The sequence below is a fragment of the Mustelus asterias genome, chromosome 14 (genome assembly GCF_964213995.1).
Source record: "Mustelus asterias chromosome 14, sMusAst1.hap1.1, whole genome shotgun sequence".
Classification (NCBI taxonomy): Eukaryota; Metazoa; Chordata; class Chondrichthyes; order Carcharhiniformes; family Triakidae; genus Mustelus; species Mustelus asterias.
In genome coordinates, this window is record NC_135814.1 from 61354406 (window position 1) to 61426494 (window position 72089).

A 72089-nucleotide genomic window follows, 5' to 3' on the forward strand; every position below is an offset into this window, starting at 1 on the left:
GGATTCTATGATTCTATGAAGATTTGTATTATTTTCCACTTCTAAGGAAGGATGCCAAGCCTGGAATAGATACTCCCTGATCTGTTGAGTATTTACTGTCTCTGTTTCATAGTTCTACTTTGTGCTGAATGTTTGAATCAGTTATCGCAAATTTTATTGCGAAATATTTTAGATTGCTTTTGGATCAACAGTTTGTAGGCAGAAGCTGCCTGTGCTGTATCTGGCAAACCCTCTCCCTTTAATTCCCTTCACATAAATTTCATCACGTATACTTTCCCCCCTTTATTCTGACATCCAATGTGGGCATCACTGGCAAGGTCAGCAAACTGTATTGTTGCAACTTGTATAATTTTATGTGAGGAAAGATGTGAAGACCAGTGAAGAATGTCCCAGATTATTTTGCGATGATTTTAAACAAAATACAAGTTTTACTACACAGTAAATCACACAAGAAAGTCAATGAAAAATACAATTAGCTACATTAATAGTTAGCCACCAGATCTTTAAATTTACCCAGTTCTAAACCCACTATTTTCCTAACTTCAGAGCTAATCTCCCCAAAGAGCATCCCACAGGTTTTAAACAATATGTTAAATCCAGCAATTGTTAGCACACGAGGGACCTAAATCTGTTGGGGTTTCTTCCAATTTGGAATAGAGACAACTAGATTTCTCAAAACCAGCTTTATCCAGACAGAACTTATTGGATCAGAACACACGTTCCTGCTGTGTGGCTGCGATCTCAAAACCAGTTCCCTGCTTGCGTGAATTTGCCTCTGATATACTACCTTTCTTATTGATCTTCCCTTATCTGAGCTAACATTCTCAGAAGTCACCTGTATTTACCTTTATTACATGAGCTTACCTTTTAGAATGTAAATGTGAAACTCAACCCTGTCTTCCATAGTTACTAACCTTGTCTTAGATAAACACTTGTTCCCAGGGGTGCTATGATAATCAGCATATCAAAGTTTTTGTTCTATCAACTCAGACAATTTGTCTCTTTTCCATCTTAGAAATAATACTTTATTTTCCTTTAAACCTACACCCACCAGAACACATTCCCAATTATTGGATTTCTTATTTTTCCATTTTATCACTATGTCCTAACACCATCATGAATTGCCTTTGAAGTGAGCAGCTTGCTCAGTTAAGAATCAAACACACGGCTATGGCCATAGTCACATGGAGACCAGATAAAGACAGCAGATTTCCTTCCTGAATGGAAATTTGTAAACCAACATGTATTACAGATTTTATGAATTAAATTTAAATTCCATCAGCCACCACAGTTGGATTCAAACCCACATCTCCAGAGAATTAACCTGAGGCGCTAAATTACTAGTCCATGGACTCTACCACTACACCACCATCTCTTTTTTGGTTGTTGATGTTGTTTTGTGGGCCCAGATACATCTATTGAGAATCTGAACTGGCAGCTAGTTTCAAACATTTGGGGCTCTTGACATTTGGTTGAACTGAATACTATTAATTATAGTTCATTCTTTTCTTAATTGAAAACTTTGTGATTTACTTTCCAATTAAATTGCTGACTTCGTTTTTGACGCTGAATTTGTCGACCATGAAGTGTGGTATGCAACTGTAAATTTTTACATTATGATGACAATGGATTGGGCAAATCAAATGTGCATTTTCTTCTGCCACTTTTCTATTTCCCTTTCAAGAGTACTTTTCCAAAGGTTATATGCTTACCTCAAAAAAGGTGACCATTATTCATATATGAACCTTGTTAGATAATCCCAGCAGGCTGTCCAATTATAAAAGGAACAACAGCAGAGTTTGATCCTGCTCTCACTGGGTAAGTCACCTTGAGTCCATACATAGACAGACACTTTCCAACAGAAATTGCTGTATTATAGACAGGATTCAGAAGCATGATTGAGATTTTTTGCTTTCCCTAATCCGGGGGTGTAAGGTGAAGTGTCGATGTCCTGTCTGTGTCCCAATCGAGATAAGTCATGCAGCACCATCCAGAAATCAAACCTGGTACCTTCTGACTTTGGGTCGGATTCTCCGACCTCGCCCATAGCTGGGATTCTCCAGTCTCGCTGCAGTGAATAGAGATTTGGCTGAGCGCTAAATTCTCTGTTTTTCCTGCAGCAATGGCGGGGCACGAATGGCAGGAGAATCACAGCCTTTATCGTTGACATCTTTGCCACTGGGTCAGATGAAATTTTAATTAATTGAACAAAACTAACATTATTAAGTTGAAATCTTAGAATCACAGATAATCATGAAAGATATAATCATTATAAAGAACAATTTTTGCTTTGCAGTTGCTTTGATAGCACTGAAAAGCTTAAGAAATTACAAGATCTTTAGAAACTGTTAAAGCAGGAAATGCTGGAAATACTTAGCAAAATCTGTGGAGAGAGAAACAGAGTTCAGATTTCAGGTTAACCTTTCATCAGAACTGGAAACAGAAATGTCATAAGTTTTAAAGAGGTGAAATGGGGGAGGATGGGAAAAAAAAGAAGCGAATGTCAGTGACAGGGCGGAAGATGTGTGGCATCAAATGGCAAAAGAATTGGTGGGTAGATTCGAAGGGTAATAGAGGGATATGGTCTGAGTAAGGGCAGAAGGTTTTTTTTTTAGTTTAGTTGGGGCGAAGGGCCTACTTTTCTTTTTTCTTTGTTAGTAATGGGACAAGTATAGAAACTAATGATAGGTCCCGAGGAGGTGTGAATGGCAGAATAACCTGTTCAAAAGCAAAAACCAAATAAATAATGTCACAACTGAAACATGCAAGAAAAAGGGGACAAAAAGATAGCAGAGATTATCGTCTGAAATCATCGAACACAATGTTGCATCCAAAAGGTTGTAAAGTGTCAAATTGAAAGATGAGGTACTGTTCCTCGAGCTTGCTCTGAGCTTCTCTGGAACTGTGCAGCAGGCTGATGACAGAGAGCAAAGTGAAGAATTAAAAGGGCAAGACACCAGAAGCTCGGGGTCAGGTTGGGGACTGAGTGGAGGTGTTCAGCAAAGCGGGCACCCAATCTGCGTTCGGGCTCCCCAATGTAGAGGAGACTGCATTGTGAGAAATTAATACTGTACACTAAATTCAATGAAGCAGATGGAAATCACTGCTTCACCTGGAAGGAGTGTTTGGGGCTTTGGACAGTGATGAGAGATGGGGTAAAAGAGCAGGTGCTACGTTTCCTGTGTTTGCGCAGAAAGGTGCCATTGGAAGGGAAGGCTGTTGGGGCTAATGGAGGAATGGACCAGGGTGCCACAGAGGGAATGCTCCCTTTGGAATACTGAAAGGTGAGCAGGAGAGGAAGATGCATTTGATGGTGACATCATGCTGGAGGTGGCAGAGATGGCTGAGGCTTTTAGAAATTGTTGGTTGCTTGTAATTCCATTCTTCCCTCCCATTTTCATGTGTTTTATTTTGTGGGGGGGCGGAGGGGAGGGGGGGGGGGGGTGGCAAACAGATTTTGCTCTTGGTTTGGGGTTTATCCCTGGTTATTTTCCTGAATAACTCTTGCGACTTGGCCAACGTTGTCTACCTGATACGCTGCAGGAAAGGATGTCCTGAGGCATGGTACATTGGGGAGACCATGCAGACGCTACGACAATGAATGAATGAACACCACTCAACAATCACCAGGCAGGAGTGTTCCCTTCCAGTCGGGGAACACTTCAGCAGTCACAGGCATTCAGCCTCTAATCTTTGGGTAAGCGTTCTCCAAGGCGGCCTTCATGACACATGACAACGCAGAATCGCTGAGCAGAAACTGATAACCAAGTTCCGCACACATGAGGACAGCCTCAACCGGGATCTTGGGTTCATGTCACACTATCTGTAACCCCCACGACTTGCCTGGGCTTGCAAAACCTCATTAACTGTCCTGGCTGGAGACAATACACATCTCTTTAACCTGTGCTTAACCCTCTCTCCACTCACATTGTCTGTACCTCCAAGACTTGATTACCTGTAAAGACTCGCATTCCAACCATTATCTTGTAAATTGAGTTTGTGTCTTTATATGCCCTGTTTGTGAACACAAGTCCTCACTCACCTGAAGAAGGAGCTTGAGGCTCCGAAAGCTAATGCTGCCAAATAAACCTGTTGGACTTTAACCTGGTGTTGTGAGACTTTTTACTATTCTCCTACCCTCAGGCACAAGGTAATCCGCAGTCTGGTTGTAAATGCATCCTGCATATGGGAATGTAATTTGTCTCATCTGACAGATGGGAGTGTTTCTGGGATTTGTGCTCAATAAAATAACGGTGCGGTGGAATTATGAGTTGGATGAGACATTTAAATTGAAATTAGTAGAAAGAAAGCACTGCTTACATTCATATAACACCTTATTCCATTGCTGAGAAATATCTCAAAGCACCGAGCGCTAATTACTTATGAAGTGCAGCCACTGTTGTTACGCAGACAAACATGCCAGCTAATTTGCACACAGTAAAATCCTGTGAAGGTGAATAAGGTGATTGTGCATTCTGCTTTGGAGATTCTGGAGCATACTGTGTTTGCTGAGATTGGAATCTGACAAGCATCCTTGACAATTAAGCAAAAACCAAAATTTTAAAAGCTAGAAAAACTGCAAATAGGTAATAGGAGAAAATAGCACCTGGAACTAATCTGCAAAGTCCTCCTCCCTTCAAGTTCAGTCCAAATGTCCTCTTCTGAGCAGTTGAAAGGGAGATTTGCTGTTGGCCTGTATGACTTCTATTTAAACCAGAGACCTGTGGAAGGAATCAGTTGTGGTCCAGGCCAACTCAGTGGGAAAATGTGGTGGGCTAAAAGAGGTCCAAAAAGGTACATGTCATACTTTATATGACATTCCTTCTGTGAGTAGGAATGCTCCACAAGGAAAGTTAGAAGCCTTCCCAACCCTGGGTCTCTCCCAAATGAGGGTTAACCTCATCCCTATCCCATCACGTACCTGTGCGCTGGGGACTACTCCTTCGGTGGGAACTGGAATGCATAAAGGAGGAAATGATGCTTCAGCTGTACGTTGCTTTGGCCAATTCCCATCTAGACTACTACATTCAGCTTTGGGCACCACATCACAGGCAAGATATATTGGCTTTTGGAAAGGTGGCACAGTGGTTAGCACTGGGACCAGCGCCAAGGACCAGGGTTCACTTCTGGCCCCAGGTGACTGACTGTGTGAAGCTTGCAGATTCAACCCTTGAGTTTCCTCCGGTGCTCCTGTTTTCTCCGACACTCCAAAAATGTGCGGGCTAGGTTGATTGGCCACGTTAAATTGACCTGTAGTGAAAGAGGAGGAAATTCAGACAACAAATGGATTTAAAATTAAAAAGGAGGTATTGGATAGGTAGGGAGATCTGGTAGCACAGTGATAACACCCCTCTCTCTAGGCCAGAAGCTCTGGATTCAAGTCCCACCTCAGGACTTAATGGCCATGGAAGGTGTATTCAAAATGTGGCCAAACAGACTGAAAAGAGTTGGCATAAATGGGTCTTTTTCTGATTGGCAGTCAGGGATCTGTGCTAGGGTCCCAACTGTTCACGTTATTTATTAATGATTTGGAAAAGGGAACTGAATGTATTATCTCCAAGTTTGCAGATGATACAAAGTTGGATGGGAGGATAAGCTGTGAGGAGGATGCTGAGATGCTTCAGCGTGATTTGTACAGGCTGAGTGTGTGGACATCTGCATGGCAGATGCAGTATAATGTGGATAAATGTGAGGTTATCCATTTAGGCAGCAATAATAGAAAGACAGATTATTACTTGGATGAGTGTAAATTGAGAGAGGTGGATACTCAGCGAGACCTTAGTGTTCTCGTGCATCAGTTGCTGAAATTAAGCCTGCAGGTACAGCAGGCAGTAAAGAAGGCAAATGGCATGTTGGCCTTCATAGTGAGAGGATTTGAGTATTGGAATAGGGATATTTTGCTGCAATTGTACATAGCGTTGGTGACGTCACACCTGGAGTATTGTGTGCAGTTTTGGTGTCCTTATCTGAAGGATTATATCCTTGTCATAGAGGGAGTATAGCAAAGGTTTACCAGGCTGTTTCCAGGGTCCGTCATACGAGGAGAGACTAGTCGGTTAGGATTATATTCACTGGAGTTTAGAAGAGTGAGAGGGGATCTTATAGAAACTTATGAAATTCTAACAGGGTTAGACAGGGTAGATTCAGAAAGAGTGGCCGCGATTCTCCCAAAAGCGCTGACTTGGCAGGAAAGGTGTTCTAGATCCCGACTGTTTTATCAGTTCTCACCCGAATCTCCCCACTCTGTGCATTGCAGAGGTCCCAGTTGTGAATCTCATTAAAAACCCAGGGGGGCGGGGCCCTATTCGCTCCGGAGTCTGACAGTTCTGGAACTCTGTGCATGCGCAGTGGCCCCGATCTGTCAGACTCCCCGTTTGCTCCGGGAGCCCTGCAGTGCTGCCCCTCCAGGCCCCATGTGGCCCCCACAACAATTCCCGAGCTAACTCTGACCCCCCCACCCATCCCAGAGCACCCCGAAGTCCAGCCCCCCCCCGCCCCCACCCCCCCGCCCCCTGCCCCCTGCCCCCCGCCCCCGCGGTGGCGATCCCTCCACCCCTCTCATCCCGGCACACCCCCCAACCCCGGGACCAGACCACTCCCCGGAAGCAGGCCCCACCCTGGCAGGCCACACACCCCCCCCCGCCCCCCAGCCCGTCCCAATCGCTGGCCTCCCACCATTCCAGACCGATCCCAATGTGGAGTGGTAGCGGGACCCTCCCCACCCCCACTGATCGCTCCCAGGCCCCGCCCATAATAGGCCATGCCTCTTTGGCACTGCCCAATGCCCGGTGGGCAGTGCCAAGGGGCACAGGGTCACACTGCCAGGGTGCCCATGCCCGACCTCTTGGGGGGTCCCGATTGCCCCCCTTCATTCGGGCGGTGTCTCCCACTAGTTCCCCGAACATGAGGAGCTAGTTTGAATCCCACCAGAATGAAGTACTCCTGGCGGGATGGGAGATTCAATCGGGACCGATAAGTTCCTGATAATTACATTTAAACTACATTTAAAACATATTAAAAACAGATTCAAATGACTTACCTGCCTTCCCGTCGGTTTCCAGCGTGGTCTGGCCTGTGACTGTTCGCCGGTTCTGGGAGATGCGCATGCATTCCTGGTGCATGTGCAAATCCCGGAACAAGGCCGGCGACGCGCATCTCCCACCGCGACCTGCCAGAAAAGTTGCGGGTCGCGACGGGAGAATCGTGGCCAACGTTCCCAATGGTGGGGGAATGCAGAACTAGGGGTCATAGTTGGGAATAAGGGGGTAAACCTTTTAGAACTCTGGTGAGGAGAAAGATTTTCACCCAGAGGGTGGTGAATGAGTGGAATTCACTATCACAGAATGTAGTTGAGGCCAAAAGTCTGATTTCAAAAGAAATTAGATATAGCTCTTGGGGCTAAAGGGATCAAGGGATATGGGGGGAAGGGGAGAATCAGGACATCGAATTTGATGATCAGCCATGATCAAAATGAATGGCGGAGCAGACTCAAAGGGCCAAAATGGCCTCCTCCTGCTTCATGTTTCCATGTTTCTATGAATATGAGCCTTGCAAATTCTTCCAACACACCTGATTGCAAGTGGTAAAGAGTGGGAGAATTTCCTGATCACATACAGCAGAAAGCAAATGGGAAACCAGTGCAGTATTTTTCCAAGCATAATTGTGAACCAATCCAATGGAATTCCATGGTTGCCAACATCCTCTCACTGCATTGTAACTGAAGGAGGATTGGATAGGTTATCCTACTTCAAGTTGACAAAGCACTAGGAATGAAGGTGATGCATCCAAGGTAATGGCGAAAAATGAGAAGGAAAGTGCAGAGACATAAGTTTTCAGTTTTCCTTAGATTCGGGATGGCCCCAGAGGACTGGAGAATTACAAAGCGTGTTCAAAATAGGGTGTAAAGATAAACCCAGAACCCAGATAGCAGATGAAGTTCATTGCAGAGAAATGTGAAGTGATTCATGTTGGTGGGGAAAAATTGAGAGGAAATACAAAACAAAAGTACAGCATTTAAAAGGGGTGCAGGAGCAGAGGTATCTGGGTGTATATGTGCATAAATCATTGAAGATGGAAGGAAAGGTTGAGAGAATAAATAAGGTTGAGAGAATAAAGCATATAATGTTCTGGGCTTTGTTAATACTGGCACAGAGTAGAAGAGCAAGGAAATTATGTTGAACTTGTATAGGTTACTAGTTTGGCCTTAGCTAGAGAATTGCATCCAAATCTGGGGATTGTACTTTCGGAAGCATGTAGAAGCACTGGAGAGAGTGCAGAAAAGATCCACAAGAATAGTTAACATAAGAACATAAGAACATAAGAAATAGGAGCAGGAGTAGGCCATCTAGCCCCTCGAGCCTGCCCCGCCATTCAATAAGATCATGGCTGATCTGACGTGGATCAGTACCACTTACCCGCCTGATCCCCATAACCCTTAATTCCCTTACCGATCAGGAATCCGTCCATCCGCGCTTTAAACATATTCAGCGAGGTAGCCTCCACCACCTCAGTGGGCAGAGAATTCCAGAGATTCACCACCCTCTGGGAGAAGAAGTTCCTCCTCAACTCTGTCTTAAACCGACCCCCCTTTATTTTGAGGCTGTGTCCTCTAGTTTTAACTTCCTTACTAAGTGGAAAGGAGGAATGAGGACTTCAGTTATGAGGATAGATTGGAGAAGTTGGGACTATTTTCCTTGGAGACAGAAGGCTAAAATGTAATAGAGGTATTCAAAATCATGAGGGGTCTGGGTGGAGTAGGTAGGAATAAATTGTTTTCGCTTGTTAAAGAATTGAGAATGCAAGAATACAGATTTAAAGTAATTAATAAAAGAAGCAGAAGTGCAATGAGGAAATATTTTCCATGCAGAAAGTAATTGGGGTCTGAAATGTTCTGACTGAGTGTGGGGTGGAGGCAGGTTCAATTGAAGCTTCAAAAGGAAACCAATCTGTTTTTCCAAAAGGAGGAATGTTTATGGTTAAGGGGAGAAGATGGGAGAATGGAACTAGGTGAGATGTTCATTCGGTGATTGGTACAACTATGATTGGCCAAAGAGCCTCCTTCTGCACGGTTACACTACTGTGATTCTGTGGTTCGGTGATTTGTGGCGGCAGTCCAATGAAGGAGCCTGAGGCATGGGGGCCACCCGATCCTGGGCCAAGGCAGGATTGCACACACAAAAGTTCATGTCAGCCTGTGCAGTTGTTGTGCCCTGAACAAAGGACACCATTCTTGTTATATCTGTTCCCAATTATTCTGCTGCCCTGAGTTATGCTGCTACTGCTGCCCTGAGTTATGCTGCCAATTCTGATTGACAGCCTTCGGTTTCACTTCCTCTTTTGCAAACCACTTCAAAGAAGGAGGGAGTGAAACCACAGACTGTCAAACAGGATTAGACCCTGTCAACATTGTGGTCAGGATCAATGGGGTACAGTCAACCTTGAAGGAAAATAAAAATAAACACAGGTGGCTGGAGGATGTTAGAAATCCATTGATCTGACAGCTGAATCTTTTACGAGGCACTGCACTGGAACAGGTGGATTACGAGAGTAAACTAGCTCAGAATATAAAAACAGATCGCAAAAGTTTCCACAAATATATAAAACGAAAAAGAGTGGCTGAAGTAAACACTGGTCCTTTAGAGGATGAGAAGAAGGATGTAATAACTGGAAATGAGAAAATGTTTGAGGCATTGAACAGGTATTTTGTGTCGGTCTTCACAGTGGAAGACACAAATAACATGCCAAAAATTGATGACAGGAAGGCTATGGCAGGTGAGGACCGAGAAACTATCATTATCACAAAAGAGGTAGTGTTGGGCAAGCTAATGGGGCTAAAGGTAGACAAGTCTCCAGGCCCTGGTGGAATGCATCCCAGGGTACTAAAAGAGATGGCGGGAGAAATAGCAAATGCACTAATGTAATTTACCAAAATATGCTGGACTCTGGGGTGGTTCCCGCAGATTGGAAAACAGCAAGTGTGACGCCACTGTTTGAAAAAGGAGGTAGACAAAAGGCAGGTAACTATAGGCCGGTTAACCTACTTCTGTAGTAGGGAAAATGCTTGAATCTATCATCAAGGAAGAAATAGCGAGACATCTGGATATAAAATGTCCCATTGGTAAGACGCAGCATGGGTTCATGAAGGGAAGGTCATGTTTGACTAATTTGGTGGAATTCATTGAGAACATTACATATGCAGTGGACAATGGGGAACCTGTGGATGTGGTGCATCTGGATTTCCAGAAGGCATTTGACAAGGTGCCGCACCAAAGACTGCTACATAAGATAAGGGTGCACGGTGTTATGGGTAATGTATTAGCATGGATAGAGGATTGGTTAACTAACAGAAAGCAAAGAGTGGGTGTAATTGGGTGTTTTTCTGGTTGGCGATCAGTGACTAGTGGTGTGCCTCAGGGGTCGGTGTTGGGACCGCAATTGTTGATGATTTACATAGATGATGGAGTTGGGGACCAAATGTAGTGTGTCAAAATTCGCAGATGACACTAAGATGGGTGGCAGAGCAAAGTGTGCAGAGGATGCTGAAAGTCTGCAAAGGGATATAGATAGTCTAAGTGAGTGGGTGAGGGTCTGGCAGATAGAGTACAATGTTGGTAAATGTGAGGTCATCCATTTTGGTAGGAATAACAGCAAAATGGACTATTATTTAAATAGTAAAAAATTGCAGCATGGTGCTGCAATTTTGTCCATGTGCAGGAATCTCAAGGAGTTGGTTTGTAGGTGTGGCAGATAATTAAGAAGGCAAATGGAATTTTGTCCTTTATTGCTAGAGGGATGGAGTTTAAAAACAGCGAGGTTATGTTGCAGCTGTATAAGGTGCTGGTGAGGCCACACCTGGAGTACTGTATACAGTTTTGGTCTCCTTATTTGAGAAAGGATATACTGGCACTGGAGGGGATGCAGAGGAGATTCACTAGGTTGATTCCGACTTTGAGAGGATTGACTTATGAGGAGAGACTGAGTAGACTAGGGCTATACTCATTAGAATTCAACAGAATGAGGGGAATGAGGGGAGATCTTATTGAAACATATAAGAGTATGAAGGGACTAGATAAGATAGAAGCAGGGAAGTTTTTTCCATTGGCAGGTGAAACTAGAACTAGGGGGCATAGCCTCAAAATAAGGGGAAACAGATTTAGGACTGAGTTGTGAATCTGTGGAATTCCCTGCCCAATAAAGCAGTTGAGGCTACCTCATTGAATGTTTTTAAGGCAAGGATAGATACATTTTTGAACAGTAAAGGAATTAAGAATTCTGGTGAGTGGGCGAGTAAGTGGAGCTGAGTCCACGAAAAGATCAGCCATGATCTTATTGAATGGCGGAGCAGGCTGGAGGGGCCTATTCCTGCCCTAGTTCTTGTGTTCTTGTGTTTGTCACCATCATGCCTGTGAGGTGTGGGGGTGATTTACCCATTATTTGTGGGTGGAGGGGGAATGCCCCTCTTTGGTGAGGGTTTGCTGGTGTTCCCTTGGTCAGTGTGGGGGGCACTATTTATGTTTGGTGGGAGGGAGCCTGTCTCTGAGTGGAGAGATTGGGTCACCGTTTAATAATGGCGACCAGGTCTTGAAACAGCAGGGCTGGCCGGGGGGTTGTCTGCTATGAATAAATAAACATCCATCAGATGGGAGAATGTTGAGGCTGGCTCTGTTATTAATTGTGAGATTGGTGATGAACCCCCACTGGTGCCTGGACCACCCTACCACTGAGGTGCCCCTCTTTCTCAATGGGAGTCATGCAAACTGGCTGAATGAGGCCGATGGCAGGTGCCCTCTGTTTTCTCCACCTTTGATCAGATAGCACCTCCCCCCCACCCACAAGTGTGTCCCTGAAACCTCTCCTCAGAGCAAGTGTCACTGCCCTTCTTTGACCCTGGCCACACTGTCCCAGAGTCCACACACCTTCCCCTGATTTCTGCTGACATTTGTTCATAGAATAGAATCATAGAATCCCAACAGTGCAGAAGGAGGCCATTCAGCTCATGGAGCCTGCACCGCCAACAATCCCACCCAGGCCCCGTAACCCCAGGCATTTTCCCTGCTAATCCCCCTGACACTTTAACATGGCCAATCAATCTTACCTGCACATCTTTGGACTGGGAGAGAAACCGGAGCACCCGGAGGAAAACCATGCAGACACGGGGAGAACGTGCAGACTCCACACAGACAGTGACCTGAGGCGAGGTTGAACGGTTGAACCCGGGTCTCTGGCGCTGTGAGGCAGCAGTGCTAACTACTGTGCCACCGGGTGTTAAATTTGGAGGTAGGTGAACAGTTTGGTGATAGTGACCACAATTCGGTTACGTTTACTTTAGCGATGGAAAGGGATAGGTATATACCGCAGGGCAAGTGTTATAGCTGGGGGAAAGGAAATTACGATGCGATTAGGCAAGATTTAGGGTGCATAGGATGTAGAAGGAAACTGCAGGGGATGGGCACAATTGAAATGTGGAGCTTGTTTAAGGAACAGCTACTGCGTGTCCTTGATAAGTATGTACCTGTCAGGCAGGGAGGAAGCAGACGTGTGAGAGAACCGTGGTTTACTAAAGAAGTTGAATCTCTTGTGAAGAGGAAGAAGGAGACTTATGTAAAGATGGGACGTGAAGGCTCAGTTAGCGTGCTTGAGAGTTACAAGTTAGCCAGGAAGGACCTAAAGAGAGAGCTAAAAAGAGCCAGGAGGGGACATGAGAAGTCTTTGGCAGGTAGGATCAAGGAAAACCCTAAAGCTTTCTATAGGTATGTCAGGAATAAAAGAATGACTAGGGTAAGATTAAGGCCAGTCAAGGACAGTAGTGGGAAGTTGTGCGTGGACTCTGAAGAGATGGGAGAGGCGCTAAATGAATATTTTTCATCAGTATTCACACAGGAACAAGACAATGTTGTCGAGGAGAATACTGAGATACAGGCTATTAGACTAGACGGGATTGAGATTCATAAGGAGGAGGTGTTAGCAATTCTGGAAAGTGTGAAAATAGATAAGTCCCCGGGGCCGGATGGGATTTATCCTAAGATTCTTTGGCTTTGATTTTTATGTCGTCATTGTCTACAGGAATAGTGCCAGAAGACTGGAGGATAGCAAATGTTGTCCCCTTGTTCAAGAAGGGGAGTAGAGACAACCCTGGTAATTATAGGCCAGTGAGCCTTACTTCTGTTACTTCTGTTGTGGGCAAAAGCTTTGGAAAGGATTATAAGAGTTGGATTTATAATCATCTAGAAAGAAATAATTTGATTAGGGATAGTCAACACGGTTTTGTGAAGGGTAGGTCATGCCTCACAAACCTTATTGAGTTCTTTGAGAAGGTGACCAAAGAGGTGGATAAGGGTAAAGCAGTTGATGTGGTGTATATGGATTTCAGTAAAGCATTTGATAAGGTTCCCCATGGTAAGCTATTGCAGAAGATACGGAGGCATGGGATTGAGGGTGATTTAGCCGTTTGGATCAGAAATTGGCTAGCTGTAGTGGTTGATGGGAAATGTTCATCCTGGAGTTCAGTTACTAGTGGTGTACTGCAAGGATCTGTTTTGGGGCCACTGCTGTTTGTCATTTTTATTAATGACCTGGATGAGGGCGTAGAAGGATGGGTTAGTAAATTTGCGGTTGACACTAAAGTCGGTGGAGTTGTGGACAGTGCGGAAGGATGTTGCAGGTTACAGAGGGACATAGATAAGTTGCAGAGCTGGGCTGAGAGGCGGCAAATGGAGTTTAATGCAGAAAAGTGTGAGGTGATTCACTTTGGAAAGAATAACAGGAATACAGAGTACTGGGCTAATGGTAAGATACTTGGTAGTGTGGATGAGCAGAGAGATCTCGGTGTCCATGTGCATTGATCCCTGAAAGTTGGCACCCAGGTTGATAGGGTTGTTAAGAAGGCGTACGGTGTGTTAACCTTTATTGGTAGAGGGATTGAGTTTCAGAGCCATGAGGTCATGTTGCAGCTGTACAGGGCGGCACGGTAGCACAGTGGTTAGCACTGCTGCTTCACAGCTCCAGGGACCTGGGTTCGATTCCTGGCTTGGGTCACTGTCTGTGTGGAGTTTGCACATTCTCCCCGTGTCTGCGTGGGTTTCCTCCGGGTGCTCCGGTTTCCTCCCACAGTCCAGAGATGTGCGGGTTAGGTTGATTGGCCATGCTAAAAAATGCCCCTTAGTGTCCTGAGATGCGTAGGTTAGAGAGATTAACAGGGAAATATGTAGGGATATAGGGGTATGGCCTGGGTGGGATTGTGATCGGTGCAGACTCGATGGGCCAAATGGCCTCTTTCTGCACTGTAGGGTTTCTATGTTTCTATGTTAAAACTCTGGTGCGGCCGCACGTGGAGTATTGTGTACAGTTCTGGTCGCCGCATTATAGGAAGGATGTGGAAGCATTGGAAAGGGCGCAGAGGAGATTTACCAGGATGTTGCCTGGTATGGTGGGAAGGTCTTATGAGGAAAGGCTGAGGGACTTGAGGCTGTTTTCATTAGAGAGAAGAAGGTTAAGAGGTGACTTAATAGAGGCATATAAGATGATCAGAGGATTAGATAGGGTGGACAGTGAGAGCCTTTTTCCTCAGATAGTGATGGCTATCACGAGGGGACATAGCTTTAAATTGAGGGGTGATAGATATAGGACAGATGTCAGAAGTAGGTTCTTTACTCAGAGAGTAGTAAGGGCGTGGAATGCCCTGCCTGCAACAGTAGTGGACTCATCAACATTAAGAGCATTCAAATGGTCATTGGATAAACATATGGATGATATTGGAATAGTGTAGGTTAGATGGGCTTTAGATTGGTTTCACAGGTCAGCGCAACATCGAGGGCCGAAGGGCCTGTACTGTGCTGTAATGTTCTATGTTCCATGTACCGTGCGCCCTGCTGTTATTTTCCTTTGTTATCACTTTTCCTGTCATTGCATGCTGACTCTCCAAACAGCTTCATGAGATATCCAGCACCTATTCCCAGAGATAATTGGCCTTTTAAATACCTTATTTGATCACCTGCTGCCTCACTGGCTGGTCGGCCCTCCAATGGGTCCAACTATTGGTAAAATCCAGAAACAATGTCAGACTTCTGGGCAAACGTCTACATCCTCTACTCCATTATAAATGGCTCGACAAAGTTCTGGCCATAGAATCAGCAGTAAAATGTGTTTTAATGTCATGAACAAATTAACTGAGGCTGGCATTTTCAGCTCACCTTCCCACACCACCCCCCAGACCACACAGACATTTCTTTTCAACTGTGGAGATTCCCAGTTGCTGGTTACAGATAGTTCAATATGATGTGCTGCAATGAAACTCAGGCTGACTCCAGTTATTTTCTAGCCTGCTCACTGCACAACAAGTGTGAAACCACCAACTGGGTGTTGATTCAGGCCAAAATGCACTCTTCCCATACTTACTGATTTTGCATCAGCGTGAAGAGGCAACTGTTTCACATCAACATAAAAGCTGCAGTGTAACCGCATCCCAAAACAATCCACCATCAAATTTTGTCTGCCTCCCTGAGAAAAAGCATTTGATTCCCACTTGGGGCCGAGCCACAACAGTGAATCAGAGATCAACAAATCACCAAAATCGAGAATTGTAGGTGTGAATACATCTCCTATCTTCTATGGTATAACATGCTGCAGCTACAGCATACTACACCATCAAACCATTTGATTAAGATAATGTACCTTAACTTACTGCCAACATATTTAACTATCATTTAATGTAGACTTGAAACATACTCTAAGACAAGTTGACTAGCAACTACTTTTAGTGAAATGCATATATCAATGTAGCTACCTATTGATGTTAGTTTTACATTGAGCATATAATGGTAACCAGAATTTGCATTGTAAATTGCCTCATGGTTTCCTCTGAGAAAATCCATTTCCTCTAAAACTTCTCCTGAATATCCAGCTGCTCTTAATAATAGGTTCTGCTAACACTGTAAACCACTAGATCCAGTCTGCGCATTATTGTTGCGTTAGGAGCTTGTGAAACTGGCGTCCTGGCAAATGTAGTGATGCATGGTGACATGACATGATCAGGAGAGACACACACAATACGGATATGGAAATAAATGCATGTGTAAAGGTTCTCTGGGAACAAGGGACTATATTCAGCAGATGTCTTTCACCATATGTCTCACTGAACTGGCAAGTATTCACCTTTCAATGCAACACATACACCATCCTTGTCTATTCATTTTTGTAAACACGCGTATCTTAATTCCATGTTATAGCTGTACAGTTCTTCTTGTGCTACTGTATGCAGCTGGAGGACACAATCTAAAGATCCATTTTCTTAACTCGTGACCTGGCTGTGTAGCATGAAATTTAAAACAACAATTAAATCTAAAACACGATGTACAACTGGAGAAAGGAAAAGAACAACAAACACCATTTCTCCAGCACTCCTCACATACCAGAAGACAGATCAAAGTACCTTAACATGAATAAAGGAAAGAAATTATGGGGCCCTTCTGTTGTTGAATCTTTCCATCTCCCCGCATATTCAATCCAAATGTGAGAAGTGAATAAAAATGTGATGAACCACAATAATTATGTTCTATTTTGCCATTAGTAAGGAACATACTTTTGAATTAATAATCACCATGTAAGGAAATTTATCTAAGATTAGATGAAAAATTTAATAACAAAACAAACCACACACATTCGGCTCTTACAAAATAACCAAACTTGATCACAGAGAGAAGAAAAAAACAGACACGGAAATTTCTGCAGCGTAAGCAGAAATTTGCCACAAAATACTCACGTCTGCATTGGGAAAGAAGCCAACCCAGATGGCATTACCTGGAGGGCAGGTACCACTTAGGGTTTATGGAACAAATGTCTCTGCTCAAGAACAGAGAGAAGGATGGAAACAAGGACGCGAGAGAGAGAGAGAGGTGGAGAGAGAGGGAGAGGAAGAGAGCGCGAGTGAATTAAATAGGGAGATATGTTGCATTAAGACAACTCAAATCACTTTAACGTAAAGAAGGAAAGAAAGCATGGATAGTAAATGGAAGAAAAGGAAAAACTGGTGATAGTTAAAGCAGAGGACCAAATCATAACTGAAAGGAAAGATTGGGGGAATGTTTTGAAAATTGAGTTGGTGGCAAGCTGGAGGGAATTCCAGAAGGAAGGTAATCAGTCCAAAGATGCGCGGGTTAGGTGGATTGGCCATGCAGCGCTCCGAAAGCTAATGGCATTTACTACCAAATAAACCTGTTGGACTTTAACCTGGTGCTGTTAAAACTCTTACTGAGTTTACCCCAGTCCAACGCCGGCATCTCCACATCATGACTCCCTTAACAAGCCAGAGCAGTTTATAAGTTGCAAGAATGGATACACAGGCAGTCACGCCAGGAACATGGCCCTGAAGAAAAGTGCTCCAAGATTTTCGGAGACTGAGCAGGCCCACCTGTTGGATGTGGTGGAGGAGAGGCGCCAGCTGCTGTACCCTACTCAAGGCCACTGCCCAACGGGTCGCTCAGCACGTGTCATATGGGAGGCAGGGGAGGCAGTGGCATCTGCAGTGAATGCCAGGACACTGACCCCTTGGCCCGGAGAGCAGTACCATAAGAAAATGAATGACATTCTTCGGGCAGCAAGGGTGAGTGTGCATCCCATTCTGAAACTTGTACATGTGCTGTGCTTATAATGTCAAACCACCCCAATACACCTCAACGGCAGCCACTAACTGCCACCCCCCCCACCCCCTCCCCCCACAGTACTGTCTCAACCCCTGTGGCACCCCTCCAATCAGCACCCCACAATGGGGACCCATTTCCTTGAAACGGCCAATACGAGTTCCCCAACCCCGACACACATTGCAGCTCGTGCCCTTCCATACATCATGCTTTCAATCCCTCTTATATTCCCACAGGAGAAAACCGCACACAATCGGCATGAGAGCAGAAAACTGGTGGTGGAGTACCCGAGTGATGCCTGCCGGCAGGGTCTCAACAGCATGCTCTGGAGCTGGCAAGGGGGACGCACCTCGAATGGTATCCGGCAGCCAGATTGGCATCTGGCATGCAAGTGAGCATCAGCTAACTCTTCGTTGAAGTAAGTGCCACGCTGCGTGGGCTGTTTTCCTTCCCTGCCCCTACTGTGTGGAGTCAGAGGAACCCAGCCCTTCTGGTGTCACCACCACAGTCCCCCCCTCACTCACCACCCCCCACCCCCCCCCCCCACCCCCCCTCCCCATGCCCCCCAACCCCCGCTGCTTGGGAACAAACCTCAATGGTGGACACCTCTGACGACACCTCGGAGGGAGGCCCTGAAGAATCCTCCGAGGCCAGCACCAGTGACTCGGCACGGGCAGCAACCACACAACCCACCAACACAGACTATCACCATGCTGGGCCATGTTAGTGCTGAGGCTTCTGGGTCACTTACTGGTGAGTACATCACAGACGCTGATGCACATTGGTTGGAGGCGGGCACATGCGAGGGCTCGGACTCATGAAAGTCTGCCGGAGGCGAGGATTCAGCTGGCCCCAAGCCAGATGCCAGGCCTAAGGGTTCGTTCATCCTGAAGCTTGTGGAGATGCATCAGGAAACCCGGGGAGTGGTGGAAGGGCTGTCAGCAACTGTGCTGTGACTGCAATGCTGCTTAGAGGAGTCAAACAGAGTGCTGTCGCAGGGGGTGGTGCCGGCACAGCGTGGCAACCAGGCCAACACTGCAAGGGTGGCGTCCACAGTGGAAAGTCTGGTGCAGGGATCTGGCCTCATGGGAGATAGGTCCAGGCCATCCTGGGGACACAGTGGGCCATCGCAGAGACACAGCGGGCCTCGGCCGAGACTGTCGGTGGCATCCTGGAGGCACATCAGTCTGTGGCCATGGGTGTCGGGGGTATGTGGGAGATTTTACTGGCCATGGCTGGGACTCTCGCTGGCATTCTGGAGACACAGCAGGCTGTGGCTGTGAGCCTCGACAACTTAGCCCAGCCTCAGAGGGCTACTGCTGAGGGGCTCCAGAGCCTGGCTCGCTCACAGAATGCTGTAGCTGAGGGACTCCAGAGCTTAGCCCAGCCTCAGAGGGCCGTGCAAATCGGCCACCACTTGAATCTCCCGACCCACGGAGCTAAAGAATCAGTGCAGCAGGATGGGAGAAGCGCCCCCTGTAAGTTTTTATTTTGAGAAATGCACATTACACATGCACCTCATAACACAACCATAATTTTCGCTTGCTTCCAGATATACTCTTGAGTATATCAATAAAAAAAACTAACAGCCCCTTTAAAGGGGCCTCCCATCTCTCTTTGCAATCCTTAAAGGGCACTGTAACAAAAGACAAAAAATCTTAAAGAATACTTATCAAATTAAAATGAAATGTTCCTGACCCACTGGACTTAGTTCTTCCATTCTTGACTCTATTTTTTCTGCCCTTGTCCTGTGTCTTCCCACCTACGTTTGTGATTCTTCTGATGCCCTACCTCATTTCAACAATTTCCAGCTTCCTGGCCATAACTGCCTCCTCCTCACTGTGTACATCCAATCCATCTTAACTTCCATCCCCACTGTATGGTGTGAAGGCGCTCCGCTTCTTCCTTGAATTTAGGTACAACCAGTCCCCACCCATCATCACCCTTCCCCACCTGACGGAACTTGGGTTGTCACCTTGAACAGTTTCTCCATTGTGGGAGAATGCCTGGGCTGGAGAACTGTAGCTATGAGGAGAGATTGGAAAGGTTGGGGTTATTTTCCTTGGAACAAAGAAAGCTGAGGGGTGACATGATTGAGGTATTCAAAACTGTGAGGGCTAGAGAGGGAGAGTGAACAGGAGGAATCTGTTACCCTTGGCAGAGAGTTCAAAAACCATGGGTCATAGATTGAAGCTAAGCGGCAAAAGGATTAGAGAGGACATGAGGAAAAACCTTTTTACGCAGTGAGTAGTGGGTATCTGGAATTTGCTGCTGAGTTGGTGGTGGAGGATGAGACCCGAAACTTGTTTAAAAGATACCTGGATCTGCACCTTCGGTGCTATAAGCTGCAGGGTATGGGCTGTGTGCAGGAAGATGAGATTAGAAAGGGCACCTGAGTGTCTTTGGGTCAGCATGGGCAAGATGGGCCAAATGGCCCCCTCCTATGCTGTATAATTTCTATGTTTCTAAGGGCAATTAGGGATGAGCAATAAATACTGACTGAGCCAGTAATGCCCACATTCCATGGAAGGAAAAGAAGTGTCAGGGTTACTAATTATGACCACTTTGATACTGATGAAGATAATGAGATACTGCAGTCTTTGCTTTGCAGTGGTTGGTTCCCCACAAGTACAGGGAATCATTGACTTCACACATATGGCAGTCAAGGTGGCCTCAGACAAACCTGGGGATTTTATAAATCGAAAAGGATTCTGCTCCCTCAGTCTATGACCACTGGAGATTTTTTCATGCATTTCAGTGTAAGATTGTCCCGAAAGCTGCCGTGGATCCTTCATTTTTCGACAGTCAGATCTCCCACATGCTTTCACACCTCCACACAGTGTTAGTGGGTGCCTTATTGGAGGTAGGGGATTTCCCCTGACCACCTGGCTCAATACGCTGAGGGGAGCTTGAACATTTTTGCAGGGCCATATGACCATAAAAGTAATCATTGAGCAAGAGAATGGGTTCCTGAGGATGTCAGAACAGATCTGGAGAGCCTTCACTCTCTACCCAAGGTTACCAGAGTGGTTGTGGTCCTGGAAAACGTAGTGTTGCAGAGAAATGGGACTGCAGGAGGAGAAAGGTGCAGACGGTTGAGCCTCCTCTGATGTGACTCAGGGTGTCTGCAGACTGACTGCCAGACAAGCCTGGAACAGATTTATACAGGCGCACTTCAACTAACCTGACTCTGAGAATCCATGTGGTAGTCCAACACTGAACCCTCTGGCTCAACCCACCCGCCCCCAAAACAAACTCTTTCCACTGTCATAAATCCTTATATTACTTTCACACCCTTGGATCTTCTCCCTCTGGAGCAATACCGTTATTCTGAAGACCGCTGTACATTTTGAATTCAAAAGGCAGCAATGGAGATGTTCGGACAATTGAGCACATTTCCATTCTTTTTTCACTCAAGGGGCCGATGAACAAATTTTGGAAAAATAAGGTTCGGTGCAACTTTAAACTGAATTTCCAAATAAAGTTGAGGTATGAAGAAAAGAAACATCTTGCTGTGCAAGACTGAAGCCATGTCAAAGCAATAAATTGACCATTGAAAAGAGTAATCAATTAAAATCTACGTTACCGTGTGAGAGAGACAGAATCTGTTTGTCTGGTTCACTCTCAATCTCTTGCTTGTGTGAGAGAGTGTGATTATGTGTTGGTGAGTGGTGATGAGGGTGAGTGGGAATACTGAGACTGCGAGTGAGCCAGACACACCCTCTCTCAATCATTCAACCTTTATCACCCCCCACCACACTCATTCACTCGCACACTCAATCACTCTTAATCTCTCTCTCACACACACATATTCTCACTTTCTCTTCCACTCTCACTCACTCAGACTCTCTCTTTCCCCCACACACTCAGTCTTTCTCCCACATTCATTCACTCTTACTCTCTCTCCCTCCCATACTCACTCTTTCTCCCACGCTCAATAACTCTCTCCTCTACACTCACTCTCTATCTTCCACTCAGTCACCCTCTCGCTTCCATACTCAATCACTCTCATTCGATCTCTCCCACACTCGCACACTCATTCACTCACTCATGCTTACTCTCCCATTCTCACTCACTCCCACTCTATTTCTCCCACACTCACTCTCTCTTCCACACTAATTTTCTCTCTCTCTCACTTACTCATTCTCTCTCCCATACTCACTCCCACTCTCTCTCCCACACTCACTCATACTCCCTCTCACATTTACTCTCTCTTTCTCCCATGCTCACTCCCTCACACTCTCTCCTCCCACACTCATTCACTCTCACTCCCTGTCCCCGACTCTCATTCCCTCCTTCTCACTCGCTTTCTCTCCCACATTCACTCAGTGCCCCAAAATTGGCACCTTGGCACTGAGGTTGTGCCAAATTCAGATCTTGCTGGAATTCAGGTTGGGCAGTTTGGGCCATGGGTGGTTCAGAGGAGGTGGGGTCAAGAGTCCCTCAGAGTGCAGTTGTAGACTGGTGCACAAGTGGTGAAGGAGATAACTAGTCAGACGCCACACCATGCCAATGTAGCGCCGAGCCAACTTGTCCAGCTAAGTGTTTGTCTTACTTGACTCAATTAAAATTGAGATATAGTACATTCTAAAAATGTTCAATCTTCAAACAACTCAGGATTTTGGAAAGTGGATTTGAGTCACTGTGCTGTAGAAACATTTTCTTTTTAAGTTGCAAGATAATAAGCTTAGCAATAAGAGTCAATACAAATGTGTGTCAGAAATGTTGCAAGTGCATGGTCTCCTTCATCACATCACAGTTGTTTAGCCCAAGGGTCTATCATACAATTTTCATATTCATGTCTAAATACACAGTAATCCATATTCTGAGCACCACTGTGTAAATCATCTACTTTTTCTGTCACTGAGCCAGTAATGTGCAATTGCTACATATTCCAAATCTAGTCTATTTTTAAATGAAGGGACACATCTGGATTTGGGCTATATATATGAGGCTACAGAGTGTAATTACACTGGGAAACATATTGGTTTTTTTATAAACTAGTTTCCCTGATAATATTGAGGATACATGTTTTAATATGTTGGAGATTTAGTAGTTTTAATGCTCAAGTTGCTTATTCTATTATTGTATATTTATGGCTGTAACAATTTTAGACATGTGACATAATATTACAGTGCACTTAAGTAAATATGTCAATAATTTACAATTTCCATCTATGTAATGGCCCAAATATTGCAATCAGTGGTGAAACGACAGCACTCGCTGTTGATCTTGAAGAGAGTTGCCCTCAAGAACCTCGTGACCTCTGTCCTGTGGATTTTCTCCTTTCCTGACGTCAATTTGAATTTGGAGACAAGTCAAGGGGGTCACCAGACATCCAGCGTTGTGAGTAAGTTGGATAAGCTCAGTGACACATTCTCACAGACCGCAAACTAAGAAGGAAAATACACTGAATTTTCACCTTCTATTAAAATGTTGCAGCGGGTGAAATCTCACTCTCACTCTCCCTCTCTGTCTCTCCCTCTCTCTCTCACTCACTCACTCACTCACTCTCTGTCTCTCCCTCTCTCTCCCTCCCTCTCCCTCCCTCTCCCTCTCTCTCTCTCTGTATCTCTCTCCCCATTCACTCACTCTCTCCCTCTCTCTCTCTGTCTCTCCCTCTCTCACTCACTCTCCCTGTGTGAGTGAGAGAGGGAGAGACGGAGAGAGAGAGGGAGAGAAAGTGAGTGAGTGGGGGGAGAGATACAGAGAGAGAGAGAGGGAGAGGGAGAGAAAGAGTGAGTGAGAGAGAGGGAGAGTGAGTGCGAAAGAGGGAGAGACAGAGAGGGAGAGGGAGAGTGAGATTTCACCCACCACAACATTTTAATAGAAAGTGAAAATTCAGTGTATTTTCCTCTCATGGGTTGAAAGGTAGCAGTTGATAAGTCATAAATAATTTCTTGAAAAAAAATACTGGCTGGAATTTTCCAGCTGTTCTTGGCCAGTGGGATCTTCCACTCCCGCCAATGGCAAACACCCGCTGCAGGTTTCCTAGCGACAGGGGGTGAGAACAGGAATCCAAAGTTCCCGCTGCCGGCCAATGGCGGGCAGCTACTGCCACCATGAAACAAGTTGTGGGGAGGCGTGCAAAATCCCACCCATTTTTTTAAAAAATGTGATTTTTTAAAAAGTCATATTGGGAGAAATTTTACATTCCACAAACATAAAATTATTCTTTCTGGGGCAGTGATGCTGTTCAGCAGTAATCCTGAATTTAGCATGCTATTAAAAATCCATTACACCTCATTCACAAAGTGTAACTTACTTTTCACAACTCGATATTGAAAGGGGACCAGTTCTTGTTTGGTGATCTCTAGATCATAGAATCATAGAATCTCTACAGTGCAGAAGGTGGCCATTTGGCCCATCGAGTCTGCACTGACCACAATCCCACCCAGGCCCTATCCCCCTAACCCCACATATTTACTCTGCTAATCCGCTGACACGAGCGTCAATTTCGCATGGCCAATCAACCTAACCTGCACATCTTTGGACTGTGGGAGGAAATCGGAACACCCTGAGGAAACCCACGCCAACACGGGGAGAATGTGCAAACTCCATACAGGCAGTGTCCCGTGGCCGGAAATGAACTGGGGTCCCTGGCGCTGTGAGGCAGCAGTGCTAGCCACTGTGCCACCCACGTGTTTGCAATCTGAGGGTACTTCACCGATACAACCAATGGCGAAGAATAGAATCACTGACAGTAACTTCTGAATTTCTGCATTTAACTCCTTCCGTGTGGACATCACATGTTGCTGCCAGTATCAGAGGATTAAGACAGTGAGCGCTTACAGTTTTTATTGCTGCAAAATCTAGCCCATGATACGAAGTTGTTGTAATGGCATTTTGTGTTGAGTTTTCTCTGATCTTATTCATACCCGCCCCGTTGCCAGTGAGAAGAGAAATGTTGCCGCTCAGCTGAAACTCCATTCACTGCAGCGGCACTGGAGAATCCTGGCCACGGTGGAGGTTTTCAGCGCTGATTTATGATGGACTAAAACATCGATGAGACTCCTGCCAGGTGGTCATCTCAGATTGAGTTTGTACTGTCTGCAGTAAAAATGAATCAAATAAGAAGCTGAAGTAACATTCAGCAAGAACCCCCGGGGAGCAAAACTCTCCAGCCGCATATGTGTGAAGTTCTTTGGTCAGTGAAATAAAGCCAGAACATGCTGGAAACAGCAGGTCTATCATTAGTTATAATTACAGAATTTCACAACATTAATTACTTAGAAGGGGTCCTTTTGTTCTCCCCCCCCCCCCTCCCCCCCGGCTGCTTAGGGTCTGTAGCAGCCTCTTCCAATGCTCCAGTTTCTCTCTCCATACTTAGCAAATTTACATTCCTCTCCCCTCATCTCTCTTATACCCTCAACTTCATCCTTTTCCTTTTCTTGCCACATTTGCCTCTTTTCCCCGCTCTCTTCTGCTCTGCGTCTCCCTACTTATACTCATCAACATGTTTTCCACTCTCCCCGGTCATCAGCAAGTCCAGCATTAACATGTCTCCCTCTTGGCACCATTACCCCCTGTGTTCCCATGGTTTGAACTCATCGGGTTTGTCCTATGACAAGAATTGAGTAGAATGAGGCTAGATTCTCTGAATCTCATTACAATTCTCAGAGAGCTTGAAGGGGTAGATGTTGAATGGCAAGTGTAGAATAAGGAGTCATAGACTCAGGATGAAATGAGTGATTCAGTAGTGAATCATTTAGTAATGGTATGAGTGGAACTTTCTCTTTTCTTTAAGATCTACTTAAAACCTACTTGATCAAAGTTTTTGTAACCTCTATTAATATATATCTCCTTATTTGACTTGGCATCCATTTTGACCTGATTATGCCTCTGTGAATCACCCTTTTCCGTTAACTGTACAACATAAATTCAAGTTGCTGTATTTTGTTAATCTGCAGCAAATTGAAAGACGATTCTTTCTTTTTATGTTTTAAGCCCACGTTATGATTATTTTAATGCAGATTATTCCATAAATAGTTGCATGTTTGAGCAAAAATGACAGGAGTTTGTGAAAGGGATGGTAAATTTCTTTCTTAAAATATAGGGGGAATTTTAACGCCCAAGGTAGGGTGGGTTGAGGGCAGGTGCAAAACGAAGATGTTTAAAACTTCCAAACTAACCCCAGCTACCCAACTCCCAGTTTTGCTGGAGGTGGATCAGAGTTCAGGCAATCAGCCTCTTCTCACGAGGCGAGCCGAACAGTTAAGGCTTCTAAATAGGCTGCATGTCCATTTTAACAGGATGGTAGTTTTTGTTATCCCATTTCTTGCATGCACCCAGGGCTCAGGAAACCAGGCAGGTAAAAGGAAGCGGGAAGGGCCAGATCCATCAGGTAAATAAATGCATCTGAACCCCACCCCTGAGCTCAAGGATTTCAGTGCCACTCTCCACAATCTCTCCCATTGCCTAGGGTCCCATCCCACTCTGATCTGCACGATCTTGCCCCAATCTTCACGATGGCCCTATTGATAACCACAATCGCGCCTCCCCCCCACTCCTATTTTCTCCACAATCTTCATCTGACCAACCTGACTTTGATCTTGCCCCCACCCCGTGATCTCCCCAACCCTCCCACGTTTCTCCTGTGATTTGGTGCTGCAGACTTTACAGACCTGTTCATCAGGTTACTTGTTTTGTGGGAACCAAACAGAAAATTACCCTTGCTGTTCATTTCAACAGATTGTCAGCGAAACTTGGTATTTCGGGATTCCCCTTTCAGGAATCATTTTCTGACAATCTCTTAATGGCCCCAAGTAAATAGTGGGGCCACAATTTTAAAAGTTGATAGCTAGTTAATTGAAATTAGAATTGATTTGTCTTCACGATAAAAAGTGATTTTATTTTTCCTGGAGGGCATGATGTTGAAGAAAACTTGGATTAAAGCCATCCAAATATTATGATGCACGAGAGTCAAAAATCAATCTCCAAAGATATTTCCCCCACTTGCTTACAGACAATGCAGAGCAGGCGTAACAAAGGCTGCAGAGGAGATTAGCGTTTATTAAACCATCCACATGTTGTCATTTATAAGACGGTGTATGTACCCTGCTCCTTTTGGACCAAATTGAAAAATAATAAAATTGATAAACCATTGTAATGAATACCCTGGCCCTTACATTATGCAGCGGATACTAATGTACAAGCTTAAGTGATTTCTTTTAAAATCTCTGATTGTACTGATGACATTGGACTAAATTTTACATTGACAGCAGTAGTCCTGGTGCTGGGGCAGAAAATTGATTGTGGGTGACCCTGCTTTGATGGGTAGCAGGACCCGGAGCCATATTTTGTCAGTGGCAGCCAAATAAGTAGATTCACGATCAATGATGGTGGCCCAGTCAAGGGGGCAGCGGCTCAGCAGTGTCACCACAAGCTGCGGTCACGGCAATGGCTCCACCTGGAGAATGGGAGTGCAGTTATGGCAATTGGTCTTCAAACAGGGATAGTCAGACAGGCCCCAGTCAGCACATCGTGCCAGAGAAGCAGCCATTGCAGTTGGGGGACTGCATGTGTGAGTCGAAGGGTGGTCAAGAAGGAGTGCACCCCCAGATCCTGCTGGGAGGCTACCAGGGTTTACCTGTGTCTCCTTACATGGCAGCAGGCTCCCAACAGATGGCAAAGTGTCAGCAGAGATGGGAAGAGCTCTTTAATTGGCTCAATTGCGCTTTGGGTGGGCTGGTTGTCTGCCACTTTTCCCACCTCTGGCAAATTTTTATGATGATGGGAAGGCAATGGGCATGCCACCTCTGCAACAACAACATTCCCCCCGTGTCTGCGTGGGTTTCCTCCAGGTGCTCCAGTTTCCTCCCACAGTCTAGAGATGAGCGGGTTAGGTTGATTGGCCATGCTAAATTGCCGCTTAGTGTCCGAGGGACTGGCAGGGGTAAATGCATGGGGTTAGGGGGGATAAGGCCTGGGTGGGATTATTGTCGATGCAGGCTCGATGGGCTGAATGGCCTCCTTCTGCACTGTAGGGATTCTATGAACAAAGAGAAAATGCTAATAAATGTTAAGTTTTCACTCATTAATATTTTACAGCATACTTTCCACAGCTCAGTGGTCTTTAGAGACAAGATAAATAAAATTTCTATGTTTAATCACATTTTGAAAATCTCAGGATAGCCATTGATTTTGTTATGTGCATATTCGTCCTTTGCGGCGAACATAACAGAGGTTTACTGGTCTGAGTGCAGACCATATTTAAGACTGTTCAACATATTCATACCATACTATTCACTGGGAAGGGGATTAAGTAGCAGAACTATCTGGATGCCCTAGAAGTTTACCGTCAAAATCAAACTTCTGCATTGCAAAAAGGAAACTCAGGTGACTGGGCCAATATTCTCTAATGTTTAGGAGAATGAGAGTGATCTCATTGAAGCATACAAATTTTGTACAGGGTTTGACAGAGGAAATGCAAAAAAGGTCTAGAATTTTCACTTTTTATTGAAATGGTATAGAGGGTGAAGGAAAGGTCTAGGTCAGGGGACAAAGTATCAGAATAAGAGGTAGGCCTTATAGGATTGAGATGAGGAGGAATTTCTTCACTCAGAGGGTTTGGAAAGTCAGGAATTCTCTACCCCAGAGAGCTGTGGAGGCTCAGTCATTGAGGATACTCAAGACGAAGAACTACAGATTTTTAGTTAGTAAAAGCATCAAGTGATATGGGGTCATTGTAGGTAAATAACGCTGATATCAGCCACGATCAGGGTGAATGGTGGAATAGGCTCAATGGGCTGAATGGCCCCTATTCCCTACATTCTTATGAAACTGACTCCAAAGCCATGACAATAGAAATTCAAATTGGGAGGTTTTCTTTGACAGTTTAATATATGAGAAAAAGATTAATAACAGTGACTTCTCCTGACACAAACATTCACTTACAGCAAAGGCGAAATGCTGTGAATGTTACAAATCCGAAATAAAATCACAAAATGCTGGAAACATTCAGAAAGTCAGGAGCCTTCACTCCTGGCTGCTTGATGAAATAAATTATTAGGGAGACGATTTTACCATTTTGATTCAAAGTGCTGAATCTGGGCAATTCAGATCTGGCTTGGAAAACTGGGCCGCGATTTTCCCATCGTGGCCCATCACTTTTCTGGCGGGTCCGGCTGGGAGACGCACGTCTGCGGCCTTGAACGGGGATTTGCGCATGCACCGGGTACGCATGCGTATGTCCCAGAGCCGGCAAACAGTCGCCGGCCAGACCACCCTGGAAACCGGCGGGAAGGCAGGTAAGTCATTTAAATCTGTTTTCAATCTGTTTTAAATATGTATTTTTGTTAATTATCAGGACTTTTCAGGTCTCAATCGAATCTCCCACCCCGCCAGGAGTACTTCATTCTGGCAGGGTTCAGACTAGCTCCACATGTTCGGGGAGCTTCCAGGAGACCCTGGCGCAATGAAGGGGGGCAATTGGGGCGGTGGGGGGGGGATGGTGCCCCCTGGGCATGGGCACCCTGGCAGTGCCAGCCCATGCTCCCTGGCACTGCCCAGGGGGCACCTTGGTACTGCCCATCAGGTACCTTGGTACTGCCCATCAGGCATGGGGCAGTGCCAAGGGGGGGTGGAGCTATTGTGGGCAGAGCCTAGGGGCAATGGGTGGGGGTGGTTTGTCCCGCTGCTACTCTGCATTGGGATCGGTCTGGGATGGAGGGAGGGCAGCGATTGGAGTGGGTTGGGGGCGGGGATGATCTGCTGGGGGGGCAGGAGCCTGCCTCCAGGGGGGTCCGACCTTGGGTGGAGGGGGGGGGGGGGTTAGTGGGGGGGGGGGCGAGGGTTGCCAGGGTGATGGGGGTGGGGGATCACCACTGCTGGGGACTGGTCATCGGGGCGTTCCAGGGTGGGGGGGGTGGTCAGGGCTGGCCCGGGAATTGTTGTGGGGGCCGTGGGGCGTGCTGGAAGGGCAGCATTATGGAGGCTCCAGGCTGGCCAACAATTGGGCTGGCCAGCAAATGGGAGGTTGACAGTTTTGGGGTCACTGCGCATGCGCAGAGCTCAGAGCTGTCAAACTCTGGCGCGAATAGGCCCCCCCCCCACACTGGGTTTTTAATGAGATTCACGACTGGGACCTCTTCAGTGCACAGAGTGCGGAGATTCCGGTGAGAAGCTGAACTGTCAGAACAGTCGGGATTTAGAACAGTTTTCCTGCCAATTCAGCACTTTTGGGAGAATCGCCCCCTGTTCTCCGGCGCATACACACTCAACCTGAAAAAAAAGTCACGAGTCTGAGTCACGCTGTGGGCGGGGCTTATCACGCCCGAAATGCTGCGGCTCCAATCGGAGCCTTCAACTGTGCATGTGCAGTGAAAAACAAATTTGAGAAACGCTCCCCTGCCACATCGCTCCCAGTCCGCAAAAAGCGGATAAAGCGGTCTGGGAGCGATGGCCCCCACAGACATTGCCCCACTCTGACAATGTAACTGTCCCTCCATCTATCCACCGCCCCCCCCCCCCCGCTACCCAGACCGATCACGACCCCAGCCGCATTTCCCCCCCCACCGATCGCCCATAGAGTGGCAGTGGACCCCCCTGCCCCCCCGCCCCCCTCACCAGAGATCCATCTGGCCTCCCCCCCCACCAGAGAGTGGTCTGGCCTCCCTCCTCCTCCCCACCCCATCAGAGAACGAGCGGGCCTTCCTCCTCCCCCCCACCAGAGAATGATTTGGCTCGCCTCCCCCCACCACCACTGACACCCCCCCCCCCCCCCACCGCCTCCACCCCTCCCCCTCCCCACCACCGATCTGAGTTAGAGAGCCTTTGGAAGTTCTGAACATATCTCTTCAGAAGCTGGAGTGCCTAAAATGGACCTTTGCCGAACATATCTGTTTTGTGCTGAATCTGGACGGGCGAACGCGATGGTAAAGGGGGAAATGCTGGTAAGATTGGGCGTCCAGCTCATTAAGTCAATTTTAATACATGCAAATGTATTTAAATTGACATCGTGCCCGTTTTGGGCACAGTTCCGATCGTGGCCATTTTCGGGCCTTGGTAAAGTGGGAATCAGCACGGACGCGGGCATGGGCCGCGCTATTCGCCTCATGCCCAACTTTACCAAGTTTTCATGCCCGTTTGGTAAAATTGGGCTCCAGATCTTATTTTAGTCCTTTTTGGATCAATAACTGCAAAGGCAATTGCAGTGCAAGGCCCTTACCTAGATAGGATTAACATGGGACAGTACAATACCATTCATACAGTGACGTACCCACACATTGGAGTCAGTTGAGTGTTGGATAGAGTCGTGTGTGCCATCAAGCATGGAGACAGCTCCTAGTTTTGAACCTTTTTCTGTATATATGTACATAGTACTTGAAGTTAATAAGTATATACAATCAACCTACTTAAGGCTATGAAGACTTCATTAAGGCCGACCAAACAGTATCCAACATCTACAGCAGCATTGAGACATTACAAAGAGGTACAACATTAAATTATATTTCAACAGTGCACTTCAGAAATGTAATACTAAACCTCTCAGATCTTATGCACAGCATGACGGCTCATTGCCGTCTATTACTTTATCTTCTGTGGTTTCAGGAGTAAGTTAACACTCTTGATACATCAAACATCATAGACTAGCAGATAAAGCTTTAAATTCTGCTTTTGTGGTAATTCTGCGCTCTACAGGAAATACTTAGTTCAGTTCCATGTTATAACTTTGATGTAAAAGTCAAGTTCCAATAAAATTTGAGAGGGATTTAAATGAAGTGACCTCAGTGAACCAAATATACTCAGTTTATCGGAATAATATGTATCGGTACAGTGAACGCCTGATTCTTTGATGCCTGATGTATCACAGCTGATTTCCCAGGTACCGGAAGTCTAGAGGCATCAAAAAAATCAAAGTAAAACAAGAATGAAAAATTAGGCTCAGAAAATTGCAAGAAAATGGTGAGCAGATCTGAAGGTGAGTGCAAGAATCTGCAGAGGCGAAGAGGGACCTGGAATTTCTTCCAGTATTATAAGATTTAGGGAATAGAAAAGAATACATTTTGAAGTATGTCAACAGGGCTGAAACGAAGGGAAATAATAAAATAGTTAGCTTAAACATTGATTACATTCCCAAAATATTCATGAGAGATACCTTGGGTGCTCCAGCTTGTGGCCACCAACGTTTCCAGTTGATAACCTCGATTCAAAAATTATGTATTTAAAAAATGTGAAATTCAAGACACAACATCAGAGTTAAATATTGTAACAACACTGACTGTCCTTTCTCACTCTGAAAAATAACTACTTGCTCAAGATTTTTCTGGGTAGACCCTAAATACCTGTTAAACGCAACAAATGCACGAGTCACCGGTTTCTGGAGAGACAAGGAAGGGCTAAGCTAACAGGTTTTGTTCCCTCTGTGGCAGATTTGCCAGGATAATTAAATTTCTACCTGTGTGCTTGACACTGCTGTAACAGAGTTTCTGACTGAAGAATTGGCACCAGGTAATACCACCCCATTTCTCTGCACCAACCATCCTGAATCTACCACAAGATGGGTAATAAATGAAAAGGAAACATGAATACAAGATGTTCTTTGCCCAGGTTCATTATCTAAAAAAACAACTTGCATGAAATTATTAATGTGATGTTATAATATTGCTATAAAGGAGAGCCTGATATTAACTCATAATGGTGGCTTAGTGGGTACAATTGAATATAAAACTATAATTTTGAATTGTGTTACTGATGGGAAGCTGTGAAATGAAAATAAGTTAATTATAGTTATTAGATATACCATAGTATTCATCTCCAACTTAAATATACATTATTAATAGCCTGGGTTTCCAAGTGTTTTAAGTCCTGCCCCACATGCTGGTGAACGTACATGCATCCTCATTGTGCTGAAATGAAGAAAATGACATAGGGCGGAATTTTCCATTCTGGAGATTCAGGGCCTGATTTTCCCATTTTGGGACTAAGTGCCCACGCTGGCGGAAAAACAGGAGTGTTTTCCCATTGGCACTGGCAGCGTCCGTCAGTTAAGATTCACCAACCTGAAAGATGCTAATAAACCCATTTCAAGCAACCCGCCGGCCAGACCAGCTGTTCAGAGACAACTCCAAATGGCCTGGATGTGTGTGTCTCGTGTAGTCCCACTATATGTCCCAGGTCTGAAATTTGGGCCTGAGCAAATTCACCTTTTGCTCAGGTTCATCACAAGTTTGATTTGGTCAAACAGTTCCTTTACGCGGCACAAATGCTCTTCACAAATCTGGCTGAATACCACCAAACCATCGATGTATACTGAACAGTGATTCAACCCTCGAATCACCTACTTCATAAACCCCTGAAATGTTGCAGGAATGTTCTTCATCCTGAACAGCATTACCTTAAATTGATAAAGTCCTATGGCATCACAAACGCGGAGATTTCCTTTGCCCTCTCAGTCAAAGGAACTTGCCAATAGCCCTTTAGCAAGTCAATTTTAGTGATAAATTTTGATCATCCAATGGTCTTTAAGCAGTTTTCCAAATGTGGAATAGGGAATGAATCCCTCATGGTTACGGCATTCACCCACCTACAGTTTGTGCAGTTTCTGGGTTCTATCCGACTTGGTCACCAGGATGATGGGGAAGTGCCAATCATGAGAACTTCATTCAATAAGATCATTTTGGAGCATTTATTCAATTTCCTTTTGTACCTGCAATAACTTAGCTGGACTTAACCTATAGGGATGTTGTTTGATTGGAGCGGTGTCCCCCACATCTACCTCATGTGTTGCTGACCCCGTTTTACCTAGTTTATCCCCGCAAATACATTTTTTGGCCTGCAGTAATTCTGTCCGTTCATTCCGGCTCTTATCATAGAACCCCTACAGTGCAGAAGGAGTCCATTTGGCCCATCAAGTCTGCACCAACCCACAATCCCACCCAGGCCCTATCCCCATAACCCCACTTATTTACCCTGCTAACCCCCTGACACTTGGGTAATTCAGCATGGCCAATGCACCTAATCTGCACATCTTTGGACTGTGGGAGGAAACCGGAGCACCCGGAGCAAACCCACGCAGACACGGGGAGAACGTGCAAACTCCACACAGACAGTGACCCGCGGCTGGAATTGAACCTGGGTCCCTGGCGCTGTGAGGCAGCAGTGCTAACCACTGTGCCTCCATGCTGCCCACAGGATCTGGGAGATGACTTAACCATTGGTTTAAATTTCCCAGTATTTCCTCATTGCCCAAATAAATTTTAGAGAAGTCACTGTCACCATTTTCTCCCTCGTCTTCCCCTGCTTCATGACTAACAAGACTTCATGCTTGTTCTCATATACTAATATGCCAGGGGGATGGAAACCTATGTAAGGAGTCTGAGAAGGAGGGAGCAAGGACAAAATGTGGGGAGAAGGTTCCACCTGCATCAAAAATCAGGAAAAAAATTAAAAGGAAGGAGAACTCAGGAAATGTTATTAATGGATGTTAGAATTCAAAAAGAAGGTACAAAAACTAGCATAAGGGCACTTTATCTGAATGCTCGTAGCATTCGAAACAAGGTAAATGAGTTGACGGCACAAATCATTGCAAACGAGTATGATTTGGTGGCCATTACAGAGACATGGTTGCAGGATGGTCACGACTGGGAGTTGAATATCCAGGGGTATCAGACTGTTCGGAGGGACCGACAGGAAAGTAAGGGAGGTGGTGTAGCTCTGATATTTAAGGATGACATCAGGGCGGTAGTGAGAGATGGTATAGATTCTATGGAAAAAAAGGTTGAATCCATTTGGGTGGAAATTAGAAATAGTAAGGAGAAAAAGTCACTGATAGGCGTAGTCTATAGGCCACCAAATAATAACATCATGGTGGGGCGAGCAATAAACAAAGAAATAACCGATGCATGTAAAAATGGTACAGCAATTATCATGTATAATTTACATATCAATTGGTCAAACCAGGTCGGTCAAGGCAGCCTGGAGGAGGAGTTCATAGAATGTATCCACAATAGTTTCCTTGAACAGTATGTAATGGAACCGACAAGGGAGCAAGCTATCCTAGATCTGGTCCTGTGTAATGAGATGGGAATAATTAATGATCTTGCAGTTAGGGATCCTCTTGGAAGAAGCGATCACAGAATGGTTAAATTTAAAATACAGATGGAGTGTGAGAAGGTAAAATCCAATACCAGTGTTTTGTGCTTAAACAAAGGAGAGTACAAAGGGATGAGGGAGGAGTTGGCTAAAGTAGACTGGGAACAAAAACTTCATGGTGGGACAATTGAGGAACAGTGGAGGACTTTCAAAGCGATCTTTCACAGTGCTCAGCAAAAGTATATACCAGTGATAAGGAAGGACTGTAGAAAAAGAGATCATCAGCCATGGATATCTAAGGAAATAAAGGAGGGTATCAAAATGAAAGAAAATACATACAAAGTGGCAAAGATTAGTGGGAACCTAGAGGATTGGGAAATCTTTAAAGGTCAACAGAAAGCCACAAAAAAACTATAAAGAAAAGTAAGATGGATTATGAGAGTAAACTAGCTCAGAATATAAAAGCAGATAGCAAATGTTTCTACAAATATATAAAACGAAAAAGAGTGACTAAAGTAAACATTGGTCCTTTAGAGGATGAGAAGGAGGATGTAATAACTGGAAATGAGAAAATGGCTGAGGTATTGAACAGGTATTTTGTGTGGGTCTTCACAGTGGAAGACACAAATAACATGCCAAAAATTGATAACAGGAAGGCGATGGCAGGTGAGAACCTAGAAACTATCATTATCATGAAAGAGGTTGTGTTGAGCAAGTTAATAGGGCTAAAGGTAGACAAGTCTCCTGATCCTGGTGGAATGCATCCCAGGGTACTAAAAGAGATGGCGGGAGAAATAGCAAATGCACTAGTGGTAATTTACCAAAATTCGCTGGACTCTGGGGTGGTTCCCGCAGATTGGAAAACAGCTAATGTGACACCACTGTTTAAAAAAGGAGGTAGACAAAAGGCGGGTAACTATAGGCCGGTTAGCTTAACTTCTGTAGTAGGGAAAATGTTTGAATCTATCATCAAGGAAGAAATAGCGAGACATCTGGATATAAATTGTCCCACTGGTAAGACGCAGCATGGGTTCATGAAGGGCAGGTCATGTTTGACTAATTTGGTGGAATTCTTTGAGGACATTACATGTGCAGTGGACAATGGGGAACCTGTGGATGTGGTGCATCTGGATTTCCAGAAGGCATTTGACAAGGTGCCGCACCAAAGACTGCTACATAAGATAAAGGTGCACAGTGTTACGGGTAATGTATTAGCATGGGTAGAGGATTGGTTAACTAACAGAAAGCAAAGAGTGGGGATAAATGGGTGTTTTTCTGGTTGGCGATCAGTGACTAGTGATGTGCGTCAGGGATCAGTGTTGGGACCACAATTGTTTACGATTTACATAGATGATTTGGAGTTGGGGGCCAAGTGTAGTGTGTCAAAATTCGCAGATGACACTAAGATGGGTGGAAGAGCAAAATGTGCAAAGGACGCTGAAAGTCTGCAAAGGGATATAGATAGTCTAAGTGAGTGGGAGAGGGTCTGACAGATGGAGTACAATGTTGGTAAATGTGAGGTCATCCATTTTAATAGGAATAAAAGTAAAATGGACTATTATTTAAATGGTAAAAAATTGCAGCATGCTGCTGTGCAGAGGGACCTGGGTATTCGTGTGTAGGAATCTCAAGGAGTTGGTTTGCAGGTGCAGCAGGTAATTAAGAAGGCAAATGGAATTTTGTCCATCATTGCTAGAGGGATGGAGTTTAAAAACAGCAAGATTATGTTGCAGCTGTATAAGGTGCTGGTGAGGCCACACCTGGAGTACCGTGTACAGCTTTGGTCTCCTTACTTGAGAAAGGATATACTGGAGGGGGTGCAGAGGAAATTCACTAGGTTGATTGCGGAGTTGAGAGGGTTGGCTTATGAGGAGAGACTGAGTAGACTGGGGCTATACTCATTGGAATTCAGAAGAATGAGGGGAGAGCTTATAGAAACATATAAGATTATGAAGGGAATAGATAAGATGGAAGCAGGGAAGTTGTTTCCACTGGGGGGTGAAATTAGAACTAGGGGGCATAGTCTCAAAATAAGGGGAAGCAGATTTAGGATTGAGTTGAGGTGGAACTTCTTCACACAAAGAGTTGTGAACCTGTGGAATTCCCTGCCCAGTGAAGCAGTTGAGGCTATCTCATTGAATGTTTTTAAGGCAAGGATAGACACATTTTTGAACAGTAAAGGAATTAAGGGTTATGGTGAGCGGGCGGGTAAGTGGAGCTGAGTCCACAAAAAAATCACCAATGATCTTATTGAATGGCGGAGCAGGCTCGAGGGGCCTAGTTCCTGCACCTAGTTCTTATTCTATTATACATAGTCACACTCAGCTTCGAGTGCTGGATAAAGTGGTTTTAATTGTGAGTCACCCTGCTGTTATTCAATTAGCATGTGGGATTTTCCGGCTGCACCCACCCCAACACCTGATATTCCTGCCCGAGGTCAACGGACCTTTAAATGGACACCACCAAATTTTCTGTCCCGCCCATTACAATTCCCATGGACCAGCAAACCTCACCCAACCTCTTTGAATTGAACCCACCAGTCTCATTGTCTATCATCCTCTGTTAACCGGCTAAAGGTGGTATCTGATAAACTGATTTTATTTGCCTCACCCTGGGCTCGCGACTCCTCTCTCTTTTGTTTTAGCTGCTGAGCCTGTGATCCCGTCATTACACAATCTGGAAAAAGCCCTGGGTGGTCTGTTCGTAACTTCTCTGTGGCTGGATTTTCTACCAGCTGCTCGACTACAGTAAGTATCACAACCATCTGTGATCCTGCAATATCATTCCCTAGAATGAACTGAATACCTGCAAAGGGTAGGCTTTTGATCACGCCCACAACAATTTCTCCCGTTTTCAAGCTATTCCCGAAGCTTACTATTATTAAAGCTATTTTTTTTGTTTCTCGTGAATGTTGCAAATTAACATCTCCTCCTGCAACACCCCTTCTGGGCAATAAATATCTCTATCCCACAGCATTAGGGACTGACTTGCACCGGTATCCTATAATATTTTAATACCCTTTCCCATTCCATCCTGCCCAAATGGAAATACTTCACCATTACATAATCTTTGAATACATCTGCCACCTGCTGGCCATTCTGCCCCTCATTCGGCAGGTGGTGCACACTTTGCTCTGGCATTTGGTGTGTCAATGTGGCTGGCTTTTCTGCTTCCCCAGTTTTTCAGTTCCCTTGATCCTGTGTATGACTGATAACACCAAGATTGTTTAATCTCCAGCGTACTGCTCTGGTATGGCCTAGTTTACTGCAATGCCAAGATCTGATTCTTTTCCTATCTCTCCACCACGCCAGCAGGCTTGGGTTTGTTTTGAGGGGAGCCTCCTCAGAGCTTCCTACCATTCCCTCTTTCTCTGGTCTGTCCTCTCTCGCATCTTCCCAGTTTCTAGTTTCCTTTGATTTGAAGGTGAGTCTGAAGAAAAGCTTTGGTCTGTGAACTGACTCGTAACCATCCGCAAGCTCCGCAGCTTGTCTGGCCGTTCTAATCTTTTGTTCCTCAGCATGCCTTCTAATCATGGTGGACAACGAGTCTTTAAATTCCCCCAGCAGAAATACCTCTCTAAGTGCCTTATAGCTTTCGGCTATTTTCAGTGACTATATCCATTTATCAAACTGGCTTTGTTTGATGCTTTCAAATTCAATGTCCGTGTGCCCAGACTGTTTTCTTGCAGCTCTAAGCTGTTGTCTGTAAGCCTCTGGTACCAGCTCAGTAGCACTCGGTATAGCTTTCTTCATTGCCTCATGGACTCCAGACCTTTCGTCAGGCAGAGACGCATATACTTCACTAGCCCGACCTACCAATCCAGTCAGTACGAGCAGGGTCCAATTGTCTCGTGGCCATCTCTTCTGTCTAGCTATTTTTAAAAAAGCACTAAAGTAAGTCTGGGCTTCTTTTTCATCGAATTTTGGAAGAGCATGTCTATATCTGAACATTCCCTCACAGGTTTCCTGCCTGGAACCACTTTCTTCCTCGTCCTACTCGGGACCTGCTGCCATTTGTTGCATTTTAATTAATGCTCTCTCTCCCTCTCTCTTTCCCTTTCTTCCTATGCTAACTTCTGCATTTCCAATTCCCTCTGAAACTCTCTCTCTTTCTGCTTTTTGCCTCTCTTTTTCCTTTGCTCTTTCCTCTCATTCTCTCTCTTTCCTGCAACTCTAGTTTCTTAATCTTTCTACTTGAAGTGGAGCTAGTTCAATATCTTCCCTTCTCAAAATATTAGATCTGGCTAACCCCCCTTGTAATTTTAAATGCATTGCTAGACTTTCAATTACCTCAGCCTTCTTAGCCCCTGTAAATAAAGCTATGTCCAATTTATTTGTCAATTCCATCAACTTAGCTTTTGGCACCAATTTTAAACTTACTACAGTTATATTGTCTACTTCCAGGTAAGATCGAACTACCTCCAGAATCATTGTGCAGCCTTCCTTTTTTAAAGAACATGTTGTCCCTTGGTTGCATGTGGTCCTGGCGCTTGTTAGGTTCAAAGTCAAAAATCCCAATAACACAAGGAATTTAAGCTTTCTAGAATCCTGGACAAGCCCCCGATATTCTATCATGAACCTGGTTGGTGTTAACTGCGAGGGTATCCCAATGTGGAAACACCAGTTCATGGTGGTGTATGGTTTTGTCTACTGGAACAGTGTAAGGGGCCAGTGAGAACAATAGCCAGCCCAGTCGTAGTATAACACTTATTAAAAATTATTTATTACAATAAAAAAGACACATATACACAAACAGAACTATAATAATCGAAGACAGTTATGTACACGACCACTAAACACACCCACACAGTTTAAGTAGAAATTACTTTTTTGATCCAAAATATGTTCACAAGATCTGAACTCCTTCAGGACTTGCCTCATCCCAAACTACATCCAATCCAACAGATTTATAATAAAGGCCATCTTATGGTTACCAAACTAAGGGAAGGTGATGGCCTTGTGATATTATCGCTAGACTATTAATTCAGAAAGTCAGCTAATGTTCTGGCGGACCCGGGTTTGAATCCTGACACTTCACTAAGGGAAGGAAATCTGCCGTCCTTACCCTGGTTTGGTCTACATGTGACTCCAGAGCCCAGCAATGTGGTTGACTCTCAACTGCCCTCAGGCAACTAGGGGTGAGCGATAAATGCTGGCCAGCCAGACGCCCATGTCCCATGAATGCATTTTTGAAAAACTGCATACAATTGAGTAGTTATTCTGGGAAATGTCTCTTCTTGGTTCAGTGAACCGCCTCTATGAAGCTGCGCTGCATGCTTGCTTCTGGTGTGCTCACCAGCACTGGCTTACAGGCTGCTAGCTGGACTCTGCGCCTCAAGCTGTTGGATGGATACTGTCTTCCTCCTGCCACAAAATAGTTGCAAATTATATTATTGCTCCCTTTGAAGACACTCTTTGTATATTTGGCTGTCTGTTCCTTCGGCCTCTGATAGTTCTAACATTAACATCTGTATGTCTTACCTGAATGGAATCATCGTTTACCCCAATGCATTTCCGATGAGCAAGATTATGTATTTGTTTTGGATTGTCCAATCTCGATATTGGGACTCACATTCTGTGAAATACCTTTTGAAATGCTGGAGGCTTCTTACCTGCTGACACATTCATGACACCAGCTTGATTTTTCATCAATCAGCTTATAGGACACAGATGCCTCCTCTGACCATGGCTGTGTCACCTGTCTCACAGTCCTATGCCTCTAATCCCCAGGACCAAATTTCTTAGTTGACTGACCACCTGCACACTATGCTGTGCACGATTGTCACTTTCCAGAGAGGCCTTCCCCATCAAGACTGGGACCAAGGCATATGTGCCAAGTGGGGTCCTCTAATACCTCAGCCCCAGGATGTTCTCTTTATTACGTCCCTGACAGTGTGGTCTCAGTCTCAAGACAGTCTCTTATGACTCCATTCTGTTCCTTGAAACTCCTGTGCCCTGCCTCTGTCTTCCCCCTTCCCTCTTGTGATCCACCATCTCTCCATCCCTGCAGTCCTGCCTCCTTCCTCCATCTCCCCATTGGTACTGCCTCCTGAACCCAGCCTTGCACAGCCTGATACACACACCCAAAATCTTGTAGCATGGTTCTTAAAGTTAGGCAGAAGCAGTGTCTACATACCTCAAAATTGTTGATGAAGTGAAGCTTGCCAGGTGTGCACCATTTGTATATAGTCGGGAAATGTACAGTTCGAGTTATCCGCTGGAGAGGAGCATGTGTGGAGTTTGCACATTCTCCTCGTGTCTGCGTGGGTTTCCTCCGGGTGCTCCGGTTTCCTCCCACAGTCCAAAGATGTGCGGGTTAGGTTGATTGGCCATGCTAAAAATTGCCCTTAGTGTCCTGAGATGCGTACGTTAGAGGGATTAGTGGGTAAATATGTAGGGATATGGGGGTAGGGCCTGGGTGGGATTGTGGTCAGTGCAGACTCGATGGGCCGAATGGCCTCTTTCTGTACTGTAGGGTTTCTATGATTTTTCTATGGTGTAGAAACATAGAAAAACTACAGCACAATACAGGCCCTTCAGCCCACAAAGTTGTGCCGAACATGTCCCTGACTTACCGATTACTAGGCTTACCTATAACCCTCTATCTTACTAAGTTCCATGTACTTATCTAAAAGTCTCTTAAAAGACCCTATCGAATCCGCTTCCACCACCATTACCGGCAGCCGATTCCACGCACCCACCACCCTCTGAGTGAAAAGCTTACCCCTGACATCTCCTCTGTACCTACTCCCCAGCACCTTAAACCTGTGTCCTCTTGTGGCAACCATTTCAGACCGAGGGAAAAGCCTCTGACTGTCCACTCAGTCAATACCTCTCAACATCTTATACACCTCTATCAGGTCACCCCTCATCCTTTGTCTCTCCAAGGAGAAAAGGCCGAGCTCACTCAACCTATCCCCATAAGGCATGCCCCCCAACCCAGGCAACATCCTTGTAAATCTCCATTGCACCCTTTCTGAGCCTTCCACATCCCTCCTGTAATGAGGCGACCAGAACTGAGCACAGTACTCCAAGTGGGGTCTGACCAGGGTCCTATATAGCTGCAACATTATCTCATGACTCCTAAACTCAATTCCTCAATTGATGAAGGCCAGTACACCATACGCCTTCTTAACCACAGTCTCAACCTGCACAGCTGCTTTGAGCGTCCTATGAACTTGGACCCCAAGATCCTTCTGATCTTCCACACTGCCAGGAGTCCTACCATTCATATTATATTCCGCCATCCTATTTGACCTGCCAAAATGAACCACCTCACACTTATCTGGGTTAAACTCCATCTGCCACTTCTCCACCCAGTCTTGCATCCTTTCAATGTCTCGCTGCAACTTCTGACATCCCTCCACACTATCCACAACACCTCCAACCTTTGTGTCATCAGCAAACTTACCAACCCATCCCTCCACTTCCTCATCCAGGTCATTTATAAAAATCTCAAAGAGTAAGGGTCCCAGAACAGATCCCTGGGGCACTCCACTGGTGACTGATCTCCATTCAGAATATGACCCATCTATAACCACTCTTTGCCTTCTGTGGGCAAGCCAGTTCTGGATCCATAAAGCAATGTCCCCTTGGATCCCATGCCCCCTCACTTTCTCAATAAGCCTTGCATGGGGCACCTTATCAAATGCCTTGCTGAAGTCCATATATACTACATCTACTGCTCTTCCTTCATCAACGTGTTTAGTCACATCCTCAAAAAATTCAATCAGGCTCGTAAGGCATGGTCTGTCTTTGACAAAGCCATGCTGACTATTCTTAATCATATTATATCTCTCCGAATGTTCATAAATCCTGCCTCTCAGTATCTTCTCCATCAACTTACCAACCACTGATGTTAGACTCACTGGCCTGTAATTTCCAGGGCTATCTCTACTCCGTTTCTTGAATAAAGGAACAACATCTGCAATCCTCCAATCCTCCGGAACCTCTCCCGTCTCCATTGATGATGCAAATTTGGAGGGGCAACATAATTCCGGCAACTTGGCATTTTAATGAGCAGTCATGAAATGCAAATGATGGTAAATATGCCGACAAGCTTAGCCTGTTCAACTTTCCCTCATAAGACAATCCACCCATTCCTGGTATTAGTCTAGTAAATCTTCTCTGAACTGCTGTAATGCATTTATATCCATGCTTAAATAAGGAGACCAACACTGTATCCACTACTCCAGTTATGGTCTCACTCGTGCCATGTGCAACTAAAGCATAACCTCCCTACTTTTGTATTCAACTCCCCTCGCAATAAATGGTAGCATTCTATTAGCATTCCTAATTACTTACTGTTTCTGCATACTAACCTTTATGATTCATGCACTTGGACATCCAAATCCCTCTGCATCTCAGAGCTCTGCAATCTCTCACCATTTAGATCATTTGCTTCTTTTTTATTCTTTCTGCCAAAATAGACGATTTCACATTTCTCCACATTATACTACATTTGCTTGATCTTTGTCCACTCAATTTGCCTATCTCTGTCCTTTTGTAGCCTCTCTATGTCCACTTCATAGAATCCCTATAGTGCAGAAGGAGGCTGTATGGCCCATTGAGTTTGCACTAACTCTTAACCAGGCTTACCCCATAACCCCACGCATTTACCCCACTAATCCTCCCTAACCTATATATCTTGGGACTAAGGGCAAATTTAGCTTGGCCAATCAACCTAACCTGCCCATCTTTGAACTGTGGGAGGAAACCGGAGCACCTTAAAGAAACCCATGCAGACATGGGGAGAGCGTACAAACTCCACACAGTCACCCAAGGTCAGAATGGGTCCCTGTGAAGCAGCAGTGCTAACTACTGTGCTGTCCTAAAACATATGAAATTGAATTCCAGCTGCAATGGTGGGATTTGAACCCTTTCCCCAGAGCATTAGCCTGGATCTCTAGAATACTAGTCCAGTGACATTACCGCTATACCACCAACTCCCCCAGAATTTCACTATCTGCTATGATGGGATTTGAACCCGATCCCCAGATCTTGCACTGGGTCTTTCAGTTCTAGTCTAGTGACAATACCACTATGTCACTATCACTGCCCCCCACCACCACCCCACTTCACAGTTTACATTCCACCTATCTTTGTGTGTCATCAGCAAATTTAGTAACCTTACTTTCAGTCCCTTCTTTCAAGTCATTTGGATGAATTGTAAACAGTTGAGGTCCCAGCATTGATCCCTGTGGAGGAGTACTCATTACATTCTGCCAGTCAGAAAATTACCCATTTATGCCTACTCTCTGTTTCCTGTTAGCTAGCCAATCTTTTGTCCATGCCAATATGTTATCCCCTACACCAGGCTTGTCTAATGTGCAACCTAAGGGCCAAATGTGACTTCAAATTCCTTCTATGTGGCCCCAAGAGTCAGTTTTCAAAATGCTGTTCAAACGGGTAAGTTTGAATGGGTGAATCTGCATGGAGCTACATCTCTAATCACAGGCTGTTGAGTTCCCATGCTTGTTGCTGATAGTTTCACCAATGGGGGAGAAACAATCTGTGATTTGGAGGAGTAGCGATCCCTCGTGTTGGTGCCTTGGTGCCTTGGGAAGCGAGGGCTGGGAAACTGAGGCACGGGTGCCGAGTACCAGCAAGTAAAGGGGTGGGGAGCAAAGAGTGGAGCCTGGGAAGGTCAGGGAGCTGAGGAATGGGGACCGGGGTGATGAGGGCTAGGGAGCCGAGGACTGGGCCCAGTAGCTGAAGAGCGGGGAACTGGGAAGCCGAGAGGTGGAGAATGGGGCCCAGGAAGAGATGCCAAGGAGCACAGGCCCAGAGAAACAGGTTGGAGTGATGTTGGCCAGGCTAGTGTGGGTCTTGCTGCATAGAGGCATGGATTGCTTCAGTATCTGAGTCATGTGAATGATGCTTAATGTTGTGCAATCATCCCCAAACATCCCTACTTCTGACCTTATGATGGGGGTGGAAGCTCATTGATGAAGCAATTGAAGATGGTTGGCCCTGGGCCATTAACTACCCTGTCAAGCTCCTGCAGTGGCACCCTGGAACTGAGATGATTGGCTTTCAACAATTGCAACCATCTTCCTTTGTTGTGCAAGGTTTGACTCCAACCAGTAGAGAGTTTTCCAGATTCTGATTGACTTTCATGTGATATCAAGGAACCAGGATCATTAAGGGAAAGGTAAATAAGCACAGCTGACTGGAGGCTGAGTAGAAATCCATTAAGCTGTCAATGAAAGCCTATTTCAAAGCACAGCAATATGAAATTGAAAGAGATTAGAAGTTTTCAATGGAATAGAGAGGTTTTCAAAGCTTTCAGCTTTCTAGGAAGCTGAAGATATTGGGGCTGAGTGAACAGATGTGGAGATAGGACCACTACCCCCCCGCAACATCTCCTCTCTGTCAGAGAACTTAAAAGGGGTCTGCTCACATCTGCCTGTTGCATGTTCTGACAGAGAGAAAGGAAAATCCCCACTGCATAATGGAGTGCTGCTGTGATTTAAAAGCAGTAAGAGTTTTAACAACACCAGGTTAAAGTCCAACAGGTTTATTTGGTAGCAAATGCCATTAGCTTTCAGAGCGCTGCTCCTTCGTCAGATGGAGTGGATATCTGCTCTCAAAAATATCCACTCCATCTGACGAAGGAGCAGCGCTCCGAAAGCTAATGGCATTTGCTACCAAATAAACCTGTTGGACTTTAACCTGGTGTTGTTAAAACTCTTACTGTGTTTGCCCCAGTCCAACGCCAGCATCTCCACATCATGATTTAAAAGTCCAGGGGGCATGGAGATTAAAGTATTGAAGTGACAAGGCCACCAGGTTTTCACAGCTGATAGGCAGGAGCGAAGATGTTAATCACAGAGCTGCTTGAAATCGCTATAAGAAGTCTCACAACACCAGATTAAAGTCCAACAGGTTTATTTGGTAGCACAAGCTTTCGGAGTGTCACTCCTTCTTCAGGTGAATGAGGAGCGACACTCCGAAAGCTCGTGATTCCAAATAAGGCTGTTGGACTTTAACCTGGTGTTGTGAGACTTCTTACTGTGCTTACCCCAGTCCAACGCCGGCATCTCCACATCATGAAATCACTGTGCCTGGGGTGGTCTTCAGGTCTGCCAGAGCTGGAAGGGGCAGTCCAACAATAAGAACCCCATCCCGGGGAAGAGTGGTGAGTTAACCCCTTGCTCCCAGCTGAGCCCACCCAACCCACAGGATCTTTGTCGGGGGAGGGCTCCCTCTGCAGCCTGGCAGCAGCAGAGATGCAAATGGACACTGAACCTACCTCCCTGACCTCCCTCAGGGCCCAAGATACGAGGCCAGGATGTCACTGCCAGAGGGTAGTGCGCATTGGCACTGCCAAGCATGTGGCCCAAAGGGGACCTGAGGGGAGAGGGGCTGAGTGGGGATCAGGGTCACCCTTATACCTATGTGATGTGGGGACGGGGGTGTGACCTATTATTTGACTGGTGTGGGGTGGTGGGGTGGATGCCCCTCTTTGCAGAAGGGTTGGTGGTGCTTCCTTGATTGGCAGGGGTCACCATTTGGAGAGATTGGCCGCCCTTTAAAAACGGCGCCCTGAACTCTGAAAAGCCGGTCTGACTGGCGGCTTTCCTGGGATGCATTAATTCCCATCTATCAGGTGGGTGAATCCCACCTGCAGGCACTGCCAGTGCCAAGGGGAAACACTCATTCCCGCTGGCATGGACACTAAGTCCAGATTTGGGAGAATCATACCCTATAAATCCTTTTGTTATTCTTTACTGTTCTGTATATTCTGTCCAATTTTCTGACCTGTCACCTGTCTTTGCTCAATGATAAGCTTTTTCTTTAAGTTTGGCACTGTCTTTAACATTTTTAGTTAACTACGATGGTGGGACCTCCACTTGGAATTTTTCTTTCTCATTGGAATGAGATCCTGTGCATTCTGAAATATCCCTTTAAACGTCTGCCAGTGCATCTCTATTGATTTATTCCTTAACCTCGTTTGCCAGTTCACTTTAGCTAGCTCTCATAAATGCCCAAATTCAAGTTTAAAATACTAGTCTTGGACCCATTCTTCTCTCTCTCAAACTGAATGTAAAATTCAATCATAGTATGATTGCTGCTACCGAGGGAAGCCTTCACTATGAGGTTATCAATTAATCCTGTCTCGTTGCACAATACCAGGTCTAGTATAACCTGCCCTCTATTTGGCTTCAGAATATTCTCAGAAACTATCCCAAAAACATTAATCTGTACTACCAGTAGTTGGGGTAAGAGAACATTAGATGTTCAGGAGGGTTACAAGACTGGAGAAGATTACAACAGGCAGGAATGGGCACGGCTAAAGAAAGGAAGGTCAGCAGCTCAATGAGAATAGAATGATGGGAGTAGGAGGTGAATCTCACAAAAACCTAAGTTTGGATGTGAGGGGAGATAGATTTTAAAAAACTGAATGCAAAGGGAATTTCAGGGTTGGTTATTGGGGGAGGTTTCATGGCACCCAGTGTGAAAGGCAACATGAATCTGAGACAGCTAAATGAATCATCTCAATCTCATTGACATATGTCCATGTGCTCTTTTACTTGTTGAAAATGAAGGTAAAAGGGGGCAGGGATGTCGATTTAAGGAGATGGTTGATAGTCAAGAAAAGAAGCCAAGGATTATCTTTTCCTGCCTTAATGATATTGGAGTAGTAAGGAGATCAAGGCTTGATAAGATCCAGCCAGATCTGGAGATGGATGGCGTTTAGTTACTTGCCCACAGATAGCACTCACGTTTGTAGCCCTTGGACTTGAGGGAGTGGTGAATGCATCCATAGTTGAGGGGGATTAACCAGGGTGGGAGGGGGTTTGCTGCTGACAAGTGCATCAAAGATGGACCTGAGAGAGTTATTGACTAAATCAACTGCCGCGCAAGTATTAGGTGAATGAACTACCAAGGGCTAGACAGTTGAAGCAAAACAGTAGATTTCATGATGAAATTCTGGCCCACAAAGTACCAAATTTGTTGAATTAAACTTCACTGCTTGTCATGGTTGCATATGAACTTAAAATGTACTTGTCTAACATTGTAACCAGTGGTGTGCATGTTGTTATAATCCGCATACATACTGGGGATTTGAAATTAAATGAACTTCCAAACAACCAAAGGAAGTTATTGAAGGACAAGGTTTCATATTTTAAGACTTTTCCTGCAACAAACTAAAGTCAAGAAGGATCAAGCATTAATTAACAGGCAATGAATACACCAAACTAAACAAAAAGTACTTTTGCATTAACTAACAAACACAAGAGATACATCTTGCACTCACTTTCACTGTGCACCACACTTCTGGCAAATGAGCAGCATTACACGAACACGTCTGACTTTACTTCTAACTCTCCAGCTGGCTCACTTCGAAAGTAATTCAACTCACCCTGAGTATACCAGATATAACTTCCACCTGTAAGGACCACCTCAGCGACTTCTTGTTCCTTAAAACTCCAAAACTCACTTCTGTTCTGTCCCCTTCTTTTTGCAACACCAGGTTAAAGTCCAACAGGTTTATTTGGTAGCAAATACCATTAGCTTTCGGAGCGCTGCTCCTTCGTCAGATGGAGTGGAAATCTGCTCTCAAACAGGGCACAGAGACACAAAATCAAGTTACAGAATACTGATTAGAATGCGAATCTCTACAACCAACCAGGTCTTAAAGAGACAGATACTCTGTAACCTGTGCTTAATGCTCCCTCCACTCACATTATCAGTCTCTTTAAGACCTGGTTGGCTGTAGGGATTCGCATTCTAATCAGTATTCTGTAACTTGATTTTGTGTCCCTGTGTCCTGTTTGAGAGCAGATTTCCACTCCATCTGACGAAGGAGCAACGCTCCGAAAGCTAATGGTATTTGCTACCAAATAAACCTGTTGGACTTTTACCTGATGTTGTTAAAACTCTTACTGTGTTTACCCCAGTCCAACGCCGGCATCTCCACATCATCCCTTCTTTTTGCACAGGAAACAAATTCTTCCAGTCATCTTGCTTCACCACAGCAGTCTCTGCCTTGTCTCTCTCTCTGCTGCTTCTCACAAAAGAAGCTGTCCCTTTGCAGTTTGTCACTGTGAGAAGGTGCAAAAACTGTCACTTGACTTCAGTAGATTTCCTTTTGAGTTTCACCGATTGGTACCCAAGTCACATAGTCTGTCTCTGAACTTCAGTGCTTCCAGAATTCAAAATTTTACCAGTCGGACACTTTAGGAACTTTCAAGTGGTTTTTGGATAGGCACATGGAGCACACCAGAATGATAGGGAGTGGGATAGCTTGATCTTGGTTTCGGACAAAGCTCGGCACAACATTGAGGGCCGAAGGGCCTGTACTGTTCTATGTTCTATGTTCTATGAAACAATTTAAAACAGAACTGTAGTCTAACTTCCAGTGTTCATCACATCTAAAAATGAAAATAACATGACTGCAGTAATGATTTTTTCCATAACACTATCAAAATACAAAAAATTACAACACTGAGCATCTTAACAACTGATTTATTACACACAGTATAGGTAACATTTCACCTTCAAGCAGGCTGTCTTGGCAGTATTATAAGGTAAAACTCATAATAACCACTCAGATGTAATAATGAAGATTTAAAATTCAGCTTGCATGAGTTCTTAAAAGTCTCCTGCAAATGAGAGTTTATTTTACGATGGGTCAATTCACTTTCTTTTAATCTCCTCAAAAAATCTTTGTTCATATTGTGCAGTCTTTAATTGCCTTTTTATGTCATTGGTTAATAGAATATGCTGTGGTCCTGCCTCCATCCTGCACCTACCCCCAGAATGAGAATCCTGCCATTCTCATTCTGGGCATTCAAAGGGCACTTTTTCCATAGGTGTGGTGAGATGGGATAGTTCTCAACTCCCACTACTCAATTCAAGCAAAAATCCAGGCTCTGTTCTCCATTTTCTTCTATGTCCACATGTCTTTTAATATCCAATTATATGAAGAAATTATCATGAAGGACAATTGAATTCTTCTCATCCTCACTAAATTCTGGATTATTTTAACTTGAAATCCATGATTAACCCTTCAGTGTTGCCAGTCTAATGACAATGGAGGCATCGCTAGAGCTTGGACCTTAGGAATGAGGTGAGCCAAGTAGATCAAATATCAGGAGGAGAACATCGAGGTGGCAATGATCATTGTATCATAAGGTTCAGGTTGGCTGTGCAAAAGGACAAAGAACAATCTGGAGTAAGAATAATTAACTGGGAAAGTCAATACAATGGGGGTAAGAATGCATCTGGGCCAAATAAACTGAAATCAAATATTGGCAAGAAAAATGGTAGCTGAACAATGGGTTACTTTCAAAGAGATAGTTTGGGCAAAGTCAAGGTATATTCCCTCGAAAGTGAAAGGTGAATCCAGGGCTCCCTGGATGATAACAGAGATAGAGATTAAAATTAAGAAGAAAAGGCATGCTTATGGCACATGGGAAATACAATGGAGAACCGGACTGAATATAGAAGGTTCAGAGGGAAGGTAAAAAAGCAGATGAGAAGCAAAGCAGAAGTATGAGAAAAGACTGACAGCTAATATAACAGGGAATCTCAAAGTCTTCTATAGGTCTAAATAGTAAAAGGGTCGTAAACATAGGAGTAAAGCAGATTAAAGGCCAAAAAGGGGACTTATGCTTGGAGGCATGGGGGAAACAACTGAGGTATTAAATGAATACTTTGCATGTATCTTCACCAAGATAGAAGATGCTACCCAAGTGAAAGAGGAGATAATCAATATACTAGATTCAGTGGTTAACAACCAGTGCGCCGTAGCATACTGGTGCGCTGTGAAGACCCCTCCAAGTGTGCCGTGAGAAAAGATTCAAAATGATTAAAAATTCATGTAATTAAACTAAAACTAAACTTCATCTTCAGCTCTTGGTCGTTCAAGGCTTAGGTTTCCCACACATGCGCTAATTGGGAAAGAGCCGCATATGCGCGGTTTAGATCTTTTACGTTGGTCAGGCCCATGCACATGATGTGAAGCTGAAGACAAAGGCCCCATGCATCCGCACAAAAAGTGAAAACTCAAAAAGGGTGCAAAAACCCTGGGAGAAGTGAGAGACACGGTGAGGTAAAAAAATGGCATATACTGTTCTGAAAATCGCAACAATGCCAATCATTTTATCTATTGTTATCTTTATCTAATGCCGAGATATGAGGTGAACATTATGCTGGGACTTCTGTTCTACATTTCAGCTCTCTCTTCTTTCATTTTTAATTATATTACCACCTTTTTCTCATACTTCATTTTTCTGCCTGAGGTATTTGTACTCAGAATATTAATACAAAAGCAAAATATTGCAAATGCTGGAACTCTGACATAAGAGGAAAAAATGCTGGAAAACCTCATATAATCAGGCAGCATCTGTGGAGAGAAACAGTCAACATTCAGGTTGATGACCATTTCAAATGATTAAATCTTGTATGAACTGGATAAATTATTTGTGAACTGTGTTTTTAGGAAATCAAGGGGGCGATTCTCCCATTGCAACCGCAACTTTTCTGGCGGGTCGGGCTGGGAGATGCACGTCGTCGGCCCTTTTCCGGGATTTGTGCATGCGCCGGGAACGCACGCGCATCTCCCAGAACCGGAGAACAGTCGGAGTCCAGACCATGCTGCTGGAAACCGACGGGAAGACAGGTAAGTGATTTGAATCTTTTTTTAATGCAGCTTAAATATGTTTAGCATTTCATTATCGGGAACTTGCCGGTACCGATTGAATCTCCCACCCCGCCAGGAGTACTTCATTCTGGGGGGGGGGGGGTTAGAGTAGCTCCCCATGTTTGGGGAACTGGCGGGAGACCCTGCTGGAATGAAGGGGGGCAATCAGGGCCCCCCCAGGGGGTTGGGCATGGGGGGGGTGCCCCCTGGGCATGGGCACCCTGGCAGTGCTAACCTGTGCCCTCTGGCACTGCCAAAGGGGCTAAGTGCCCATGCCCAGGGGGCATTAGGCAGTGCCAAGGGGGCAGGGCCTACTGTGGGCGGGCTGAGGGGTGATCGGTGGGGGTGGGGGGGTCCCGCTGCCATTCTGCATGGCGATCGGTCTGGGATGGAGGGAGGGCAGCGATTGGGGTGGGTCAGGGGGGGAGGTGGTCTGCCGGGGAGGGCCTGCCTACCAGGGGATGGTCTGACCCCAGGATGGGGGGGGAGTGGGGGCAGGAGGGGGGGTTTGCCCAGGTGAGGGGGTGGGGAGTTCGCCACTGCTGGGGGGTGGGGGGGGGGGGGGGTGGGCTGGACATTGGGACGGGGGATCAGGGCTGCCCCAGGAATTGTTATGGGGGCTGCGATCGGCCGGTGGAGGGGGACTGGAGGGGCAGTACTGCAGTGGTCCCGGGCTGGCCAGCGATTGAGCTGGCCAGCAAACGGGGAGATTGACAAATCGGAACCACATGCACAGAGTTCCACAACTGTCAAATTCTGGCGCAAATAGGCCCCACCCCCCCTGGGTTTTTAATGAGATTCACGATTGGGACCCCTGCAGTGCACAGAGCGGGGAGATTTGAGCGTGAAGTTGAACTGAGAAAACAGTCGTGATCTAGAACAGTTTTCCCACCAATTCAGAACTTTTGGGAGAATCCTCCCCCCCCCCCCGCCAACCCATGTTCTCTTTATACAATTTACATTATATTGTATTGTTTACATTTTTACAACTCAATGGCCCAGGTTTTGCAATAGCTGGAACTAAAGCTCTATGCTCAGTATTATTATGGTGAAAATCAGATTTTCGTCATCCACACATGCACAGTAAAACATGGAAACCCGCATTTCCTGATTCTCTCTGGATTTTCTGCCTGTGTTGCAGTTCTTTGTGATGGCGAATGCAGTTTAAAAATCGTGCCAAAAGAGTATTTTGCTCGAGGGCAGTTCAGAGAAAATAAAAGGTGTTCCTCCAAATATTTTGAGTATAGAAGTGTGCCATGACATATTAAAGGTTGAGAACCACTGCACTAGAAGTATTTAAAATTGATAACGAGGAGGTATTAGATAGGCTGTCTATACTTAAAGTTGATAAAGCATCAAGAAAGGGTGAGATACATCCAAGGATACTGAGTGAAGTGAGAGTCATTTCTTCACTTGAAGGGTGGTGAGTTCCTGACTCTTTGGATATATCTTTAGAGGAAATATTAATTCTTGCAACAGGGTTACAGAAAGTTATGAACTCTTTTAAATCACTCAGTTTTTCTCGTGCAACTTCAGTTGGAGACGGCAATTACCAGCCAAGTTCTTTCCTAATAAATAATCACACTGTCAAAAGGCAAATTATGAACCACCTCTACAATTATAGGACCAGGAATTAAACAGGAGACCTGCATTGTGTCTGCTGCCTTAAGGCTACCTCCAATGCCTAGATGAGGAGCTTCAGATATATGCATGGAACTCTTAATCACTGTTGTAGACTGTCAGAAGTTGGGTCTCTGAGCAGCTGCTTTGCGAAGTGAAGAGTCACCTTAGGCCTCTCAGCCTCCAGGAGGTCCATTTAAGCTGCCTTTCAACCTCATCTCACTGAGAGTACCACATAGGAGCAGTGGGGCACAAGGAATTGAGTGAGCTGGCACAATGTAGACAAGTTAAGAAACTTTGTATATTTTGTGGCATTTACTAACAAATTTTATTTTGTGAAGTAAATACGGCTTGTGCATCCAGAGTTAATTTCTGCATGTTTTCAAATTGGGGGGAACTTTGAAGCTGGCAGTGTAAATGTAGCCTTTCACTCTTATGAAGGAACCTAACAAAAGTTTTTACAATGAAAGACTTTGTAAAGGTGTGGGGGAGGAAAGAATGAATACATGTAAAGTGACTTTTTTGGTGCGTTATCCATTTTTTATTTCAACACTGGGCTAACAGTGGCTATTCTTTGTCTTGCACTAAGATCAACAGTTTCATCAACTTCTAGTCAGCTTGAGGCTTTGCTGTATATTCATCATACTTAAGCAAATAATTAGCACATTCAGTTTAAGCATAAACTAAGTTTCTATAATTTTAAGTGATGTACAGTGAAACCTGTATAAATGGACACAAATTTATAGCCCAAATAATTTATGTTATAAAATATAAAAGTGGCACTCTAAAACCATGGACACACTGAAATTATAAAAAACAGGCAGCCTTCAATGCATGTGGCCCATTTGCAACTTAAAACACATGACACAGCTGAGGTCACCCTTTAAATTACATACTGTATCCAATTCTGAAGATCATGATAATTGGTGGACTGGTCATGAATTTGTTTTCTCCCCCTGCTGGTGTGAAGGTTTGGAATCACCCTGCAGCTGCTATCTCTGCAACCAATTGCAATGTGGTGATTACACTTACGAGAAGCTAGGCACGTCCATGATCCCATGGGGTACAGTTGCCAGTATTTTGAGTTGGAACGAACAATTGCATTTGCAACATCAGTTTTGCTGCCACATCTGCTTCTAAAACACCACTTCTTAGCATTATTGCAGCTGATTCACTTGATACAAGTCTCCTAACTGTCTCTAATTTTTAGGTTCTATTATACTGTCAGTTCCAAATGCAAATCTACCAATATAGATGTGGCATGTCAGTAGATTCAGAATCCCAGCACCAATTTTGAACTTGGAATGGTATTTTCATTTCTTAATGCAAAGGGGAATATTATGAACAGTGAGGCTGAAGGTATGAAGAGATGATATATTTATTGCAAGGCGAATGGATTATAAAAGTAGGAATGTTTTGTCACATTTGGTGGGTCCACATCTAAAGTACTGTTTTGGTCTCCTTATTTAAGAAAGGATATAAATGAGTTGGAAGCTGTTCAGAGAAGGTTCACTTGACTGACACATGGGATGGGTTTATCTTCTGAAGAAAGGTTGGGCAGGCTGGGACTATATCCATTAGAGTTTAGAAGAATGAGAGATGAGCTTACTGAATGTAAGATTCCAAGTAGACTTGACAGGCTGGAAGCTGAAAGGATGTCTCTCCTTGTGAAAGAGAGTACACTCGGGGAATAGTTTAAAAATAAGGGGTCTCCCTTATAAGACTGAAACGAGAAGAATTTTTTCCCCTCTGAGGATCGTGAGTTTTTAGAACCCTTCCCAGAAAGCATTGGAGGCAGGATCCATTGAATATTTTTAATCACGGAATTGTTATGGTGCAGAAGGAGGCCATTTGGCCCATTGTGTCTGCACTGGCTCTCCAAACGAGCATCATGACTTACTGCCATTTACCTGCCTTTGCCTCACAGCCCTGTACATTGTTTCTATTCAAATAATAATCTAATGTCCTCTTGAATGCCTCGATTGAACCTGCTCCACCACACTTTCAAACAGAGCATTTCAGACATGAACTAATTGTGTGCAAAATGTTTTTGTTACATCATATATGCTTCTTTTGCAAATCACTTTCAATCTGTGCCCTCTCATTCTTCATCCTTTTTAGAGAGCAGGAACAGTTTTTCCCTATCTACTCTGTCCAGCCCTTCATGATTTTAAACTATCAGATCTCTTCTTCACCTTCTTCTCTCCAAGGAGAACAGTCCCAACCTCTCCAATTAATCTCCATAACTGAAGTTTCTCATCCCTGGAAACATTCTTATAAACCCCTTCTGCATGCTCTCCAACGCATTCGCACCCGTCTTATAATGTGGCGCCCACACCTCTGCACAATACTCCAGCTGAGGTCTAAATAGTGCCTTGTATAAGTTCAGCATAACCCCCTTGCTTTTGTACTCCATGCCCCTATTAATAAAGCCCAGGATATTATGTGCTTTATTAAGTGTTCTCTCCACCTGTCCTGTCACCTCCAATGATCTATGCACACATACATACACCCAAGTCCCTCTGCTCTTCCACCCCATTAAGAATTTTGCCCCTTATTTTGTTTTGACTCTCCATGTTCTTCCTACCAAAATGTATCACCTTACACTTCTCCACATTGAACTTCATCTGTCACTTACCTGCTCACCACTGCCACCCACCCCCCACCCCTTCCAACTTATCTATGTCCTTTTGAAGTTCTAATATTTCCAAGCTTTGCACCATCTGGAAAACTTTGAAATTGTCCCCTACACACCAAGATCAAGATCATTAACATGTATCAGGAAAAGCAAGGGTTCGAATACCAACCCCTGGGGAACACCACTGCAAATCAGTCCAAAAAATATCCATTAACCATTATTATTGCTTTTATTCAGCCAATTTTGTATCCAATTTGTTATTGTCCCTTTTATTCCATAAACCATAACTTTTCTCGCTCGCCTGTTGTGTAGCACTGTGTTGAATGCCTTTTGAAAGTCTGTGTACACCACATCAATATCATTACCCTTATCCATCCTTTTTGTTACTTCCTCAAAAAGGCAGAGGTAGATAGATTCTTGACTAACAAAGGAGTCAAAGGCTATCCGGGGTAGGGGGAATGTGGAGTTGAAGCCAAGGTCAGTTTGACCATGACCTTATCAAATGGCAGAGTAGGCTCGAGCAGCCGAATGGCCTACTCTCCTTGTTTCTCATTTGTATTTTTCTATTGTTGTAAAGTGAAATGTACTTGACAAGTTCACAGTAACCTTTCTGAACTCAGATGCATCATACAGTGAGGTAGACAAAAGAGACAAGAGTCAGGTGAAGGTCCAACACAACGTTATTGAACACTTTATCAAGGAAAAACAAAGTTCAGTCTCTTCACAGGTCTATCTTAAATCTCTAAGTAAACAGTCTCAAATCTACACCAGCTATCTATTTCCAACAGGCACATCCGAGGATTCGCTACACCCTATCAATATATTTGAACTGTTTGTCTGAAAAGGCTGGTAATACTCCTTTAGTAAGGCTGGGGCAGGCTGTTCTTTGGTCTTTGATATCGAATCTGTTGGACAAAGTCAAGGACCAAGATTCCTCCATGCTTGCATTCTGGATGTGCACATCAGCCTGGTTTGAAGTCATACCCTCTGTACCTAACCATTTACCAATTCTACATTTCTACTTAACCTAGGGGGTGTGATTGCCTCTTGGAATAAAGTGTCCAGTTAACTCTCACCCTCCTTGATGTCTCTCAACGTCTGCAGCTCACACTCCAGCTCAACAGCTCTTGAGTCAATGGGTGGGATTCTCTGCCCTCCCCGCAGTGTGTTTCTTGTGCTGGGAGGCGGCCACGCCATTGGCCGGCAGTGCGATCTTCTGGTCCTGCCGCTGTCAATGGGATTTCCCATTGATTTCATCCCGCCATTCATATTCTGACCCTGTAGGGGTGGTGCGACATTGGCAGGACCAGAATATCCTGCTGGCATGAATGGCTGGAATGTTCTGGCCAAAGTTTCTAGAGTTGGAGACACTTCCTGCAATGTGATTGTCTGGAATCACATTGCTCTCCAGAAATGCATGCTGCAGTTATAACACACAGCCTGCCCTCCGTGTCTTTTTAACCTAGTTTATTTACTCATTTGAAACAAATTTCATAAAGCAATCACAACTTACAGTTTTTCAGCTACGAGACAAAGGCACAACACTCACCAGCTGCTGGAAGTAAAGCAAACTGAATGAAAGAGTGTCTTCTTCCCACTTTGCACTGACTTCCCACTCGTACTAAATCCAAAATTTAAGTGCCCTATTTACGAAGCATTTCTTTTATGCCAGTCCCTGCTTCATCCATTGTGCAGTAGCAATACAGTCTACTGATGCTGACGGCTTATGCCTCACATCCAAGCTACAACTTTTAAGTCAGCTTCTTGCTACAGTAATTAACACTGATCGATTGAGGCAACCACTTTCAGCTGATTGACAGTTGACAGAAATTGCCAGTATGTGGTAGTAATGAGACATCTTTGCTGTTTGTTTTACAGTTTTAGAGTTCGAAGTCAAGTTCTAAATGTTAAAGTCAATTTCAGCTTGAGAAACGTTATCGAGAGAGATCCCACTTGAAAGAAATTTCCAACATTGGCTCTTTGAAAGCGCTCCATAATCTCTGTACTCTACACTTCTATTTATAAAGCCCAGGATTTTTTGCGCCTTTTTAACCACTTTCTCAAGCTGTCTTGCCACCTTAATTGGTTTGTGCACATAATGCTGGTGAAGCATATAGATGCGGGCTTTCAAAGTGTCACCGATCTTATACTGTCCCGCAGTACACTGGGCCTGAGTGCATGTAGGCCCATGGCAAAAGCAATAACTCAGTGGAAATGATACTTGTGGCCCTTTCCTTCCCTGCCAATTACTGAATGAGGAATTGGGTGCAGGAAGGGCACCTGGATGTCCTTGGGCTGGCATGGACAAGTTGGACTGAATGGCCTCCTTCTGTGCTGTAACTTTTCTATGGTTTTCCGGAGTGCTTGCTGTGGTGCATGAGAGGCAGCTGGTTCAGACTGCCCCTGCATTAGCTGAAATATTGCAGTCATTAGCAAACCTTCAGGGACCTGAGATCACTGACCCCAAGAATCTCAAGAATCCTCATCGAATAATCAGCAGCCTTCCACCACTTTGTAACTTCTAACAGCACCAAAGTAGATAAGTGGATACTTAAGAGGAGTACGATAGACTAAGACCAGGATGAAATAATTTTCTTCTGCCATGAAATTGAGGCATTAAAAACAATAACAATAAGGAAGGTAATGGCCTCGTGAAATTATCACTAGACTACTAATCCAGAAACTCAGCTAATGTTCTGGAGACCTGGGTTCAAATCCTGCCATGGCAGATGATAGAATTTGAATTCAATCCAAAAAAGTCTGGAATTAAAAATCTATTGATGACCATGAAACCATTGTTGATTGTTAGAAAAACCCATCTGGTTCACTAATGTCCTTTAGGGAAGGAAATCTGCCATCCTTACCCGGTCTGGCCTACATGTGACTCCAGAGCCACAGCAATGTGGTTGACTCTCAACTGCCCTCTGAACAAGGGCAACTAGGGATGGGCAACAAATGCTGGCCAGCCCAGTGACGCCCATAACCCACGAATGAATTAAAAAAAGCAGAATAATGCAAGTTTATTTGTAGCAAAGATTATACTTCGGAATTCAGTTATGGATGGCAGGGTTTCCTGCCCTGTCACTGAAGAGTCATCTGGGAATGCATCACCGGTGATCACAGCAGCCCCACAGCTATTTAATGCTCTGAGCAGTGTTTATTGGCTGGTGATGGGACTTGTGCCTCCCACTTGTGCCAATATCCCACCTCAGAGAGCAGCCAGCCAACCTGATTGGCCAACGGCTCTGTAATGCCCGCAGCAATAATGGCCAAGTCTAAAACTACAAGTTGCCCACAGATTTGAAGTAAGTGTGGATGTTCTCACAGCTGGGAAGGGGGGTGAGGTCGAGGCGTGGGGAGAGAGGGTTGGGGGTTTTGTTCCCGGGAGGTACCCTCAGGGGACAAGTGTTTGGTGAGGGAGGGGTGGTGTTCACCTGATGCTGAAAAGAAGCCCCACAGAGCGTTGCCCCTTCCCCTTCCCCCCTGAAGCCTGGGCTGTATAAGTTCCCTGTCACTCAACTGCTTTGCCAGCTTCAAAATTCAGGTCAGGCGGGAAGCAATGGTATTGGCCAATTAAGGGGCAATTATGGTGAGGCCAGGTGGGTTGCCTGCAGTATGGGGCAGATGATCATAAAATTTTGCCCAGTGTGGAAATGGCGGTCTGAGTATCGTTCTTTGTTCTTGCATTGCGAAGGGTTAAATGGATTTGTGTTGAAGGATCGTCAATGCAGGGATGATTCAAATGGTTCTAAATATACTTTCATTGGAAGCATAGTCCATGAGCTGCTGTCATTTTTTTTTGGGCGCACTTAGGTGAATTTCCAGCACTTTGTGCTTAGCCAGAGGATTCACGCCTAATCCCACCCCAGAGGCCTACATCAGCTCGCTGCGCATGTGCACTGCACCCCACCCCCAACCCCAATCACTGGCCTCCTGATCGCCAGCTTCCCGATGGCTCCTCCTCTGCCAATCACCGGCCTGCTGATATCCTCCCTGACCCCCACCCTCCCCAGTTGCCAGCCTCCCACCAGCAAAGCCATCATCCCCGGCCTCCGCTGAACCAGCTTTAATCCCTGTTGGTGGGAACTTCCCCCGGTGAGGTGGGAAACATTCGTGAGCCCGGACAATACTGGAAATGACTATTTAAATGTTAAATAAAAATGGCGCAGGAAAGTCGGTCGTGAATCCCGCTACAGCCCTCCCACTGACATTACCTGGCCTGCTGCTCTACTCAAGCAGCACAGCAGGCCAGGAAAATCGCACCCAGAGTTCTGAAGGGGCTTGACAGGGTTGTTGGCCTATCTCGCAAGGGGGATAGAATATAAAAGCAGAGATGTCTTGCTGCATCTGTACAAGGCATTGGTGAGGCCGCAGCTGGAATACTGTGTGCAGTATTGGTCCCTTTATTTGCGGAAGGATATATTGGCCTTGGAGGGAGTGCAGAGAAGGTTCACCAGGTTGATACCAGAGATGAGGGGTGTTGACTATGAGGAGAGACTGAGCAGATTGGGTTTGTATTCGTTGGAATTTAGAAGGCTGAGGAGGGATCTTATAGAGACCTATAAGATAATGAAGGGGCTGGTTAGGGTAGAGGTGGAGAGATTCTTTCCACTTAGAAAGGAAACTAGAACTAGAGGGCACAGCCTCAAAATAAAGGGGGGTCAGTTTAGGACAGAGTTGAGGAGGAACTTCTTCTCTCAGAGGGTGGTGAATCTCTGGAATTCTCTGCCCACTGAAGTGGTGGAGGCTACCTCGTTGAATATGTTTAAATCACGGATAGATGGATTCCTGATTGGGAAGGGAATTAGGGGTTATAGGGATCAGGCGGGTAAGCGGAACTGATCCACCTCAGATCAGCCATGATCTTATTGAATGGCGGGGCAGGCTCGAGGGGCTAGATGGCCTACTCCTGCTCCTATTTCTTATGTTCTTATGTCCTTATAGTCAGAAAATGTTTCCCTTGGCTGGGAAATCTGGGGTTACACTATCAGAAAAAGGTATCAGTGAATTAGCACTGAGATAAGGGAAAATTCTACACTCAAAGGGTTCTGAATCTTTGGAATTCTCTACCACAGAGAACTGTGGATGTTCGGTTGTTGTGTATATTCAAGATAAAGGTTGATAGATTTTTGGGTACTTAAGGAATTAAGAGATATGGGGATAGTGTGGAATGGGGAGATAAGTTAAAAGGAAAGGTTCAACAAGTTGGGTTATAATTATTTGGAGTTTCGAATAATGAGAGGTGATATTATCAAAACATATAAGATTGTGAGGGGACTTGTCAGGGTAGACGCAAAGAGTACGTTCCCACTTGAGGGAGAATCTAGAACTGGGGGGGGGGGCAATGTCAACATAAGGGACTGGATTTTACAGTGGGGTAGGGGACATACTGCTCCACCCCAACTAAAGCATTGTTTAGAAAATGGCCGATGGAAAAAAATCTGCCCCACGCCAATAATACACTGCAGGCAGTAACAACAAGGAAAATGTGGGACTTCCACCCCTTTCTGATTGGATTTGATTTATTATTGTCACATGTCATGGGATACAGTGAAAAGTATTGTTTCTTGCAGGCTATACAGACAAAACATATTGTCCATAGAGGGGGGAAGGAAAGGAAAGGAAAGGGTGCAAAATATAGTGCTACAGTCATAGCTAAGTTGTAGAGAAAGATCAGCTTAATCTATGGCATGTATTCAAAAGTCTGATGGCAGCAGGGAATAACCACCCTATTTACCTGCAGACATTAACACTGCAAGGATGCACGGTCCCTCTACGCATGTCACTATCTCACCACATAATGTGCATTCACTTTGCCTCGATTTTCCTCCTGAAATACATTACCTCACACTTCTCCAGCTTTCATCCTCATTATCAATCTCACAACCAAAACTGTATCATCCGCAAACTTCTTAATCATGCTTCGACATTAAAGTCTTAATCATTGGTTGTACCATGAAATGCAAGGGATCTAGTATTAAGCTCTGCAGAATCACATTGGAAACAGTCTTCCAGTCATGAAAACACATACTGACTCTTTGCTTCCTTCCACTGAGCCAATGTTGAGTCCAATTTGGCACTTACATCTCATGGGTTCACTTTTCTGTCCAATCTTTCATCTGGGACCATGACAAAATCTTGCAGAAATCTATGTAGACTAAATCAAGCATGCAACCTTTGTAGAGCCTCCTTGTTAACTCCTCAAAAAATTCAACTCAATCAGACATGGGGCAGGATTTTACGGCCACACACACCCCAAGACCGGAAAATCCCACTCTTTGCATGGTCCGTGTCCTGCCTATTACGATTACCGTGGTGGGTGGGACGAAAAAATTCCACCCAAGATCTTTCTTGGACAAATCCATGCTGACTGTCCTCGATTGATCATGTTTTCAAAATAACGTTCTACATTGTGAGGGAATCCATGTTTATATATTTGTCTGGTTTTGAGGGAAACCTATCTCAAAATAGAAGCTGAACTGACAATGAAACTGCAAGGGAAGCAGAAAAGGTAAACATGGAAATGATACTGAACTGGCCAGTTTCCAATGAAACCAAAAATAAGCTGAGGTTGGGAAATCAAAACTGAAACTTACTGAAAGATATAAAAGAGCACAGTCCAGTCCAAGCTGAGCCGTACTAATTGTTGGGTTCAGTGATGTAGTACAAGAAAGCTGAAGGAAACTGAAGAAGATAGCCCAGATTCAGAACCTGAGAGTAAGTTGCTGCAGCTCTCTCTGTCACTGGAAGGTGACATTGGTGGGTCTATCCCATCCAGACCGCTGAGTACTGCAAAAAGCATGCAATGTGTGGTGAAGACTGTGAAGCAGGGAGGAGTTGCTGTGAAAGCGGATTGAGAGGAGTGTGGAGCAGTTTGGGATTGTGAAGCAGACTGGGAGGAATGTTAAGCAGGTTGGATTTACTGTGAACCAGATTGGGAAGATTGTGAAATAATTTGGAATCGCTGTGAAGAAGACTGTGAGGGATGTGAAGCAGGTTGGGATCACAGTGAAGCAGACTGGGAGCGGTGTGAAGCTGACTGGGAGCGGTGTGAAGCAGACGGGGAGCGGTGTGAAACAGACTGGGAGTGGTGTGAAACAGACTGGGAGTGGTGTGTAACAGACTGGGAGCAGTGTGAAGCTGACTGGGAGCGGTGTGAAACAGACTGGGAGTGGTGTGTAACAGACTGGGAGCAGTGTGAAGCTGACTGGGAGCGGTGTGAAGCAGACTGGGAGCAGTGTGAAGCTGACTGGGAGTGGTGTGAAACAGACTGGGAGCGGTGTGAAGCTGACTGGGAGCGGTGTGTAACAGACTGGGAGCAGTGTGAAGCTGACTGGGAGCGGTGTGAGACAGACTGGGAGCAGTGTGAAGCTGACTGGGAGCGGTGTGAGACAGACTGGGAGCAGTGTGAAGCTGACTGGGAGCGGTGTGAAGCAGACTGGGAGTGGTGTGTAACAGACTGGGAGCGGTGTGAAGCAGACTGGGAGCGGTGTGAAGCAGACTGGGAGCGGTGTGAAACAGACTGGGAGCGGTGTGTAACAGACTGGGAGCGGTGTGAAACAGACTGGGAGTGGTGTGAAACAGACTGGGAGCGGTGTGAAGCTGACTGGGAGCGGTGTGTAACAGACTGGGAGCAGTGTGAAGCTGACTGGGAGCGGTGTGAAGCTGACTGGGAGCGGTGTGTAACAGACTGGGAGCAGTGTGAAGCTGACTGGGAGCGGTGTGAAGCTGACTGGGAGCGGTGTGTAACAGACTGGGAGCAGTGTGAAGCTGACTGGGAGCGGTGTGAGACAGACTGGGAGCAGTGTGAAGCTGACTGGGAGCGGTGTGAAGCTGACTGGGAGCGGTGTGAAGCAGACTGGGAGTGGTGTGTAACAGACTGGGAGCGGTGTGAAGCAGACTGGGAGCGGTGTGAAGCAGACTGGGAGCGGTGTGAAACAGACTGGGAGCGGTGTGTAACAGACTGGGAGCGGTGTGAAACAGACTGGGAGTGGTGTGAAACAGACTGGGAGTGGTGTGAAACAGACTGGGAGCGGTGTGTAACAGACTGGGAGCGGTGTGAAACAGACTGGGAGTGGTGTGAAACAGACTGGGAGTGGTGTGTAACAGACTGGGAGCGGTGTGTAACAGACTGGGAGTGGTGTGAAGCAGACTGGGAGCGGTGTGTAACAGACTGGGAGCGGTGTGAAGCAGACTGGGAGCGGTGTGAAGCAGACTGGGAGCGGTGTGAAGCTGACTGGGAGCGGTGTGAAGCAGACTGGGAGCGGTGTGAAGCAGACTGGGAGCGGTGTGAAACAGACTGGGAGCGGTGTGAAGCTGACTGGGAGTGGTGTGAAACAGACTGGGAGCGGTGTGAAGCAGACTGGGAGCGGTGTGAAGCAGACTGGGAGCGGTGTGTAACAGACTGGGAGCGGTGTGAAGCAGACTGGGAGCGGTGTGAAACAGACTGGGAGTGGTGTGAAGCAGACTGGGAGTGGTGTGTAACAGACTGGGAGTGGTGTGAAGCAGACTGGGAGCGGTGTGAAACAGACTGGGAGCGGTGTGAAGCAGACTGGGAGCGGTGTGAAACAGACTGGGAGTGGTGTGAAGCAGACTGGGAGCGGTGTGTAACAGACTGGGAGCGGTGTGAAGCAGACTGGGAGCGGTGTGAAGCTGACTGGGAGCGGTGTGAAGCTGACTGGGAGCGGTGTGAAGCAGACTGGGAGTGGTGTGAAGCAGACTGGGAGCGGTGTGAAGCAGACTGGGAGCGGTGTGAAACAGACTGGGAGCGGTGTGAAGCTGACTGGGAGTGGTGTGAAACAGACTGGGAGCGGTGTGAAGCAGACTGGGAGCGGTGTGAAGCAGACTGGGAGCGGTGTGTAACAGACTGGGAGCGGTGTGAAGCAGACTGGGAGCGGTGTGAAACAGACTGGGAGTGGTGTGAAGCAGACTGGGAGTGGTGTGTAACAGACTGGGAGTGGTGTGAAGCAGACTGGGAGCGGTGTGAAGCAGACTGGGAGCGGTGTGTAACAGACTGGGAGCGGTGTGAAGCAGACTGGGAGTGGTGTGGAACAGACTGGGAGCGGTGTGAAGCAGACTGGGAGCGGTGTGAAGCAGACTGGGAGCGGTGTGTAACAGACTGGGAGCGGTGTGAAGCTGACTGGGAGCGGTGTGAAGCTGACTGGGAGCGGTGTGAAGCTGACTGGGAGCGGTGTGTAACAGACTGGGAGCGGTGTGAAGCTGACTGGGAGCGGTGTGAAGCTGACTGGGAGCGGTGTGAAGCTGACTGGGAGCGGTGTGAAACAGACTGGGAGCGGTGTGAAGCTGACTGGGAGCGGTGTGAAGCTGACTGGGAGCGGTGTGAAGCAGACTGGGAGCGGTGTGAAACAGTCTGGGAGTGGTGTGTAACAGACTGGGAGTGGTGTGAAGCAGACTGGGAGTGGTGTGAAACAGACTGGGAGCGGTGTGAAGCTGACTGGGAGTGGTGTGTAACAGACTGGGAGTGGTGTGAAGCAGACTGGGAGCGGTGTGAAGCTGACTGGGAGTGGTGTGAAGCAGACTGGGAGTGGTGTGACGCAGACTGGGAGCGGTGTGAAGCAGACTGGGAGCGGTGTGAAGCAGACTGGGAGTGGTGTGTAGCAGACTGGGAGCGGTGTGAAACAGACTGGGAGTGGTGTGAAGCAGACTGGGAGCGGTGTGAAACAGACTGGGAGTGGTGTGAAGCAGACTGGGAGCGGTGTGAAGGAGACTGGGAGTGGTGTGTAACAGACTGGGAGTGGTGTGAAACAGACTGGGAGTGGTGTGTAACAGACTGGGAGTGGTGTGAAGGAGACTGGGAGTGGTGTGTAACAGACTGGGAGTGGTGTGTAGCAGACTGGGAGCGGTGTGAAACAGACTGGGAGTGGTGTGAAACAGACTGGGAGTGGTGTGAAGGAGACTGGGAGTGGTGTGTAACAGACTGGGAGTGGTGTGAAACAGACTGGGAGTGGTGTGTAACAGACTGGGAGTGGTGTGTAACAGACTGGGAGTGGTGTGAAGGAGACTGGGAGTGGTGTGTAACAGACTGGGAGTGGTGTGAAACAGACTGGGAGTGGTGTGAAACAGACTGGGAGTGGTGTGTAACAGACTGGGAGTGGTGTGTAACAGACTGGGAGTGGTGTGTAACAGACTGGGAGTGGTGTGAAACAGACTGGGAGTGGTGTGTAACAGACTGGGAGTGGTGTGTAGCAGACTGGGAGTGGTGTGAAACAGACTGGGAGTGGTGTGAAACAGACTGGGAGTGGTGTGAAACAGACTGGGAGCGGTGTGAAGCAGACTGGGAGCGGTGTGAAACAGACTGGGAGTGGTGTGAAACAGACTGGGAGCGGTGTGAAACAGACTGGGAGCGGTGTGAAGCAGACTGGGAGTGGTGTGAAACAGACTGGGAGTGGTGTGAAACAGACTGGGAGTGGTGTGAAGGAGACTGGGAGCGGTGTGAAGGAGACTGGGAGTGGTGTGAAGCAGACTGGGAGCGGTGTGAAGCAGACTGGGAGTGGTGTGAAACAGACTGGGAGTGGTGTGAAGGAGACTGGGAGCGGTGTGAAGGAGACTGGGAGCGGTGTGAAGCAGACTGGGAGTGGTGTGAAACAGACTGGGAGCGGTGTGAAACAGACTGGGAGTGGTGTGAAACAGACTGGGAGTGGTGTGAAACAGACTGGGAGTGGTGTGAAACAGACTGGGAGCGGTGTGAAACAGACTGGGAGCGGTGTGAAACAGACTGGGAGCGGTGTGAAACAGACTGGGAGTGGTGTGAAACAGACTGGGAGTGGTGTGAAACAGACTGGGAGCAGTGTGAAGCAGATTGGCATCACTGTGACGCAGGACGGATTACTGCGAAGGAGACTTGGAGGACTGTGAAGCAGGTTGGGATCAGAGACATGAGAAAGAAAACAAATCAAATGAATGTCATGATCCCCTTAAAGGAACCGTTAGTCAAAATTACCAAATTTACTGAATGACGCCCAAACAAAGAAATTACCAACAAACTTCCACTTCTTGTAGCTTTCAATGTAACATAATTTGTAACGAATGCAAATTACACATGAACTCACAATCAAATGATCCTTCATATAAATCAGTAAATTTCACTTAAAATAGTCAATACAACAAAGATACATTTCACAAGATCACAAGCACCTGATTCTCTCCCTGGACAAATATGGCAGTACGTAGCTTCACAGTTCCACAATAAACTGCTCTTCATTCACACTGCATAAGTGAGGAGTCCTATCCCACAACAGTTTTCATCTTCAAGTTCCTTGGGAATGATTGTCATCACAAGGCACAGTTTTGCAAATCCTCTCTCTCTTGGGTCACGACAGTCCTGGGGCAGGTTGGGGCAGCTTTTCAGATCTCCTTTTCAGCCAACCAATAATAGCCTAATAATAGCCACTTCTGGGAAAATACATGGTTCTTTAGTGTCTTCAAGCTATTAAGTTTTCCAGGTTAACCCTTTTTTTAACATGCTTGCACAGCACTTCCAAGAGCTCCTGACGCCTTTTCTGCCAAACAGAACAACTGACCTCTTCCTGGGAGGGATTTGCTTCTTGTCCTCACAAGAATTCTCTGTGTTCCTCTTTCTGTCTCTGTCTTCTTGCTCTTCATTTCTGCATCTGTTCACAGATTGCCTTCACCCTCCTGATCCTCTACTTGTATCTCTTCTTTGTGTCTGTAGCTCTACTTTGTATCTGCCAGCCACATGGCATCCTTCATAAATTCCTTCCTGTCAGCATTACTTCTCGGTATATGGTCATCAGGTCACATGGACCAGTATTTCTTATAAATCAATTAAAATTGCAGTTGATCCCTTTACAATTGATGCAAACAATTAAGCCTATTCAAACATTCTTAATAACAATTACAGATTTCACTGACCTTTTTTTTAAAAATCACTAATTTTCCTTATTGGGCTGTTTTCAGGTGGAAGGTCGTCATACTGTGACATCATAGGAAGCCATAAGTTGATTGGCTGGTGAGTATTATAGCTTTGTTTCCCTTCTTTCAAAGTCAGAAAATTAATCTGGTGTTGGGAATTTTAACAAATATATAACCATGGTCAAGTAAAGTATTTCAAATAACCTCCCTGTATTTAAGTGACAAGAGAAAAGGAGATGTGAGTAGCTAGTGTGTCTTTATTTTTCAAGTACTAAGTTTTATCTAATAGATAGAGGAATGGCAGAGCAGCTCCACACCCTGGAGTGCACAATCTGTTCTATGTGGGAAGCCCAGAACATTTCCTGTGTCTTGGTTAGCCATATGTGCAGGAAGTGTCGTCAGCTGCAGTAGCTTAAGCTTAGAGTTTGAGCAGCAGCTGGTATCACTGTGGCCCATCTGTGAGGCTAAATGTTTTATGGAAAGCATTTTTATAGATGCGGTCACTCTGCAGCTTAAGAAAACGCAGTGTTATGAAACACTGTTTAAATTAGAGCAAGGTTAACTTTAATGTTTTCATGTAAGCTTACTCCTGCTGACCCTCCTTCTGCTGTGGGAGTTCCAAAAAGTAGAATTTCAAACGATTAAAGAAACCAGGAGTAGTGTGAAACAGGTCAGGATCACTATGAAGCAGACTGGGTGGAGTGTAGAGCAGGTTAGGATCATTGTGAAGTAGATCAGCATCATTGTGACCATAAAATATAGAAGCAGAATTAGGCCATTCGGCCCATGGAGTCTGCTCCATCATTCAGACATGGCTGATAAGTGACACAGATCAGGATCACTGTGAAGCAGACTAGGAAGAATGTGAAGCCAGCTGGGAGGAAAGTATGTTTAAGTGGCCTAAATGGTACTTCTCAAAATGGCTGGACATTTACATGAGTTCACCTTGCAAACTATGAAGCTATCAGAAAGGAGACATGCTATGTGGAAATAGATCACCACTACAGACCTAAAATGGCCCATCCTCTGAACTACTTGAAGATGTAATTTGTTTATTCAGATGGTCGTGGACCAATCAGTTAAACTCATCACTTTAGATAATGGACCCTAGAGGAGGAAGGTCTCCATCCCAGATCATTCAGACAATTCATTATAGTCAGCAATAACACATAAGCAATGGACTTTGAATGAGGGTTTCCCAGCTTGCTTTTGTGAAGGGGAGGTCATGTCTCATGAACTTGATCGAGTTTTTCGAGGAAGTGACAAAGGTGATTGATGAGGGTAGGGCAGTGAATGTTGTCTATATGGACTTCAGTAAGGCCTTTGACAAGGTCCCTCATGGCAGACTGGTGCAGAAGGTGAAGTCGCATGGGATCAGAGGTGAGCTGGCAAGGTGGATACAAAACTGGCTCGGTCAAAGAAGACAGAGGGTAGCAGTGGAAGGGTGTGTTTCTGAATGGAGGGCTGTGACAAGTGGTGTTCCTCAGGGATCAGTGCTGGGACCTTTGCTGTTTGTAATATATATAAATGATTTGGAGGAAAATGTAACTGGATTGATTAGTAAGTTTGCGGATGACACAAAGGCTGGTGGATTTGTGGATAGCGATGAGGACCATCAGAGGATACAGCAGGATATAGATCAGTTGGAGACTTGGGCGGAGAGATGGCAGATGGAGTTTAATCCGGACAAATGTGAGGTAATGCATTTTGGAAGGTCTAATACAGATAGGAAATATACAGTAAATAGCAGAACCCTTAGGAGTATTGATAGGCAAAGGGATCTGGGTGTACAGGTACACAGGTCACTGAAAGTGGCAATGCAGGTGGAGAAGGTAGTCAAGAAGGCGTGCTTGCCTTCATCGGCCGGGGTATTGAGTTTAAAAATTGGCAAGTCATGTTGACGCTTTATAGAACCTTAGTGAGGCCGCACTTGGAATATAGTGTTCAATTCTGGTCGCCACACTACCAGAAGAATGTGGAGGCTTTGGAGAGGGTACAGAAAAGATTTACCAGGATGTTGCCTGGTATGGAGGGCATTAGCTATGAGGAGAGGTTGGAGAAACTTGGTTTGTTCTCACTGGAGTGACGAAGGTTGAGGGGAGACCTGATAGAAGTCTACAAGATTATGAGAGGCATGGACAAAGTGGATAGTCAGAAGTTCTTTCCCAAGGTGGAAGAGTCAATTACAAGGGGGCATAGGTTTAAGGTGTGAGGGGCAAGTTTGAAAAGAGATGTACGAGGCAGATTCTTTACACAGAGAGTGGTGGGTGCCTGGAACGCGTTGCCGGGGGAGGTAGTGGAAGCGGATACGGTAATGACTTTTAAGGGGCATCTTGACAAGTACATGAATGAGATGGGAATAGAGGGATATGGTCCCCGGAAGCGTAGGGGGTTTTAGTTAAGTTGGGCAGCATGGTCGGTGCAGGCTTGGAGGGCCGAAGGGCCTGTTCCTGTGCTGTAATTTTCTTTGTTCTTTGCTTCCGAGCATATTTATTAACTGGCTTGTGAATAAAGGTCATGTGCTAGCAAGTTAACCTTTTGTTCTAAAAATAAACTACTTTTCCAGAGTGAGTCAGTCACAGACAGTGAGTAACAGTGAGAAGAGAACTTATGGTCTCTCTCTCTCTCCAGCCATTCTCCAAGTGCTGCCCTGCCAGTTTAGGATCAGCAAAACACTGTCGGCAGCATCTTCCATGCAAACCAAACAGCTGCTGACAAAGGCAGGGGTCATCAATCCAGGAAAAATCACCAAACAAGGCCTGAAACCATCCAATGCATCAAACTTCAGGATTGGCATGTGATTGACTTTCTTTTGGACATTTAATTAATTTAACCTACCCTCCCTCTTTGTGTGTGTGAGTTGAAGCATTTATTCTATTTTTTATTTACTGGGTATTAAGAACAATTAACACACAAGTGCCCAAACGGTGGAAAACTGGAGATTTACCCGCCTGTTTACTGGACGCACTTAGGTGATTTTCTGACGCTCAACAGAGTCCGTCAGGGGACTGGTAGTGGGTGGGGGAAGGCCTAATCCCGCTCGAAAGGATGATATCAGTATGTTGAGCAAGCCGCTGTGCATGCTCTGGTCTCCCTGTCGGGAGACTGGCGTATACACAGTGCCCCTACCCCCAGCGCCAGCCTTCTAATGGCTTCCTCGGCGCCACTACTCCACTCTATGGCCAGCCCACCCCCCCCCTCCCCACCGATGGCCGGTCCCGACACCCCCCGATGGCCAGCCCCGATCGCCCCCCCCCACTCCCGATGGCCAGCCCAACACCCTCCTCCACGGCCAGCACCGATCGCCTCCTCCCAATGGCCAGCCCTGATCGCCCCCCTCCCCGCCTCCTGCACCTGTCGCTGAGCAGAGTGGCAACACTTCCTACCCCCCACCACCCATCAGCCCACCCCCCCAGTATGATCCCACCTCCTTGGCACTGCCCAGTGTGCATTGCCAGGGTGCAAAGCTGGTGGTGCGAGGCTGGCACTGCTCAGGGGGCATCGCCCCCCTGCCTCCGACCTCCCAGGGGGCTTCAATGGCCTCTGCCCCCAACTGTGAGGCCATCAATCACACCTGGCCCTTTTTGCTGGGGCTCAACTTTAATCCCTGCTGCTGGGAACCTCCCCCGGTGGGGTGAGAAACATTAGCGAGTCCGGACGATAGCATCCCGGGCTAGCTAATGACATGGAAATGTCAATTTCTATATAGTAATCAGCCCCGCGCTGTTTCCTGGCGCGAGGCTCATTACTCCATAAGAAATGGCCTGGGAAAGTCGCGACCGGCAAATCCCATTACAGCTCTCCTGTTGCCATTTCCCAGCCCGCTGCGCTACTCAAGCAGTGCAGTGGGGCAGGAAAATTGTGTCCGTAATCTCTGAGTCACTTGCAGTACCATGTGCATATTATAATAGTAAAACGATAGAGCAGGTGAATGCGTGGCAGGAGGGATGGTGCAGATGGATGAACTTTAGATTGCAGGGACAGTGAGATCAACTCTGGGGAAGATGGGACCTGTATAGGCTGGTCAGGTAGCAGCTAAACAGAGCTGGAACTAATTTACTCGCTGGGTGATTTGCTCGTGCTATTGGGAAGCATTTAAACTAACCTGCCAGGGATGTGGGAGCCAGGAGGTGATACAAGAGGGATTCCAAGGTGCAAATAATATTGAAATATTGGGAGAGGCAAATGGTAATGCAGTAGGAAATATTAAAGTATTCGGTGGGTTCAGTGAAAGTAAGAAAGTCTAAATTAGGTTTACAGAGTGGAGGCTGGTAAAGAAAATTGGTAAATTGAAGCCATAAGTAAATGGTCCCACCCACCACCAGAATTGTAATGGGCGGGACAGAAAATTTGGCAGACCATTTAAAGGTCCATTGATCTCGGGTGGGAATTTCTGGTCTTGGGGTGTGTGTGGCCCTAAAATCCCACTCAGGGTGCTGTAGTGATAACCAGCTCAAAGAAGGGCAGGATTTGGTATTAAATATTCCTGGATACCAGGTGTTCAGGAAAGCTAGGAAAGGGGGAATGGTGGTAATGGTGCACAGTATTGATTAAGGAGAACATTGAAGTGCTGAAGAGAGAGGATGTCCTGGAGGGGAAAGAATCTATTTGGCAAGAAT